The following is a 60,948-nucleotide window of genomic DNA, read 5'->3' on the forward strand; positions in this document are numbered from 1 at the left end:
GCGCAATAGGTTCATAACATATACTTCTTATGAGCGCAGCGCTTTTTGCCCTCCGCTATCATTGATAAGCAAGAAACATTTTTCGAAGAAAAACCGTGAGCACTTTTACACATTTATTGCAACGAAACTATTCAAAGAATTTAATGTATTAAATTCTTTGAATTAGATTGATTAGAAAGAAAGGTAATTCTTATCATATAATAATTATAAGTAGCATTTCACATATTTTCGAAGCAGTTATTTCTCACAAATTAAAAACATTCTCCGATGCAAGTCTTTTTAATCTGTCTGGTGCATTGTACGTTAATATCTCAAAAATATTCTTGACTTATATTCTTTATACTATTACCTAAAAAAATATGTCAGCATGGGTTTATATCATTTGTTTGTAAGATCAATAAATGATAAGCAGTTGATTCATTATTGTCTAATTCCATTTTTTTTCGAACTCAGTCATTCATGTTCTTTTATTGGAACATTTTTCTAAAATGGCAAAAGCTATTTGCTTGTTTTTTTTTCCTCTTTCGATAAGACAACACTAAAACTGCATCAGCCAAAACAAGCTGAACAATTCGAATAGACACACTCCAGCATAGACTCCAGAAAGCCGGATACGTCCGATAAACTGGTGATCATCTACCTTTTTTTTCCAGAACATTTACGAAATCCTATCACGCATGGGGTGATCATGAATAACTCCCTCCGATCAACTTAGTTTTACACCGTATTACACGGAATATATTTTATCCCCCCTCTTTCATCGAAATAAATGAGAAGGGGGGATAAAAAACATAAACAGAAGGCTTCTTTTAATAATGAATTGCGTGATTTAAAGGAAGAACAATTCGGCGGATCTGCTGTTTGTTAGAGAAGTGTGGAAATTAATAAATCGTGCCCAGAATGCTGTGTCGTTTTTTTTATTATTTGTTTCTTTTGTTGAGAAAAGGCTTTTTAAAGCAACACGCAAAAGTTGAGTAACTGTGTCTACCGTAGGACATCCATGTTGTTTTGTGGAGTTATGGTGTAGGCGATTGCCCGACGCTTGTGGATTTTTTGTTGTTTTTCGTATTAAGTTTTGAATTAATTATAGATTTCTTACTGAACGCATGTGGATTAATGGAAATACACTGAAAGTGCTGTGGGCAATTAATCAATCTAGATTGAAGGGATCTAAGTGGTTTTTAATTTCAACGAGAAAGTACAATTTTATTTATATGCTCATGGGATACGCAGCAAAAAAGTTAGCATTCGAAACAACAATTACGTATTACTTATTTTTATTGAGAGAAAATAATCTAAGCAATAATATGAGGATCAAGAGCATAAGCTTTTGTACAACAACTGAGAATATCTATACATATATTTCTCTTACACGGCGACAAAAATAAGCCTCATTACAACTCCCCGAATGGCAACGCTGGAAAATCGACCAATGATTGCCGCTAAAAATGTCACATGCCAAATCTAACTGAGATGGCTCAACATATAGCGCTTTTAAAAACGGAAACTGAAATAACCAGAGAGAGCATAAGCTAGTCAGAAGTGAGTAGTCTTTGTCGATAGATCTCTATTTTAGTATTTTGTCGAAAGCGCTTTTTTTTCACGAATTCATATATTACGAATTTATTTGACGATTTTTGATTTATATCACGAATTTATTTGTTTTACTAGAATTTATTTGTTTATGCAGGTTTTTCCATTGCAATTCACTTATTTCAATTTTTAATAGACTTAGTTATAGCCAAAATTTTAACCTTTTTAAAGTGATATCAGTTTTAGAAATTTTATCTTAAGATTTTATACTATAGCACATTTCTAATAGGTTTAACGAATTACGTGTCATTTATTGGAATTCAAATTTATTTTAATGACTTAGTATTTACTAAAAAGATGTATTTTTTAAAATTAAAAAAAAGTTGTTATATGGATTTGAATGATTGTTTTGAATTCTTAGAATTTTGTGCATTTGCAATGTACCTAAGTTAGTAGCGAGCGAAGCGAGCTTTATTTGCGAAGCAAATCATATAAGATTGCGTAGCAATTTTTGGGGGATGGCGAGCGTCAGCGAGCAGGGGGCGCAGCCCAATAGTGTTTTAAATTGTTTCAATTGGGTACTTGCACGAAGAAGATCACAATACCCACACATGTGATCTATGACGCCAGCTCCAGCTGATCACTTATAAGCAAAATGGCGTGCTAACATAAGTTAGAATGTTAATTGATGTGAAGTTGATTAAATACAGCGCCGTATCGCACATCGAATTTGTTAAAATATAATTCTTTCTCGTCTGCGTCTTTTACTTAACTTAGATTTATTAATTGTTTATGTATTTTATTGTAACCGTGATATATTTTTGTTTTGTGTACCTGGCAACTTCGATGCATAATTAGTTTGCTTATATTCTACGTGGCTTTATGCCTGTCTTTGTGTTAAGTAAGAAAATGAAAGAATTAAAATCTTTATGAAAGAATCTTTGCGTCAGAATATAAAATGTTTCACTTGAGAAAATTGATACTTAACGGGCTTGGCTTAGTCGAAATAGAATGGAAAGAGCAGTTACAAACGTAAACAAATGCCACGTTTCAACAACCAATCAGGATCAATATGCCCACACTACGTCACTTGCAGCTATCCCATTCACTAGTTTAGTCAACAAATGCTCGTTTAAAAATGTTTTAGTAATTTATAATAAAAACTGATTTTTACTATTTCATTTTAGCATAGGAAATTAAAAAAAAACATACTGCGTACTTTCGAATCAATTAAACAGCAGAGAAAAGAGAAAATGAGTACCCGAATCAGTGCAGTGAAGTCAGCAGTTGAAATGGTCGACTCCAACTATGGACATTTCTGAGAGCTGGACCCAACTTTTACTAAATTTTCCTCTACGATTCTCGGAAACTATTAATCTTTTTACGAATTTTATATTAATTTCAGTTTATGTATGCACGATTCACGTGAAAGATAATTCCATGCTATGACAAAATAGTTTAAGATGTCAAAATATATTTGCATCTTTATTACTTTTCAAAATATCTTAAGCATCTTAATTACTTTTCAAAATATATTTGCATAAAATATTGAAATTATGCAAAATCATCACAAGAAACGCTCTTGATATCAATTTATAACAAGCGCACTTATGTTAAATATCTTATTACAAAAAGATTCATTAGGGAATATTTTGGGGGAAGCTATTGACGTGTACAATTTCGTTTAACGTATCGGGCAATTTATTTTAAACGAACTGACCAAATCTTTCTGATTTCAACTCTGTCTAAACAACCCTGTTCCCGGGGGGGGGGAGGGGAATCTCGGCTGCAAATAGTTATATTATTATTGCTTGTTTCATGCACGTTTCTTTCTTTCTTTTTAAAGTAATTCTATTTTTTTTTTTTTATTCTTCAAAAAAAGTTGGTTCTGTAAAATTTTTAGCATTAATTCTTTTGTGTTCTGCAACTTAAAGGTCACATCTCAAAATGTGTAAAATGTCTCCAAGTTATGCAATATTTTTTTGTTTAATCAAATCAAATGCTGCGAAGATTTTAAAGAGATTGCATGATTCTTTTTTTTTAATAAATTCAAAAAAAATTTTTTTTTGGAAACTGTTTCCGATGTAAGAGAAGAAAAAAAATTGTTTTTATTTTTACATTAAATGTAGCTTTTTGAAAGAATATGAGCAATAAAGTCGACCTAAAATTCGTCTGCAACTATAAATAACAACAAGAATCGTTTTGCGGGAACAGGGGGAGGGGAGGGAGGTTGCAATCAAAAAGAAATATTTCGGATTCACAACTTTGTTTGATCAAACCTTCCTCTAAGTAAAAGATAAGAGCGGACAATTTTTTCCAAAAATATAATTTCGGGTATAATATCTTTTGGGGCCTTTTTCTTTTGACAAATGCTGATTTATGGAACTTTTAGCAGCTATCCGGACGATATAAATTATATATAAATATAAAAAGCGTAAGGAAAGGGTTTTCCTACAAAAGGGTTAGGGACGATATTAAAGCGTGGAAACGAAAAAGCCATTTAGATAATACTTTATATATCGTCGCATCCCTCTGGAAAGAAGGGGTTACGGAATATTGTACCGGAATGGGTAACATATCTCCGTCGCCATTTTTTACCACGTTTCATCATAAATATTTGACTTAAAAAGAATGGAGTTAGAAATAATTTCCTGAAACTGAAGTTATGTTCTCATAATGTATAAAATGTGTGATTTATGATAACCTTTTTTTATTTTAGATATAAGATCTATAATGTCTTCGTAATTATAAAAATTACATAAATAATATAAAGACAATTAATTCGATTTTTGAACTAATAGTGCAGGTTTGCTTAGTTATTGTTAATTAGCTATGTCACACGTCATAAATACTAAAAAAATATTTTTAAAAAATTATTATACATGAAAATGAATATGCTTATGTACGAGGAATACTGTATGCCAGCAGTTACATTAATTGGTCAATACCCATACTATACAACGTCTGTATATATGCATACTATATTTGAAATTTGGGAATATTAAAAAGTTAATGATTTTTAAAAAGGTTCTTAGACATGAAGATGAGAATGTTTATGTGTAATGACTTATTAAATGGTCAGTTATATTTATTTAATGGCCTGTACACTTGCTATACAACATCTGTAGGTACAGTGAGCGAAATAAAAAACAGACCATCCTGTATAGCCTTTAATCTAATGGTCACACCTTCATGTTTAAGGACACATTCCCAATGGTTCAAAGTAGGAGAGAAATAATGTAGAATATATCACTTAAAAGAATTGATAATTGACGGGCTTGGCTTTACTGGAAATACAATGGAGAGAACAGTTGCTAATGTAAACAAATGCCACGTTTCAAAAACCAATCAGGATCGAGGTACCCATACTACGTCACTTTCAGGTATCCCATTGTTAGAAGAACAAATTATTTATATTAATAGTGTTTTTGGAAGTAGTACTTTCACCTAATAAAATTAAAGAAAAAAGCCATAGTTTAAATGCCTTACATTTAAATCAAAGCTATAATTTTAAACTATATCAACCATCTTGTTGTAAAGAATTATCTGGGCTTTATCGGACGAATAACTTAAATACTTTATAAGTCATTAAACTTTTTCAAAATTTGCCAATTTGGCGAGACATTTCAACTGATATAAAAATCATATAAATCAACGAATAATTCCTAATTTTTGTTAATTTTTTTTGTGCCCAGATAAAACAGCACTGTAGTAACTTTTTAAATATTAAAAAATTAGATCACAAAAGTTTTTCCTTTTCATAAAATTGGGGCCTTTTTGATGTTTTGCTCCATTTTCAGAATTAGAATAGCTAAATGGCAACAAAAGCGTTATTTCATGTGATTTCAGAGTCTTCGAAACACAGAAACTTCGAATAAGTTTGTGACAGTCACGAAGAGAAAGAAGATTCAAAGAAAAGAAAAAAAGAATTACTACCCAGGGCAAATTTCCAATATGGCTGAAGAGGCGGTTTGGCTTTTCGAACGCAGCCAATCTGCATCATTTAGATATGCTCACCAAGCAGACATAAATTGTAAACTAACTGCCTGTTAGAAATTATCGAAATGTTTTGTATGTAATAAAACTGATCTTTGCCTAAGTTTCTAATGACCATTTGGCGATAAATGGCACTTTTCTTAAATTCATGCCCAGGATTAAAACAGAGACTCGCGCAATTGCCGTGGACTTGAGGGAAATGGCCACCATGCATCAACCATTTGCGGTTGCATATTCTATGCACTGTGTTCGGAGCACATTCTATATCGATATTACATATGCGTCGATTTAATCCCGCGAAAAGCAATTCCGCGAGGCGACAGGATTATAATAACTGGGTTTATGATGAAATACTCATTAATATTTTTGACATTTTTGTTTCAAAGAAAGGTATTAGAAGGTCCTTAAGTTGTTAAATACCTTTAAAGAAGAACAATAACTACCGGAAGCCGGAAGTAATTGTCTTAAACAGCTGGTTCGGACGATTAAAACGGGCTATTATTTAGATCTCCTTTTTATTTTTCAAAAAATTCAGTCATAATTACTGTGGGGAAAGATGACTACTAAACTGATGAAACGCATTTTCTTTTTTGAGTTATTGTTATGAGTTCTATTATTTTTGTGTTAAGAAATATTTCAAGAAAAAAATATTTTGCCAGTTTCGAGTTTTCAAGTCTGGGATGTTTGAGATTTTCATCTTCGGAAGAGCTTAAATATTCGACCCTTCTCTTGACCAAACTATTGGACAGTATTTTCCAGATTATTACTGTAACCCCAACATTGTGTTTCAGAAATACGAATTTGTTGAATTGTTTATTCGACGAATTAATTATTGACGAATTTGTTTATTCGGAGACAGAACTTTTTTGGACGTTATTTTAACTTTATATAAACTACACTAATTAATTACAATATTTAAGGTTTACACTTAGAATTATTAAGGAAATGCGTGTTGGTATGTGAAAATTCAATAATTCGAAAAAAAGTTATTCTAATCCAAGTACCCCGTACTTTATTTTGCACCCAGTACAGTGCCTTATAATACACTGGTGTGCAAAACTTAAGCAACAAGTGGTTTTTTGGCCACAGCTCCCCAACAAAGTATAAGATAGCCATGAAATTGCAGTATAATATGCACGTAATTCAGTAGAAAGATTATTTGTGTGCAAATTTTAGAAATAAAACGTCGTAGGTGATGTAAGTGTACGTAAACCTTGTGGGTCGGCGCGCGCAGGTCAAAGCTGTTATAAAAGGATGAAGAGCATCGTAGTTAAAGATATTTGCTGCAAGTGCAAGTGATTTTTTTTGTGAAACATGTCTTCAAGAAATCATTTAGACAACTTTACTCGAGGAAGAATGATTGGGAAGCTTGAGGAGGGGCGTAGTGTGACCAGTTTCGCCGAAGAGTTCGGGATCAACAAAAGGGTTGTTTCTCGTGCTTGGAATGCCTTTAAAACTACTGGTACAGCTGTTCGGAAGGTTGGTGGTGGCTGTCCAAGGAAAAAAACACCAAGAGATGACCGTTACATTGTCCTCCAGGCGAAAAGAAGCCGTTTTCAGTCAGCGAGCGCCATATCTCAGCAACTGTGCACAGCCACAGGACGACAAGTATCAAGATTTACAGCGGCCAGACGCCTCCACAAAGGTGGCTTATTTGCTAGACGTCCTGAACGCTGCATACCTTTAAAAGTTAGCCATCAGCGGCACCGTTTAGAGTGGTGCAGAGAACACGAAACCTGGACACCTCATCAATGGAGTCGCGTCCTCTTCACAGATGAGAGTCGTTTTAGTGCTAAAAGCGATTCTCAACGTCAGTTGATCTGGAGAGAGGTTGGAGCTCGATTTCATCCCAATAACATCGCGGAAAGAGATCGTTACGGGGGTCCTGGAGTTGTCGTCTAGGGTGGCATTATGTTGAACGGACGGACTGAGCTTCAGATCTTCGACCGAGGTTCTGTAACTGGCGACCGCTACTGCAATGAAGTAATCCTACCCCATGTGCGTCTGTTTCGAGGAGCCATTGGACCAGACTTCATTTTTATGGATGACAATGCCCGGCCTCACCGTACTGCTAATGTTCAAGAGCTACTGGAAAGTAAAGATACCACTCGAATGGATTGGCCAGCTTACTATCCAGATCTAAATCCCATAGAGCATGTGTGGGATGCATTAGGGAGGCGTCTTGCGACACGACAGTATCCTCCTAGTAGCACCAATCAGCTGAAAGATGCATTAGGGAGGCGTCTTGCGACACGACAGTATCCTCCTAGTAGCACCAATCAGCTGAAAGATGCGTTAAAGGAGGAATGGAGACGTTTACCCCAAGAACTCCTGGATAATCTGGTGCTTAGCATGGAGAGACGATGCCAAGCAACAATTACAGTAAGGGGAGGGCATATCCCATACTAGGGAATATCTGCCAGTTGTACTTACGCTTATTCAGGCAATCATGTGTAACGCCACTATATGTCAAATAAAGCCTTTTTTTTTGTTCCATACCCTACTTTAAGCTTTATATTCATTTCTGCACCATTATTCTTTTACCATCGTTTAAGTACAAAATAATGTACATCATATTCAAATTTCATGTCAATCGGATGATTTCTTGTAGAGTTATGACAAAAAACGCACTTGTTGCTTACGTTTTGCACACCAGTGTATTATTAAAACTAATTAAGCTTGGCTTAAGACTGTATAATATATATTAGTCACGATCAATGTTATTAATTATTTATTATTAATAATTACCGGTAATTATTAATAGTAACCGAAGAAGCCGGTGAAAGTGACTAATTTAAGCGAATTTATCACATTTACCGGTTATTATTAATAATAACCAATGAAGTTTGGTAAATTTAATTATTTCGCGTTTTTTATGTTTTGGCAGCAGCATTACAAAATAAGCTGATCCTTTATTTTAGAATTTAGACTCCCGATTCTTTCTTGGTCATTTTCTGTCGTTAAATTATATTTTTTCACAAAGTAAGATAGCTATTTTAACAAATTTTACAACTACAAAATGAATGATGATTTAGAAGTCATGAAATCACGCTTTAACAACTATTTAGACATACTCAAAACAAAAAAAAAAAGGGTAAAAATGCATACTTATATAAATTTGGTACAAAACGTGGCACTTCAAAACAACTAACTGTACTTAAGGAATGATTTTACTGTCGGTAGGGAAGCTTTTATTTAAGCGAATGAAGTTCCAGTGAATGAAATAAGTCTAAGTTTAATCTACGGTTATCTTTATTTGCTCACAGGTGAAATTACTTCTCACACATTACTTGTGTCACCTATTCTATGTTTCCTTGTTTAAATATTTTTGTTTTGCAGCATTATTGATTATTTTTCAAATGCAAGTTATCTTTCATTTCACTACGATTAGCATTTTACTAAAACGTTCATACATAAAATTACGATAATTATAGATATGTTCATATATATTATAATAACAATGTTTATTAACAAAATGTTATTTTTATATAGGATAATATCGACTTTAAAGGAAAAGGAAACAAGTGGGAATGATAAGCAATCACAAGGATTATTAAACGGAGCTAGTCTCAGCCTGAAATCAATCGATACTTTTTTTTTGACAAAAAATTTTTTTGTTCTCAACTAGAGGTCTGATTATTAATATTCAGATTATTATTCACAATAAAACACAACGAATAAAAAAGAGACGCAATTTATATTAAATATAGCTCTACATACTCACGCTATAAACGCATCGTCCAAATTTATAATATTTATTTTCTAATAAAAATATAATATCGCAAAAGTAACTACATACAAAATACTGCGACTTCTCTTTTAATTACGGACTTTTCGTGACATTAAAATTTTTTCAAAAGAAGCTGCAAATTTGCAGTGTTTAATTGCTTGGAATAAACATGCATGCAATTCGCAGTTTATGCGGAAGTCGATAAAAATAAAAACATGAAATATTAATTGGATAAAGTAAATATTGCCCCCCCACCCCCCAATAAATATTGTTTCCTTTTGTGAAAAGTATTGACAAACCGATTAAGCCTCTAGAAAATTCACCAAACCAATGATTGTCAAGTGCAATACATGAATTTATGAGTTTAATTGCATACAAGGTCCGACCCATAGATAACTCCAGGGCCTGTTACGAAAGTACACCCACGCAATGGGGGATGACATTACTTTTCATAGACGTATTTATGTAGTAAGGGAACACACGAAATCACTGCCCGAACGGGCGTTTTAATTGCGGGTTTGGAAATCGAATGTGTGGATTCAGGGTTGGACAAAACTTGTACAATATTATTATGGCAAATGGATCGATAAATAATGAAGACGACACGCGAAAAAGACGTTTTTCATGCTAGGCTTTTTTGCCCCAGTGCATTAATTAAAAGAAAACGGGCCGCAATAAGATAAATAAAGAGCTAGAAGAGGCTAAATTAATTGTAAATGTGAATGTGTGTGTTTGCTAAATTGTATGCTGTTCATTTGAGTGGCTTGATGCAGAACCTGCTATTTTCCGTTTTTAAAAGCAACCCTGCAAAATGTATCATTATAGTAAGTTTTAGCTCAGTTACATAAACAATAGTCTAAAAAATGTTACCTTGTCCATAGAGTAACTTATTTTTAAAAAGGAAAATATTTAAAAAAAAAATTAGTTAATGGAGCTCAAAATACGTTTAGTTATCATGATTTTTTTTAAAATTTATTTTCTTACTTCCTATGTTTCATTTAAGACAGTGTTTCCCAAACTTATGATTTTTGTGTTCCTTTTCTAAATTTTTCGTATCGCTGTGTACCTCTAATAAAAAAATTTATGTATCTTTTTATGTTTATTTTTCTTTTTTGGTACTAAATTTTGTTAATAAGTTTATTTGCGTCAGTAAGAAGGATGATATTGTTTTTGCTGTGATTAAAAAAAAAAAGAAGAAAATTTAAAAACCACAACTGGCTGTTGACACCACTAATTATTAACTGTTTACTCTGCAAAAAATAGCCAATAGAAAAATACGTAATCGTAAATTTTCATGGCTAGCTTTGTTCTTAAATAAATTTTTTTGAAATTTTTGTTTGTTGCAAGATATTTCGCATAAGAGCGCGTACCCTCGCTAAACTATTCCTATACCCCTGGGGGTACGCGTACCACACTTTGGGAAACACAGATTTAAGAAGTAGTTTAATAGGTTTCAAATCTGAACTGTTCAGTTCTGAAAAAACATTTCATTAATTTACTTTTTACTGTCACTTCTACTTCAACTTTTCAATTAAACAGCCTAAATTCCATATTTGATTTGGGCACCTATCATATTTATACTTAGTTTTTATTTTACGAAATTTATTTGTTCGTTTACGTTTCATTTTATTATTATATTACTTTTGTATAATTGTTATTTTGCGTCTTCTGAGAATCTGAAGGATTTATTTCAGCATCAACATGCGAAATTTTTTTTTAATCGTTGAATTTCATTTGTGTTTATTATTATTATTTTTGGACTTTTTTTACAACAAGTGTAACTTCGTAGCATTCGATGTAATCAGTCTTTCGCACTATGTGTCTTTCAGTCTTTCGCACATCATAATTTCTGACTTAATTAAAACACAAGCAAATTTTCAAATATTATTGCACAGTTTAAAAAATATTATTTCTAGAACAATTTGTTTAGAATTGAAAAATAGAAAACGATTTCGATCATTTACCATAACTGGAATCATTTGCATAAACAAATAGTTTGCAATAAATTCAGGCTTCGCCTCGACATACAGTCGATTTCTGCTTTCGACTTCTTCTTTTGAAACATAACTCTTATAACTAGTTGTATCATCATACCAATTCCTAAACAATTTTATAAGTAGTTACGAAGGGGGGAACAAACGACAAAGAATGAATGGTCCGAATTTTTTGTCATACTTATTCACACTTAGGATTAATGAAATGAAAATGATAAATTTAGACCGAACACGCAAGGTTTTGTTTTGTAAATGAAAGGCTTAAAAAGATGTTGAACAAAGAAAGACACATTAAATAATTAAATTTGTGTCGCGCAAGCTTTTATCTTAAATAGTGTTTATTGGAGGACTGAATAATCGATGGTTTAACATCAACAATTTAATTCTTTGTAAAAATCGTTTGATGTTTCCTTGCAAACGATATTTAATCACAGGATAAGATAAACTACACCTGCCTGATGAAAATTTTTATAAATCGTTTGGAGATAATTGTAATGTTTTGAAAACTGAAAAGAAAAAAAATGCATGTGTGTTTCCATAGTTACGGAGGTAAATGTATTTGATGTTTTAAAATTTGCATTTTTGATATCGAAAGCAAAAAATTAAGAATTGGGTATAATATAAAAAAAACACAACTACTTCCACTTAGTAGGAATAACATATGACGCAATGCTAAACGAATGGAATTTAGTTGTTGTTTATTTTGTTGTTGTTATTAGTAGTTGTTGTTATTTGTTTTAGTTGTTGTTGCTTATTTAGTTGTATTTAGTTTCAATAACTTTTCTTTATAATGCAATAAAATCTGGCGAGCAGCTATTTAAACGATCGAACACTTCGTTTGTTTATTTGTGGCTTGAAGTTAGGCTCGCAGAAAATGCCGTTCATGGGTTAAATTTAGTAGGAATAACACAACCTGTGACGTAGGCTATAGTATACCCAATTGTGTTAGTGTGATACAATAATTACTGGTTATTTATTTATTTATTTTTCATGTCATCAATTTCAAACAGATATAGTGAGCGAGTTTCGTAATACGGATCTTGTTTCGAATCGTTAATACAAAGTTACATCAATTGCTGTGGATAAAACAGGAGAAATGAATGAATTCGATGAAATCAGCAAATGAACTCCTATTAAATAAAATGTTTAAATGACAAACTTTTATTTTCAATGGGAAATATTTTCTCGTGCTTTCCACTTGTATTTTTTATAGTTAACTAGGGGGCAAAGCCCCCAATTCGCTACCGCTCACCAGCCCCAATGATTGCTTCGCAATAATTGCTTTTTTTTAGCAGAAAACAGTTTTCCCACTAAAGTTAAAAATATTCACTTAACATGTATGTACTAAAAGGAATTCTGTTTACTTACGCTTTTGCGCCTCTACTTCCCACGTCTAAATATTACTATCTATTAGTATTATAAACATTTAGATCTCTTGGTGAACAGAAGTGATTTTTTTAATCATCAATTTTTTAAATAACATTTATATTCTTAATACATTATATTGTTCAAACAAATTTGATGAGTTCTCAACCATAATTTAAAATTTTCGCTAATAATAGCAGTACTGAAAAATAACTTTAAGTTAGGGATACAAAAATATTTAAAGGAAAACAATACCTTTACAACTTTTGTTAATTTTATGCTGATGACAGCCCAAACAATAAGGAAATGAATGGGGGAAAACTGGATCCTACCACGTGATTTTCTGGCCAATAAAAATGAGCCGACAACAATGGAAAACTGCGACACCATCATTAGAACTTTATATATAGTAAGATTTTACATTGAAAAAAAGTCACTTGAAATATGACCTGAGAGATAGAGATTCTGGTTGATGTAAGTAAGTCTTAGAGTCAGTAAGAATGTCCTCTAAATTTTTAAAATTCATGAAGAATTTATAAATTTCTGGTTATAGTATTATTCTTTGAGAACTATTTGAAATATTTATAAAAGAATTATCAATAAATAGAAGTAATGTTGAAAGTATGACTTGGATTTTTCAAAAAGTTGGTAGTTGAACTGTTGTTTGCATCTTAAAAGTTGAAGAAATTGTAAACGCGTTCTACTGGCTCTGTGTAACAGAACTTAGCCATAGAGTGCTATGGAATGGGCATAAAAAGTATGAATGATTTTCAAAATATATTATTAATCCACCTTTCGAAATATGCCAGAAAATATTTATTTTCTTCTGAATTTTTAAATAATTAATGATTAAAGTAAACATCGAACATTAAGTCAGAACATTTAATTTTTACTTAGCATCATAGCTAACGCAACCCATCATGTGTGTTCATATTTGTGGGGACAAAGTAAATGCAAATATTTATTTTTCATTCACTTTGATTATTTTGAATCACTATAATTCTACTTATTAATTTAATTGAAATTTTAATAATTTTATCAAAATTATCAACTCTCACTAGAAAAAAAAAGGCAGTATACCTAAACATATGTTTAACACCAACACGGTCCTAAACAAGTGACATTGTTGACAGTAAATAAATATATCCACTTATGACACTAAAGTTAAAAAGACTATAATTTACACTTTTGAAGCATTTTTATTCTGCAAAAAATGTCGTATCACGACTTCTCTATACTTTTTTTGCTCTTAAAAATGTTTTTATTATATTCTTCCAGTTATGCAATATTTAAATCTTTTTCGGAGTTTCTAATAAATCACGCACAGTATTCATAAACGAAATAACTATAAGTATTTAAAATTCTTTTGTTGATATGCACGTAGTGTGGAATATAGCGAGGGAATAAAAGCTGTTTCATAACCACTTAACTCCAGCTGTATACAAAATCAATAACTTTTTGAGAATATTTCAATTCTTCTGCATATCTAAAATACACAATTAACGCCCATCAGTCAGGGCCTGCGCGAAACATTCGCCACCACACCTAATCGTAAATTCAGAGAAAAAAATCGTGTCTTGGTGAAAGTATAGGTGAATGATCCTTTCTACCATATATATATATATATATATCTTCCCCCCAATCTAGAAAAAAAAGGTCCAAGGGAATTTTTTCTGAATGAACCCTGTGCGTTTTATTCGATTATAGTAATTTCCGTTACATAAGACACTTAACCAATTAGAATTATATAAGTCTTAATAATGTTAGTAACAGGAGAGGTTATGTTAGCAAACTATCGTAAAATACAACATTACGACGTCGGTTGCCGGATCACGCGATATCACGTGTCAATTTTTTTCCCTACTGTTTGTCCCAATAATACAGATTATGTGGTTGCAAGATGAATTATTATCGAAATATTTTTGCAGGAAATATGCTATTGTTGTTCATTTACGTCGCACTAGAGCTGCACAATGGGCTATTGGCGACGGTCTGGGAAACATCCCTGAGGATGATCCGAAGATATGCCATCACAATTTAGATCCTCTAAAGAGGGGATGGCACCACCGCTTCGGTAGCCCGACGACCTGCACACGAAGTCGAGCACTTCACGGTAGAACAGTTTAACGAGGACCAATACCACACACCCTCGGTCCCTACGCAGGCTGATCTAAGTGGTCAGCCAACCGCACACTGACCGCAGCCAGTGATGCTTGACTTCGGTGATCTGCTGGGAACCGTGTCTTAACGATTAGTCCACTGCGGGACAAGGAAATATGCATTATCGTGACAATAACATAATATTGCCTAAGGTTTAAGCTTATATTACTGCTCTAGCCTGAGAAGTTATCAAAAATTAATCTCTAACATTTTCCTATTTCTTTTCCTCAAAGCCGACAAGACATTTACATTTTTCATCCTCTCTCCCAATCATTGCTCCTTTCCTCCTCCTCAACTGCAAAATGACTCTTAATTTTAATTTGCATTTAATAAAATAATTCAATTTATAGTAAATGTGCATTTTGATTCGAAGTTTTCTATGTTAAAATATCAATTATAAGAAATTGTTAAGATTTGCATTTAGCTAAGAATATTAAAATTTGGCTAATACTTTTGATATTTGGCTAATTTACTGGCTAGGCTAATAGTTTGAAGTCCTTATAGTGGGGGTAGATAGATAAAACTATTTTCGAATTAGCCTCCACTTTAAACGCACTGTTTCGAGTTAAACATTTAAAATGCACATTTTTGTTTTGATTGATTATGGGAAATTTATTCTCTTATTCCATCTGTGGTTATGGATTTTCGTTTAAACTTTTCGTCGTTGATTTCGTTCACGGTTACAGAAAACAAAATCAAAGCTTCTTTACAATATTGTTATCGATTGTGAACATTCAAAAAATCTCACTTCATATGCAAAATAGAATCTTTTTCAATTTGCATGAGTTTTTTTTATATTTTTAAAAGAAGGTTATCCGAGAGTGTAAGCGTTAAAATGAATTACATTACCGAATTACTTTCCGTTCATACATATCAAATGGCTGCGTTGCGTGATTTCACGAAGTCTGATTTACTGAATTTCTTCACTTCATTTCTTTGATTATTTTTCTTAGTTCCAGAGTAAAATAAAATAATTTATCATTCATAGATTTATTTTTATATTAAGCGTTCTAGTATGATGGATGCGTTTTTACTTCGGAGTAAAAATTCCGTATTCGTGATATACACATACATCCGTGCCTTGCTTATTTTATTCGAATATTTACTTGAAAAATTTAGGAATTGAGAATTTCTACGTATATAAAAAAATGAGCTGGCTTCCAAACTATGAAGTTGGCCGTTAATGAGATAGTATAAACAGACGTTATTCACTTCTGATTATGCTCGCCATCTTCCTATCTTGAATAAAGCTTAATTTTTTTTATTTTTCTTGATACTTTTTGTTCTTGTTGACGAACAAAGGTTTCGGTTTGTTAGATTGAGAGAAATAGCATTTAATTTTTTACAGGTTCTACAAAAGTTCGAACAATAAAATAATGTTCTTAGTAACTTAGTAAGCTTTGTACATTTATATGCTTTTATGTTTTTAAAATAGACTTATATTTTCATTTAAATCGATCAGGATGATGCTTAAAAATTACGCTAAAGCAACAATGTTTTTCAACACTTTAAAAGCAGACAAACGTATAACATCAAATTATCTTTTTAAGTATGCTGATTTCAGTAATGTACTGGCTTTGAATAAAAATACCTCAAGAATTCTTGAATTGGAAATAATTAAATTTTTCTTTTTTAATTTTTCGAAAATAATGTCCTACTAGAAGCGAACTTTACCACTGCCACGTTGAGTGGCAGCTGCCTCAAGCGAATATGCAGTGGCTACAAAACCTCAAAATTTTTATGGTTTTATTTAACCTTAAAATTCAAAATATCAATTTTTAATTTATTTTGTACTAAAAATTTGATTTTTGCTATAAAAACAATTGACAAATTATGTACCTAAATCATCAAATGACTTGACAGTTAAAAGGTTAAACGCATGCATCAATGAAATGCTTCGTATATATCTTTCGACAGATCATATAAATAATATTTCCCATAAAAATACTATTATGCTGTTGACTGCAAAGAAGAAACTCCCGGAATAAAAAATATTCTTTTTTTTCCTTTTCCCCTATCGCCAAGTCCTTATTGAGATTAGAACCCACATAACCCATTTAGAGGATTAAGAAACCACAATTCATGTCTGGGGGAAATCTAAACTGTCTCTTAATATCCTCTAAATGTCCTCATAAGCACGTTTAGAACATTTTGTGCCCTCCCAAAGAGGCGGGATGTCGACTTTTTTTATACGTCCACCATTTCGAAATTTACAACATATGTTATCTGTTTGTAAAATTTTGAAATGATAATACTACAATGATTGACCCTTCAATTTATGAGCTCTGGTTATTGCATTTAGGTCCTGTTTTGTGGGGAAATTAGATTTACGATAGTTTCAAATAATTAAAAAATAATAATAATAATAAATGAAAAATAATAATAAATAAAATCATATCAAGCTATTTACAAAAACTATCTGTATCGAATTATTAAAAAAAAATTTTTTTAAATTATTTTATAACGTATTTGCATGCATTTAATTAATTTATGTAATGCTGGCTCGTTGAAACTTTACCTTGATCTTTGCAATTAATTTAAAAAAAAAGGGATTCAATTCGCAATTATTTTCCTGTTTTTAACAAAATTGGAAAACTCTGCATCCTCTAGTGCAAAGTCACGAGAAAAAAAAAAAAAGTGAAGAGAATAATTCTTTTCCAAGGCTTGGATTTTTACGAACTGTAAATGCGAACCTTAATGGTTTGAAGGTCTGTGGACATGCTGGATTTAAAGTGCAAAATTTATTAACGCTACGTTAAGTATTAAGGCAATATATATATATATATATATATATATATATATATATATATATATATATATATATATATATATATATATATATATATATAGCCCGTTCTCAGAATAAATACACATTTTTTAGACATATTTGGATTTTTCCTCATCAAAATATAGTGAGAGAGTAACTGCAATTTGGAAAATATGGTCCTAATAGTTCGAACAAGAGAGCAGTCGGAAGTTAGGATCTCTTCAATTTATCTGCCCCCTGATCGTTATCTTAAGCAAAATTTATTCGTTGTTTAATAATGAAGTGTTTTTGAATTATTTATATCTTGAATAAATCACGATATATTAGTAATTTTGAGTTTATACTCATTTCAATCTTTGTTAACGCATTATTCTAATAGACAATTCATAAGGAAAAACACGAAAAAGAAATTATTAATAAAAAATAGGGGGCCTTAGGCCTGGGCCTCAAATGTCTAGAGATAAATCCGGCAGTGCATTTCGCCGTATCTCAACTTTTTAAGCGAAAATACATTTTTTCTCTCACAATTATAAACAAAATCATTTCAACGCACAAATAATTTTTAATAATTATGAAATACTTTTTACTATTTTATTTAATAATGTTCGAAAATATAAGGCATACGAATTTTTCGTAATTTTTAACTGATTAGAGTTTTAAGTGATAAAGTACAAAACTTCACTATTTGTAGATTTGCTCTTGAAAAATAAAAATTTTTAAAATACGAAACTGACTTCAGAAATTTTTACAACTCGAAAACAAAAGAAGAATAAAATCCTTTATACAAGGTGTGTACTAAACAATTTAGTAAATTTACATCAACTATTGTAATATAACATCAAATTTGGCATAATGAACAGCAAAAGGCTTCTCAAAAATATTCTAATTCGATGAAAGACAATCGATTATAGTTTCGATTAAAGTTTCGATTTCTATATCGAAATCTTTTATTAGACGTCATCGATGAAGTTTGTTTACATTTCCTGATGATGGGAGTGTGGTATGTCTGAGGAAATTTAATTAATTGAACTACGTAAGTGTATTAAATGTATCAGTACCCTATATATATATATATATATATATATATATATATATATATATATATATATATATATATAGTGTAGTTACGAATCATTGTAAACTTTCAAGACTTAACCTGTAATTTGTTTTTTTTTTTTAATTCTCTTAAATATACTTTTAAACGTTAATTATTCAAAAGGATTATTTGACTTGCTACTGTAGTCTATTTTTTTTTTCTTCATCTTCCCAATTAATGCCTTATCTTCCATAATGTAGAATTTTTATTTTTTAGATAACAGCTCTTCAAGGTCAACGCTCTTAATTTTTTTTATTAGAAGTCATTTAGCTGTGCACCTAGTAACAAGAAATGGGGAGATATCTAAAAAGCATGCTTCTTTCTCGCCAATTCCATTTATTAGTAAGAAGTATTTTGTATATATTTTCGGCTATAAGTATGTTATTAGCATTTGATATCTTAGCTACAATAAAAGCACCGAATATCAAAATTACGTAGATACTTGTTTGATCTTTTGTAGCATAAATTTATCATTAACTTAAACGTAAAAGTAAAATAAAATTATTAACAAATGAAATATAATGAATTTATAAATAATTATTTAATATTGTTAAAAAATTAAATACAATTAAATCAAATTTTTCATTTTTTTTAAAGTAGTTTTTACAAGATTTTTCTTGCACTCTTTTCATTTTATTTATTTTTATTTCAGAAATATGGACTTACCTCAAGGCATTTTTCAGCAGCAGCTGGTGTATGTATTATAATTATTATTGTCGTCATGACATTGTTAGTATATTTAAATGAAATTTATTTTCATGTCATATATCACCCATTACTTTTAACCCCTTTAGAATTGCCAATATTTAATTCTTATTCTTTAGTAATACTTTTACTACTACCTACTTACTACTTAATACCTGTACTGCTAAGTTTTTTTTTATTATTTATGAATTGCTTTTTTTAAAAAAAACTCTTTTAATCTTTAAAAATTATATGTTCTTCCCCTTGATTTACTTTAAGGCTTTATAATATAACCAAAACTTGAAGGATGAAATGAATGAAAGAAAAATCTGGAATATTTAAAACTCAATCAAGTTATTAAAAGCAGAATGAAGAAAAGAAAGCATTTTTTATTAATTTTTATAAAAAGTAGGTAGGCTATTTTTTAAAAAAAAAATAAAGTCAACACTATACATTAAAAATATTCTTAAAATATTATTCCATTAAAATTAGAACCTTGATATTTTATCACTTCCTTTAAAACATATGATCAGCTTCAACAAATGTTAGTTTTTTTATGTATAATTTGTTAACTTCTCTCTTTACTTTTAGGGGTTAGATATTTTAAATTTTTTTAAAAGTTTCTGTTTTCTGAAATTTTATTTTTAGGACGAGTAATAAATTGTACTTTTATAGAAAAATTCAAGTACTCAAGAGCACAGAAAAAATAAATGTGCCAAAACAATGCAGGAAATTTGAAGAGAAATTCACCTATCAAAGAGTGGAGTTTAGAATTGTCTGACTCTACATTGTTAACTAAATATTCGATTAAAAACGACAGAAATTTAAAAACTTAATTACACAATTTTAAATATTTTATGATTTTTTTTTTGTTTAATTAATAATTCGAAATCACTTTGGATTCCTTGCTGCCCAGAGGGCTTTTTATTTTAAAAGGTAGATAATTTAAAAACTTTCAGGTTCAGATTTAAAAAATTTAAAATTTGTCACTTGATTTAAAAAAAATAACAAATGTATTTATAGAGAACATGATTGTTTTCAGTGGATTTTGATATTTATGGTCACTGAACTCTAATCATTATAATATTTTTTATTTAATTTGTAAGTCTATTATTTGTTTATTTCATTTTCGTGATCTAGACAACTAGTTAGTCGTTTTGTCTAAAAAAAGAACCCATTACTATGACTCTTATCGTCTTACTATTTCTGTTTTCTGAAATTTTATATTTAGAAGAGTGTTTAATTTGTGTTCATTAATTTTGTTCTGTCATTAATTTATGTTCATAAATTTTTTTTTCTAGCCAACTACAAAACTTTTCATTGATGGGAAGTTTGTTGATTCCAAAACTTCTGAATGGATTGATGTTCATAATCCTGTGAGTTTTTTTTTCATTTTTAAATTCTTTGTAAATAAAAAAATTGTGCTTCATAATATCTAGATTAAGAATCTATTTTTATGCCTTTATATTAAGAATCAATCAATTTTCACATCTAAAATAATGTACTTTTTTGTTCCTATAAGTCAGTAGTAGAGTTCCAATTGATATTAATGTAAGATTTAAGTGATTATTATTTTTTTGTTTTGTTTAACATAGTCAATATTTTTAAAAATTTTCTAAAATTTATTTTTTACGTATTATATTTTCCATGTTTTGTGTTCTTTGCTTTGTTTTTAATGTATTTAAGGATAAGCTAATGATTATAAAGATAATGATTATTTTTTTAAAAATTTAATGAGTAACATTTTATTAATAAAATTATTCTACTTCAGAAAAAAGATTTTTTACATGTAACTTTTTTTGTAAATTTTAATTTGTAAAGGAATATTATAGATTCACTGAAATAGGTAAGCTTTTTATTAAAGTAAAAAATACGAATTCATTTCCTATGGTTTGCTTAGTAATCCTAATTTTGATATTATTGTTCAAGTGAAATTAATATGAAACAATGAGAATATAATTTAGTAGTTACTTCTCAACTTATCTTACTCTAGAATTCTGATGTAGTAATGTACTTGAATTCTTCCTAAAATTAAGTATTTAATTTTTGGTTTATGTGAACCATAATGAATTAAACTCAACTTTAGTCAAAAGGTACTTTATTTTATTACTTTTGTAACTGCAGTTTCTTCTATAATTACCACTAAGGGCACTTGATTTAATTCCTTTGTAAAGTATTGTCACATGCCTTTCTATTGGATGTCAATAGCCACAAAAAATTTTTTATTTTAAAAGTTTAAGGTTTATTATTACTTATATAGCCTTAGCATAGTTATGATAATATAATTGTTTGAAATAAATGAAATTGTTTAAAGATTAGGCATAAAGGAATGCTGTATTGAATAAATATTTTATACCAAGAGGAGGGAAAAGATGTATGAGTGACAAATACAAATTTAAAACAAGAATAAGAAATTAAGATTAGAATGCTGAGAAATAGCATGGACTATTTAATGATACTACGGATAAAATTCAGTTGTTCTCCCTTTAAAGTAATTCAATATCTATGTTTTGTTACCAATGTACTAGTTAATCAAAGAAATGTTTATGTTCTTATTTGAATGCCAGGCGACAAATGAAGTTGTGACCAGAGTTCCTAAGTCCACACCATCAGAAATGGAAGCAGCTGTATTGTCAGCAAAGGAAGCATTCAAGTCATGGTCTCAGACATCCATTTTGACGCGTCAACAAACAATGTTTCGCCTTCAGCATTTAATCAAAGAGAATATGGTAAGCCAGTACTTTGTAGGATGAAAAGTTTTATTCATTGTATATGCTATATTTATGTATAGTTTTGATTTGAATAAATATTATTAATTTTTGCTATTTAAAAATGGAATTTAAATTTCTATTATTTTTTAAATATCTGCATAATTTTAGTTTGTGTTTATCATACTTCGTGCCTAGTGGCATATAAGGCCCTTATCTTTTTGCGCCAGCTCACTTGGTTTCCCCCCGCAAGATTTCACTTCAGACCAGCTAGCCCATCCCGTTTGTCTTTTTTCTTCTTCCACCTTTCTTCTCCATGTTAGCATGAGTCTGTATCTTTTTCATTTGCCCTTTGGTGCCCACCTTAATGCTACTGGTGGTATTCTTGTAAGAGGCATTCTCAATACATGACTTTTTTTGAATCCATCTTTTTCTTTTTGTACTGGCGGTGATTGGTTCTTGCCTGGTTTTACTGAAGAGTTCTGAATTTAATATAGTGTGAAGCCAGAATAGTTTTAGAATATTTCTTAAACCTCTATTTTGCCAACTATTTTGTTTTGTACTGTGAAATATTGTTAGTTTCCATGTTTTTGACCTATACAACAGTACACCGCTTACCATTAAATTAAAAATGTTTATTTTAGTCTTTAGCATTAAATTATTCGATCTCGAAACTTTTAAACGTTTTTTGAAGCAAAATCATACTTTTGAAATTCTTGCTCCCATTTCAGCATCTGTTAAACCCGTCCTATCAACAATTGCACCAAGGCAAGTAAATTTTTTAACATCTTCTATTACGCCACTTTCAATTGCAATTGCACACTTAGTCTTGTTATTTATTCTCACAGTCTTGGTTTTGTTCTGTTTTTCAATACAACATTCATAACATATTTTTCAAAAAAAATTTTTTTGGATTGCAGATCATCAAGTTTGCTGGCAAATCACATTTTTATCTGTGACTCCGTATTTTTCTTTATATTGTTGTACCAATCGGTCTGACTTGGTACTATCTAGCACATGTTTGATTTTCTGTTCTGTTTCTTTTAATCCACAGTGTTAGTGAAGACATTCCTTCTGTGCCATTCTTGTTTGACGTTTTTCTTGTTTTGGGTGTCTATTTCAACATTTTATCCTTCTAAGGCAGCAAATTTATTTTTGAATTTGATGACTAATCTGTCTCTAATATTTTGGTTCTTTAGTTTAGAGGTATCAAATCCAATTGGTCTTCTATTTTTATTTTATTAAGTCTCAGTTTCAGATTTATCATCACTAAGTAGTGATAACTTCCAACGTCTACTCCTCCCCTCACTTTTACGTCCCTCATGGATCTTACAAACTTTATATTCCATTAATAGCAATCTGGTCCTTGGTTTTCCAATTTGGTGATTTCCATATCACTTTATGAATTTCTTTGTGTTTGAAATAAGTTCCACCAATAACATGTCCATTTAATTTACGAAAGGATACAAATCTTTCTCCATTTTCATTTCTTTGTCCTGAGGCTTCATTTTCAATCAATCTTTCATCGTCATATGTTTTTTTTCTTCAACTTTAGCATTTAGATCTCACATTATGATTAAAAGGTCATGTTTTGCAACTTTGTTACTTTCTGTAGTTGATCATCAAAATGCTCTTTGTCTTCTTCGTCTGCATCATTTGTTGGAGCTAACACAAGTATAATAGTCATTTTTATATACTTTAAGAAAAGCCTTGACTTAATTATCCTTTTGTTAACTGGCTTTCAAGCAATCAGACTCCTCCTTCAAGTTTTTCATCATTTCCTGAATAGAGTATTGTTTTATCATCTGCTGTTTTGATATTTCTAAATTTAGTCCACCTGGCCTCACCCACTCCTAGAATATCAAGCATATAGTTGTCCATGTTTGTTATCTGTCTATTCTTTCCATTTTTGCACATAGTCCTTACATTCCATTTCCCTACTTTTAGTATTTCTTTTGCCTTGGGCATTCGCTTCATACGACCAGAGGCTCCCTTGTATTAGGGCTTTCTCCCTGACACATCATCAAGGCGCAAAATCCTCAATAAACCAGGGAAGCTAGCAGTCATCTCGAACCTTGCAAGTCTCTACACTTTCTGTCATTGCACAGTCTAAGCTTTGGGTTTCTATAATCTGGAAATTTTTTACGATTAGGAGTGATTACCCCCTCGCCCAACCTTCCTCATTTGCACAGGTTTAGGACTATCATCGGATTGAGTGAGCTCTAACTTATGGCTGAGTTTCTGCATAATTTAAAATCTTATTTTTTATTTTGTTTAGACTTTTGGTCTTACGTACGGCCTTACATACGAAGCCGAAGTTTTTGAAAATGACAATATTTTGTCTCTTGAATACAATCATGACACTTTGTTACGTTATATCTTATCTCATTTTTCTATTAAGAGGGGGCTATATCGTTCCATTTTTGGGACCAAGTTAACAACTATGAAGATATAATTTCTGTACTGATTGTGCTATAAAGCCTTGTTTATACTAATTGCGTTTGTTTTAAAAGTTAGAAATTAAAATTATGCTCTTTTTATACCAAATAAAATATAACAAAAATATTTAGATTAAATCTCTGTTGACTTAGTAAATGAAAATTGTCTGTACAAGGCTAGTGTTTTCAATTAGACTTTCTTCTGTACTCATTAAAATAACTTGAATTTTCTTCAACAGTATAAGAAAAAGGAAATTTTTGCATCAAAATATTCTCTTAGAGAAAAATATTTCATATAAAAACAGTTAATTTACCAAGCTTAATGCATTTAATTATTTGTAATTTAATAGAGTTTTTATTAGTTTTGAAAATGAAATATGGTTTTTAAGAAGTCTTTGATTTATTTATAAAGTTAAAGTTACACAGAACTGAAATTATGAAGTTCTTAAAAAAATAAAGAAGTTGTTACTTAAAATAAAGTGTTATTTAAAGAAATAAATATTTCAGATATGAATGAATAATTTACTGAAATGTTCTGTTTATTTATTTAAATGATACTAATTTTAATATAGTTATGCTCTAAAAAATAAGTGGAATTCACTAAAAAATTTCCCTAAGTTTTACTTCTTTTTGGTCACTCAAGTAACACAAAAAGCTTTATAATTGATTTTTTTTAAATGTTGTCAGCTCTGGCAATGTTTCAATTTCCGAAAATGCAACATTTAGTACCTCAGAATACAAAATATTTGGCTAAAGATAGCTTAATACAACTATACTTTGAAATTGATGCATATAGATTTGAAACCGTACTGATTTTCTGCTATCTGAATTCTGTAGTTAGCATTGATAACAACATAGAAAAATAAAAATCAATGAGCAGAGGCTTATAGTTTTTTAGATCAACATACATGAAAAGAGATAAAAAGTTGCTATTCAACTAATTAAACTATTATATGCCCAGTCTTGACTTATGCATCTTAAACTTGAACTCTATCCAAGTAAGAAAAGGCTATTATTGCCATCTGTGGGAGAAAAATTGAACTATTTTTGGCAGAATTGAATAGGTCAAATTATACAGAAAGCATGCAAATAGAGAAATTAGCGAAATTTATAAGGACATTGATGTACTAAAATTTATAAAGTTAAACAGATTGAAATTTGAGGACACATTTGCTATTTAAATTTAACTATCTCAACACATAAGATATTCAAACACAAACCAACTCGTAACAGAGCTAGAGAAAGCTTCTTCTTTGACTGGACTCCATTAATGCAGATTTTAAAACTATCAGGGTAGTGAACTGGTAACAAGGTGAAGGACATAGAGAAACGTTATAATAGAGAATGCAAAGGCCCACCTCGGGCTGTCCTACTAGTGATGAGGATGAGTATCTCAAAATAGTCTAATGAATTTGAAGTTTTCTTAAAATTTCTGCAGCTAGAAGAGAGAAATGTGATTCTCATAGGCTTAATACTGATTGTTTCTACAGTTTTTTTCTGTAAATAGTTTTTGCTTTTTATCTATTTAAATTTTGCACTTTTTTATGTCTTTTTATTATTTTTTTATTGACTATTACAGTCATGCCCTTTTGACTATTACAGTCAAAAAGACATGGTCCTTTTTTGTGATGATTTATAAATGTTAAAACTTTGATTTTTTTTAATATTAAATATTAGCACAGTTTAGTATGTATGCAATGTTTAATATATAATGCTTAATGTATAATGTATAGTTATGATGTGTTTCTTTGCAGGAGAGATTAAAACAAAGTATCACCCTAGAGCAAGGGAAAACTTTAGCTGATGCTGCAGGAGATGTCCACAGGGGATTACGTAATTGGACTTTATTTCCTTTTTTTTTCACATCCTAATTTCACTGTCCTATTTTTACAACTACAAATAAATCCTTACCTTTTATTTATGTTTTAAAAGTGATTTTTTATGTTAGCATTTCTTAAAATGCGTGAAAGTATTAAAGGTTCCCATTATGTTAGGTATTCTATAAAATGTTCTGAAATATTCAACTCTCCATTTTATCCATTTCAACACATTTTTTTTTAAAATTCTGAAAAATTCTCTTCTTTTTTGCAAATTGTTGGAAATTATAAATTTAAAATCATTATTTAATATTATTAAAATCATTATTTAATAAATAGTTTTTAAAATATTTTTATGAGATATATTTTGAAATACAAAACTTATTACATACTATTCTACCTACTCCAATAGAGTGAGTTGAGCTTTAATACTTCTTTTTTTTTAAACTGTGCTGTTTTGTCTAGAATAATGCTCTTTCATTATAATTTTCTTAAAACATTAAGAAAAAAAAGATTTAATGTAAGACAGAGGTAAATAATTTCATATAAATTAACTTAAAATTTTACGATAGGCATTTCAACAGAAAAACAATCAGTGAGAAAGAAATTTGGCGCAAAATCATATTTGTTGAAACAATGTGCAGTGCATAAAATAAATAAACAAAGCACCCTGAATAACTTATGGTCTAATAATTGTATTTTTCCAATATGAGACTCAATAATCTTCGTTTGTTTTTTTAAAAACGGAGTTTATTTAAAATTTGATTTCACATAAACTATTGAAGCGATTTTGTTCAAATTTTGTATTTTCAATTTAAAATTACATTTTTCAAAATTATGTATAGTAAATTAACATTAAGGGGTCCAAACTTTTTACCACTTTCCTGAATAAACTATTGGGACCTTATTTTATCCCACATTTGAAAGGTCATGACTTTTAATCAGAAAAAATGTTTAATCAGAGAAAGTAAGTTTTTCTGTCTGTTTTTGTAACCTAAAATATGGTCTGCTCTAAACAGTTATTATGTTTAACGTAAGGTCTTTGAAACCATTGAGATTGAGTACTAGTATGTGATAATGTAATCATTAGATCAAAAGTTATGCAGGGTTTTTTCGTTTTTTATGTACACTGTGCATCACTATAAGCCTTTTGTATTATGAGAAAACATGTTGACAGCATGTGATTCTTTGTTTTTCAGAGGTTGTTGAGCATGCCTGCTCTGTCACTTCCTTGCAGCTAGGTGAGACTCTCCCATCCATATCTAGAGATCTCGACACCTTCTCTTACCGCCTCCCATTAGGAGTGACCGCTGGAATAGCCCCTTTCAATTTCCCAGCCATGATACCGCTTTGGGTAAGAAACTTTCATTTTTATGAAATTTAATATTTTACCTTCCAAGTGTTGAGCCCCTGGGTAAAATTGTACAGAAATTTCCCTGCTGCACACTACTTTGCTATTGTATAACAGGCAGAAACAAGTTTTCTGATTCAGGAAAGCTTGTAGCTGAAATTGGGAAAAAGCCAGAACTAATACTCAGAGGGTTAATTGGGATTAAATTAATTTATAGAGCAACCGTTAAAAAATGTTGTCTTTATATTTTTTATTAAACTTTAGACATGTTTTAATTTGCTATCATAACTCTCTAATATGCCATCTGGGGAGGAGACCAGTTTGATATCTTGATCCTCCCCCTGTCCCCCTCCTGTTCTTTTTAGTTGTATAGGTATGTACTATAATATTTTCCCCATTCTTAATATTTTTCGTATTTGTCAAATATATTTTTTAAAATTTTCTCAATGCTTTCTTTTAGAACTATGTTCAATGTAGTTTACTGTTCCATTTTGTTTCCTAACTTAAAAGGTTTTAATCTATTTGAAAATCAATACAGAAACTAATGTACTTCCTCCTCTTATGACTCACCACACGCTGATGGTGAAAGCGTCCGAAGTACAGAATATGTCTATAATAAATTACATAGTAAAAGTAATATGGAAATCATTGACATGAAAATATTGTATTAAAATTACTACAAATAATTTTTATTAAAAATATTATGTATTTACTGCTAAAGTATTTCTTATGAAATAAAAAAAAAGAATTATATTTGTTTACTGAAAATATGTAGAAAATTTGTCATAATTTCAATGCACTCTTTCCTTAACAGTGCAAACGATACATTTTAAATGTTTGTAACAGATTTCTGCTCAGTCTTTGTAAATTATTGTAAATACATAATGTTTCTATTTGTTTCAAATGCTTTGTCATCTTCTGTAAATGTTGGCACTGGTTATGATTCTGTATTGTCATCTTCATCGGTATCATTTCTGCTATCATTTTTCCAACGGCCATTTAGTCTCAAGTTTTAGCAACTTTCCTCAACTGGTACATAAACATCAAACGTGATGTTTGAGGTGTTTTTACTAAACTGTTATAAACTATCTTTTTCTTCTTCCTTATTAACATCAGGAATGACTGTTTTTTTCTTCTCATAACAGAAACTTAAATTTTTTCAAATGTCAATCAAATTTCTAGATGGAGATGTAGGAATCTTCTAATTTTTTAAAAACTGTCTAAACAACCTTTGGTAACATTATAAAAATAGCTAATGTACCGTTAAAACAAGACTATATATACAGGAAAACAAAAGATAAGGGAAAGATGGATCAAGGTTTCACTGCAAAATATTTCACGTGCGAATACCTATTATAGAGGGGTTAAAATATTGAACTCTTATTATGAAGGATTGGGGTACATTCACCACTAATGACTTGAAGTCACTAATAACTTGAAGCCACTAGTGACCCTGTTTTAGATCTATGGATACTAACTTGCAGAGAAATAAAAGTAACTGGTGACGCTATTTCTATCACCATGCTGTTTTTTTGTGAAATTAAGGAGCCTTTAATTTACAGCTATTGAATGTTGAGAAAGTGCTTTATATACATATATTGTTCAACAATTTAAATTTGATAATATTCTTATTATTTGTAAAGTTTACTGGGTTTCTCTCTTTTTACAACAGCTAGGAATATTATTAATGTATCATTTTTGTAGCATAATTATGTCGATGAAATTGTCTTGTTGAGAAAGAATTCATGTTTATAAATATATTGTTGTTTGAATGGTGCAGATGTTTCCATTGGCTCTTGTGACTGGAAATACAATGGTCTTGAAACCATCTGAAAGAGTTCCAGGAGCGACCATGATCCTGATGGAGCTGGCTAAAGAGTCTGGTATTCCTGATGGAGCTGTTAATGTCATTCATGGGGCTCATGAAGGTGTGTACCCTGTTATAATTATAACAGTTATTTCAGTCAACAAGTATCATGCGTAAAGACAATCTATCTAAATCTGTAAAAACGTTTTTTTTAATTCATTAAAATTCTTCATTAACAGCTGTTATTTTATATTATTTATTATTGAGATTATTTTTGTGTTATTAATATTATATAGATTACAAATTTTGAGTTCAGAATGTTAATTATACTGTTATAATTATAACAGTTTTTTCAGTCAACAAGTTATCTATCATACTTAATGACAATCTATCTAAATCTATAAAAATGTTTTATTTTTTTTTATTTTTTAAATTCATTAAAATTCTTCATTATTAACTTTTATTTTATCTTATTTATTATTGAGATTGTTGTTCAGAATGCTAATTATGCTTAATAAATATATGTGCAGGTATAACATTTTAATATTTATTGATTGATAGATTAAATAAGGAATTCATTATTATCTGAGCTACATATTTTCGATTTGTGTCTTTTATTTTATATTATATTTGGTCTCCACTCTACCTTAAATTTATTTTCGATTTGGTTTCTTCTTGTTCGGTTTTGTCTGATGTGAGGCACCTCTGCTTTAGTAGCATTTTGTGCCAAATGCTCTAAACCCAATTCTTCCTAGTTCCATTTTCTTGGGTTGCTTACTTTGTTTATAAAGCCTGACAGTTCCTTAATAGAGCTGAGATGCAGCTTTTTTTCGGGTGGATAGTGTCAAAAGTAGTAAATCCGGTAAGGACATCACACTCATATAAAATATGATACGCTGATTCCACATCCTTGTAACATTTCCTGCATATTGGTTCTCATTCTATGAAGGTGTTTTCTGAAAATGATATTGTCCACAATTGTCTGTATCTTCATTCTTGGGAACCTAAGGATTTCAGAAGCGATTCTTGCAGATGAACTGGTAATCATACTTTTAGCATGTTCATGTCCAAGAGAATTGTGCCAAACCTTTTTCATCTCATTTAAGGATACCTCCCTCGCACTATTCATGTTGATGCCACAGAAGGGTTCCATTCCTATTAGATTGAAAGAGGCGTTACAAGTTCATCAGCTCTTTTGTTACCTTCAATTCTCATGTGTCCTGGCACCGAGATAAGAACAATCATATTCCTGGTTACCAGTTCTCTTAAAAGAGTTCTACATTCCATAGCATTTTTTGATTTAATTTGGAATGAATTAATAGCCAATAAGGCCTTTTGACTGTTGCTGAAAATAAGTATCCACTTACAATTGTAACCTTTTTTTATTTTTATCTGTCGACAGTTGGTGATGTAGGGAACCGATTATCCGGAATGATCGGGACCATCGCTATTCCGGATTACTGATTTTTCCGGTTTTCTGAATTTTTTCCATTTTTTTTTTTGTTAAACCCAACTAAAAAAAAAAAAAAATATTTGGAAATAATCTTAAAAAGAAGAAAAAACGATGAAGTAATACACTAATGATTATTGCCAAATGATGTTAATGATCTTTCAAAAAAGAAAGAAAAATCCTAAAATCTTATGAGGAAAAACACATTCTTTTTAAAAAAAATGGTTGGAAAATTTATCGAATTTCATTCCAGTTTTTTGGTTTCCCGGTTTTCTGATTTCCGGACAACGGGTTCTGTACTGTAGTAAGATTCTCATAACTCCTTTATCACATAATATTAAAGAGACATATTAATGTATCTGTGAAAATGTGTACGGACTAGTAATATCTTTTAGTCACTGGTTCACAGACCAGTGTCTAAATTTTCTAATTTCTACGGCTGCTTTGCTTCAGAAAATCTTATTTCATATTTGTGTTGATATTAGGATTCTTTTACTATAAACTGAAAAATATTTTAAGTTTAAACTTAATCGTAAATTCATTTTAAGAGTTTTTTTATGTATGTCAAACATATGTTTTACAAAAATTAAACGTTATTTTGTGCGGATCTAATATATTTATATGACATAAAAACTGTATTTGTTTTTCTTTTTCAGCTGTTACATTTATCTGTGATAATCCTGACATAAGAGCGATTTCATTTGTGGGATCAGATAGAGCAGTAAGTCATACATATTTCTTATTTTAAATCTTTGTGAAGTATTTTAATTTCTATGTTTTGCTGTTTAACTTTTCCCTCAAAATTTTAGTGAAACTTAATGATCTCTGTTTCTTTAGACTAATGTTGGAAGATCTTATATTTATCCATCCATTCATTGGGACTTCATTCATTTGAAATATAATTGGAGGAAATTGAAAATATATTCAGTTATCAATATTTAAACTTATAAAAATTTGAATTGTTTACTTTTAAATTCTCCATAATACCTTATTCTCAATAATACTTTAGGTTGGCAAAAATAATGATTTCCTTTTTTAAAAAAAATCGTAAACATAAAAAAAGTCGGATTTTTTATTAAAAACCATTTTTATGCCAAAAAATGTAAAAAAAAAAAAAAAAAAGTTCTTCACATTGAATTGCCCAATCGTTTCTTAGTCTAATGTTAGTCAACTTTTTTTTTCTGGACAGTACTTTATTACATTCAGAATTATGTGTTAGCATCTATTAGTTTATAATATTCATGCAACTATCAGTCATAATAAAGTATTTCTTAAAAATAATATCATCAAGTAGAATATTGTAAACTACTTTTGCTTGATGAGTTAATTAATTTTAAATATAATTACAATTTGTGAATTTAATGTGCTTAGTGAAAAGTATTTTTTGAAAATATTTTATGGATATGTTTATATGCATTATATATGCATTAAGAAAGTAGCCTAAGTTTAAGTCATAATGAAGAAAAAAATTACTTTAGCACCTATTTGTGTTATAAATAATATCTGTTAAGTTTATGGGTTAAAGTTTTAAATAAAAATGTAGTGTTTGTAATAAAATTTCATTCTGGAATTTTTTTTTTAGTTAAGAAAATGTTTGAAAATGAATTTCCCTTTTATTTATTTCTTATAATTAATGGTAAATATATTTGAAAAAAGACGCTCAATGGCAGAGTGGTAGCGCTTTGTGCTCTCATATCACAGGTCCAGGGTTCTATTCTTGGACCAGGCAAGGTTAACCTTTCATCCCTTCAGTGGGTTGGTGAAATGAGTACCAAGCATGCTTGTGGACTACGCACCACGTTCGGCTGACCACCCAACCGGAACATCTGCTCCTCAGAGCCCCAAGTCAAGAAAACTGAGAAGGGCTCATTAGGCCATGGCCCTCCATGGAATGTCGCACCTTTGAGTTTAATTTTATATGTAAAGAAAAAATCAAAAGTTTTTGGTTTTCAATATTTAAGTAGGAATATTTAATTTCCATAAAGTATTAATATTTATGTATGAATATTTAGTATATTTATGTCCCAAACTTTGCTCATGAAATGCAAAACTATTTTATTTTATTTTTATTTTTGACTATGCATTTACTTTGTGAATATTCCATCAAAACTAGTTAAACTGTTTTTATCTAATTAAACATTTTAATTCTAATGTTATTTAAAACTAACAATTTGTTTTTATGCTTTGTCTTGCGCATACAACATTGTTGATTTTTTTTTTCTTCAGGGAAAGTATATTTATGAAAGAGGATCTATGAATGGTAAACGAGTTCAGAGTAATATGGTAATTATAATTTCTTTTTTATTTAAATGAATTTTATTTCTGGAAGCTTAAAATGATTTTTATGTTTCTAGGGTGCCAAAAATCACGGAGTTATCATGCCTGATGCAAATAAAGAACATACCTTGAATCAAGTAAGAGTTTATTTTAATATTAAAAGAATAGTTTATTGTCATGAGATTATTTACCATTATAATTAGGAGTTTATTTTATCATTATTTCTTGTAATCATTTACAACTTATATTATCAATAAAAGATTATTTATCATTATCATTAGGAGTTTATTTTATCATTATCATTAGGTCAATATGGATTAAGAGATAATTTATTATAAATAAGATTTAATTTTATCATTAAGAGATTATTTATCATTTTCCTTATGAGTTTATTTCCTCATAAAAGGTTTTTTTTATCGTTCTGTTAAACCCTTTTCATTTCGTTATAAATATTTCATGAATTTAATGTTGTATTTTATTTATTAATTTCAAAGCGTTTTGTTTTTTTAAAATTTTATATCAAATACTTATTTATATGGCCTAACAATTTTTGTATTTAGTCTGGTATTTATGTTCATTCCTTTATTGTTTTAATTTTGTATTAATTTCTACTAAACTTCATTAAAAAATCTCTTGTACTTTTACTTTTTATAAATTCAAAATAATGTTAGTGTATTTTTTGCTTAGTTTGATGTTAAATGAATTAAAACTACAGACTTGATTACTTCTTTTGCTTTTTTCCTTACATATAAAGAGGTAGCAAAATTTATGCTTTAACATTTGGTTTAATATGATATTTACTGCCCAGACATTTTACTTGCATATTATATAAAAGAACTGATCGGCAAGTGTTTCATTTTAAAGTTTTAATAAAAATTTTATAGCATTTGCTTATTAATGGTTATTCAACTACTACTTTAAATGTTTTGAATGGTTAGAACTTATAGGTTAGAGTCTTTATTTTTCCTCTTTTTTGAACTATATTATGAATTTAACTTTTGTTTCATTTTTGCTCAGATTGAAATATTTAAAATTTCACCCAGTATTTATTCTTGTTTTTTTTAACTTATGTTCTTTATGATATTTAATTTTTGATAAGCTTAATATTTTATGAACTTAATGCAGCATTTATTTTTTACTTAACTTAATACTTGAATACTCAAGTCCTCAATGTTTACTAAATTTGATCGAGTGATCTTTAAGTTTACTATTTTATTAACTATTAATCTGGTATTTATTTGTTTAGACTTGGTATTTTATGTATTTTATCTTTTTTTTTCTCAGCTTGTTGGAGCCGCATTTGGTGCTGCAGGTCAAAGATGCATGGCCCTCTCAACTGCTGTGTTTGTAGGAGAATCTCAAAAATGGATACCCGAACTCGTAGAACGTGCCAAAACTTTAAAAGTCAATGCGGGTAATTAATGGTTTTCCACTTTGGTTTTATTGTAATAGATAGTGTAAACTTTACAAAGCTATACTCAAATGCAACAATAAGGATATTTACTCAGTTTTTGTTATTTTTAACTTTAAAAAAAAAAAATTATGAATTTTTACAGTTATTAAGTTTCTAATTAGGCTTAATATATGATTTTGTTGCTTTTTGAAGTATTTTATTTTTTAAAGGTTTATTGTAATTATCTTTGAAATAATTATTGAAGCTGATTTTAAAAATTTTTGGTTTGTCCATTAATTTTTTAAAAAAATTTATCAATTGCAATCCATATGTAACTAGAGATTTGTTAATTTTTGACTACAAATAGGAGTTAATCCACACTTTTAAAACTACTCTTAGGATTAAAAGTGCTTTAAAAGTTACTCGTATATAGGCGTTATACTTATTTTTTGTGCCACTTAAAAAAATAATAAGTTTTTTGTTTTGTAATTTTTTTGTTTGAAAACAAAAAACTTTTTAAACTAGAATGTATCCTCAATTGTCTCATATAGCAGTTTTTAAATTTTTTGATAACTAAAAAGATATTTTTTCTATTTTACCTGAAAGCAGTTAGACTGTAGATAATAAATGTTTTAATTTGAATCTTAAAATTTTTTCTTTAAATTTTTGATGTCGCTGACGAAAAAAAAAGACACAGTAACAGACAAATAGTAGGTAGCAATAATAGTTCCCAGTAGAACACTGAAGTAAAGCATCATTGGCTGTGGTCAGCAGGCAGGTGGTTGACTACTTGAATCAGTGTCTATAGGGGCAGAGGTTGCTCAGTTTCAGTCCTCGTTAAACTGTTCTACTTTGAAGTGCTCAAATTCGCTTCACAGATTGTCGGGCTCCCAAAGCTAGGGAGCCATCCCCATTGCAGAGGATCAAAATTGCGGTGGCATGTCTTTGGATCATCCCCAGGGAGTTTCCCAAACCGTCACCAATAGCCCATTGTGCAGCTCTAGTATGACATAAATAAAGTACCGACCAAACAACAAATATATAAAATGCTTTAGATTTTTTTCGTTGTAGCCATATTTTATTTGTCAGAAACTGTGTTTTTCTTGTTAACCAATTTCTTTTTGCATATTTTTTTTTGACAATAAAAGTCTTAATTTTATTTGACTCAAACTTTCAAGTTTACATTTGCTTTAAATAACAAACATTAATAAATGACCATTTATTATGTATCATAATTGAATATATTAAAGGGTAAATATTATTATTAGAGATTATCTGCTAAATATTCAAGCTGAAATCATAATGTAAAATTTTAAGGTACTGTTTTCTTGAAAATCAATTTATCATTATTTGATTCCCTATTTATTCTGTAATTTACTTTGCTACATGTTGATTTAAAAGTACGCCTGTTTAATTTGTTAAATTATGTTTGTAGGTCATGAACCCAATACCGATCTTGGACCTGTCATATCGCCTCAAGCAAAGCAAAGAATTTCAACTCTTGTTGAATCTGGTGTTAAAGAAGGTGCCAAGCTGATATTGGATGGACGCTCCGTCAAAGTGCCGGGATACGAAAAGGGCAATTTTGTTGGACCCACCATACTTACTGATGTGAAGGTGAATGCATTTTAATTTTGAAATTCTGTTAGACTGGCTAGAATACATGATGTCACTTATATTTAGATAATTATAAATGGTTCTGAGTCTTGTATCAATAAACCCTGCATTCAACTTAACTTAATAGTTAGAGAAGTCAGGAGACATTAAAACTAATTTCTGAATAATCTACTTTGTTTTGGAAAAAGCTTAAACCACCAACATGTGTAGTCAAACATAAATGAAACATAATGAATCTATAGGTGCTGTTATGAAAACTTTTTTTTCAATATCCATCTATATATCGGGTTGGAGGGAAAGTTCTGTCGTATTTTAAGGAAAATATTTGAATTCATTTATAAAAATATGCGTTTAATATTAATCAATTTTATATGCTTCGTTATTTGTTACAACCTGTTGCCATCTTTCAGGTAACCTGTGAATTCCTGTTTTGTAGAAGTTCTCGTCCTTAGAATTGAAATAGTCAGCAACTGCCTTAGAAACACTTACAAAAGACTTGAATTTTTTACCCGTTAGATAATTTTGCAGAGATCTGAACAGATAACAATCTGATGGTGTAATGTCAGGTGAATACGGTGGGTGACTAAGGATTTCCCATCCTAACGCATTCAGTTTTTGAAGTGTCACCATTGCAGTATGCGGGCGAGTATTATCGTGGTGGAACACTATTCCTTTTCTGGACGCTAATGTTGGCCTTTTTTCTTTGATAGCTGCTTTTAATTTATCTAGCTGATTGCAGTACAGAACCGCGTTGATGGTTTTTCCCTGTTTCTGCAACTCGTAGTACTCTGGACCTTTCCTGTCCCACCACAAACAAAGCAGTACTTTTCGCTGATGGATACTTGGTTTTGGAACTGTTGCTGACGATGTTCCTGGTTTGCAGTAGGATTTTTTTCTCTTAATATTCTCGTAAAGATTTCACTTTTCATCTCCAGCAACCAGCCTGTCCAAAAACGGCTCCCTCTAATCAGATGTGATGAACACATTGTTACACGATCAGATAAATTCTTTTCAGTTATTTCATGTGGAACCCAAACACTTTGCTTTAACACAAACCCAAGAGATTTAATGTGATCTCCAACAGTTGTATGATGAATGCCAAACTCTTCTGCAATTTCTCGACTTGTTAAATGTGGATTATTTTCCAACATGGATTGCAAAACATCACTATTGATTGACGACAGAACTTTCCCTCCAACCCAATATATATCTATATATATAGACACAGTATATTCTCTATATCTCAAAGTTGGAGGGACGCTACAAAATCGAGATAACAAGTTCAGAACTAAATATGTTCTAAAAAGTAGAAAAATATATTCTAAAATATGAGTCATGAAACATGAAAATAACTACTATTAAAAATCTATGTAATGATAGTTGACTATAAGTCTAAGTACAACAATGATAATTTTATTTTTAAAAATAAGAAAAAAATTATTATGCATTAAATAAAGAAAGAATTGGTTTACAGTAGTTTTTCATTGTGATTTTTCCTAAAAAATTTATTTTCCATTTCGAAAAAAAAATTTCAAGGGTTGTGACTTTTTTTTAGGAGTCCACAACAAATTAAATTTTCCTAACAAAGGAGAATGTCTCATGTTATATATGAACTTTTTATTTACCTCTCTGTTAATTGACAATCTATCGCTGCAGCAAAAACTATATTAAAGTTCTAATTTCCAATTTTTTTTAACTACCCTTAACTCTGTTACTCATTTCTCGTTTTGATTAGTAGACTTTTACAAACTTATTTATTTGTTTAGTAATCATTGAATTTTTTTTTCAAATTTGTGAAATTAAAATCCTATAACAGAAAAGTCCCTGATATAAAAGAACTGAAATTTCAATAGTATGGCTCCAAAACATGTGAGTTTTTTTAGGTGTGGCATTGTCGCATAAATAGATGGTGCTGAAATTTAACAGAATTAAAAATATTGTCAATGATAGGGAAGGAATGGATGGTGCTTTGATAAAAAGAGAATTTTGTTGCACTTATAGAATTTAGTAATTGGAAAAATGAACTCAACTGCAAGCACTTTCGCATGAACATAATGAAATGAAAATGTGAAATGCCCAAGCTCTTCTCTTAACTTTGCTACACATATAACATAATCTTTAGTGACATTTTACATGTTTTTTAAAACTATGCTTAAGAAAATTTCCATAAAATTTGGTATGGTTGAAATTTCAGTTCGTTTGAGTTAATAATTCTTTTGTCACCGGATTTTAATTTCAAAAATGTTAAAAAACTTTGCCTGTAGTTAAATTAAAACCATTAGGTTAAATACTTTTACAAACTTTGATTGTTAATTTTTGTACAAGTTAAATAAACAGAAATTTATTTAATTTTTTGGAAAATTATATAATTTATGTTTTACTATCAAATGTTTCATTTCGTAATTATCTCTGTTAATGCATAACACTTTGGATTGATGCTGCTTAAAAATAACATCCCATTATTTCATTATTACAAAAATGATAAAAGTTGATCTTTTTTTATATTTTCAGCCTAACATGACTTGTTACAAGGAAGAAATATTTGGTCCTGTTTTAGTTATACTCTCCACTGATACCATTGATGATGCCATCAGTCTAATCAATTCTAATCCTTATGGGAATGGTACTGCAATCTTTACAACCAATGGTGCCACTGCAAGGAAATTCACTCTTGACATTGATGTTGGTCAGGTATACAATTATCTTGATTATTAATATTCATATTTCTAAACATAATCTAAATACGTTTTTAAGTATAATCAAAAGCATGACCTAATGTATTTCCTTATTTAATTCACAAAATTGCATTAGACTCAGATTAATTGCATTACCTTGACTATGTAGCATTGTTTTTATATTGGCACATCTGTCAACTCTGTGTTTGCATCAACAGTTGAAAGGATCATAATGTTTGAGCCATGAGCATCCCTATGCAAATTTTGACAGTTGTAAATACATATTTTGTGAAAAAGAAGGGCTCGAAGAACATACAGGGTATTTCAAAATTCTGGAACACTTTTCATGTTTCTAACTATTTATAAAAATCTAATGACGGTGTCGCAGTTTTCCATTGTTTTTGGTGCATTTTTATTGTTTGTAAAACCACGTGGTATGATCCAGTTTTCCCAATTTAATTATCATATTGATTTGGTTGTCATCAGCATAAAATTGATGTAAGGCATAAAGGTATTGTTTTCTTATAAATAATTTTGTATCCTGAATTTAAAGGTATTTATACTGTTATTCTTACATAAATTTTTTTAAAAAAAATAAGAGTTTAATAGGATTGTTATTATTATAAGAAAACATATTTCTATGTTACATTTTAAAATAAAGTTCTTTAAATCGGTGTCCGATCTCATTAAACATTTTACAATTGTTATTTTTTGGTGCAAATTACATTAATATACTGATATGAATTACTGTTAAAGAGATTTGTTTAATGATGTAGAATTTAAACCCTTCCTTCTCGCTCCCATGAAAATGAGGGGTTGAGGTTTCGCCCTCTATTTCTCGCTCCCGTGATTTTCTCGGACTGGAGCGTTCAGCAGTAAAGCGCCAATAAGAGTAAAACTAATTCATTTCTTTTTCCTGAAAAATATTTTATTTCTCATTTTACACACCAGATGGCAGTACAAGGATATTTTTAAGGTAATTGTAGATAGTTCGTTTATTTTAAACTAGATGTCAGCACTAATCAAATACGTGTATAAAAAGAATAGGCACTTTTATGATCGTTTTCTTGAAAATTAACCGATCATTGAGGGGTTAACTTTTAGCTTCATGCATATAGTGATGAGTGCAAACATTGTTTTTAAAATATATCCACCTGTTTGATATCTGTACTGTTATTATATTTTTGATTTTGTGCTTTTTGTAAATAGTGTCATCACTTTTTTAAAATATATTTTTTATTATTCTTCCTATTTTGTACTGTTTTTATTTTACTTGAAACAATCCGTTTAGCATCATAAATTTATATTTGAAGGTTGGTGTTAATGTTCCAATTCCCGTGCCATTGCCGATGTTCTCTTTCACTGGATCGAGAGGCTCTTTTCTAGGAGATGCCAACTTTTATGGAAAAGCGGTATGAATGCTCACTTTATATTTAAAGTCTCTGCTGCCATTAATCTCAAACATTTGAAATAATGAGTGATTTTTTTTGTTAATAAATCTAATAGTTAAATTATATCAATAAATTATCGCAAAATTAAAAAATAGCATCCTTGGAATCGCAAAACGGATTTTGACGTATTAAAAAACTGTATTGTGCATTTGAAATTACTTAAAGTTACACTATGAAACAGTATTAATTTTGAGCTATATTAACTACTATAAATAATTTCGTTGATTGTATTATTACAAAATGATAAAGTATAAACACATAAGTGATAAATAAGAACATCTCTGACTTTTACAAATATTTATGGCTGTAGGTTTTAAATTTTAGGAGGATTTTTTAGAATTGAATTGATTAAATTGTAACAATTTTTGGATGTGATAAATTAGATTTTAAAATAACATTAAAATGATTACTTTTTTCTTGATTTATCTTCATTGACAAGTATTTACTAAATGTAAGCAAGGCAATCATTGTTTGCAAAGAGGGGGTTACCTACCAAACAGAAGCAATGTTGTTCCGAACAAACAACAGAACAGAATTAAGGGAGCCCTTACTTCCTCCATCTTTGATTTTAAATTACATGTATAGTTTTCGTTTTTTTTTTTTTTTTGTATTTAGCATACTTTTGATGATAGATTATTATGCAACTGCAGAATACTTTTTACAAAAAGGATAGAAAATAGAGGGGTTGATTTATTAGCTTAGGAAAAATACCCGGGTGGCAGAGAACCATAAATTTTGCATCAAAAATGAATATATTTCACCTTTAAATTTCGCTAAGCATTCGTAAAATTTACTTAAAACTAAATCGTCAAATTATAGCAAAAAATGGTTACCCAAAAAACATAGAATTTACATGAAATTTTACGTAAACAAATTTATTTCCTTTATGATTATTTTACCAGCTATTTTTTGCTTGTTAAGAATGAGTACGTTATTTTTACATAGTATTTGCGTGAACAAGATGTCAAAATTTACATAAGTTGAAACACCAAATCATAGCAAAAAACGATTATCCATAAACATAAAATTTGCGTCAATAAATTCGAACCGAAGTTTACCGAACTTTAAATAGTAAATTTGATTTGTCAATAATACGCTAAATACACAGAATCATTTTTACTAAATCTAAGTAGTAAATATCGTCAATCTTTCGTAAACTATATGAAAGCAATCTTACAGCAATCTTGGTAAAATCCATTTCATTAATATTACGTAAAATATAACGAAGCTTTTTTTACTAGAAGGGTAGATGGTAAAATTCATTTCGTTAATATTATGTAAAATATACCGAAACTTTTTTTACTAGAAGTGTAGTTGGTAAAATCCATTTCGTTAATCTTACGTAAAATATACCGAAGCTTTTTTTACTAGAAGGGTAGTTGGTAAAATCCATTTTGTTAATATTACGTAAAATATACCAAAGCTTTTTTTACTAGAAGGGTAGATGGTAAAATCCATTTCATTAATATTATGTAAAATATACCGAAGCTTTTTTACTAGATATCTCAAAGGTAATATCATTTTGTTAATATTACGTAAAATATACCGAAGCTTTTTTTACTAGAAGGGTAGTTGGTAAAATCAATTTCGTTAATATTACGTAAAATATACCGAAGTTTTTTACTAGATGTCTCAATGGTAATATCATTTCGTTAATATTACGTAAAATATACCGAAGCTTTTTTACTAAATGTCTCAAAGGTTATATTATTTCGTTAATATTACGTAAAATATACCGAAGCTTTTTTACTAGATATCTCAAAGGTAATATTATTTCGTAATTATTACGTAAAATTTATGTATAAAGCGTATTTACTTTACCAATTACCCAAAAGTTAATGTTTAATTTATGTATCATACATGGGTAGCACTTGATAATTTTTAGAACTTAAAATTTTTCCTCATAATTTTAAAGCAATAAAATGATTGTGATGTTGATTTTGAGTCAGACAGTTAAAATTATGCATTTGCCAGTTTTAAGATTTTTTTAAAATTTAATTTAATTGCAATTCAAACTGATGAACTGATTTGGACGATGCTAGGAAATTCTTTTGCCGTAAATTGCACAAAATCAAACATATCAAAAATCTAAAAGCAGACAACTATTTACTATTTAACTACTTTCCAAAAACCGTTTATTACAGTATTATATTGGTGTAATTTTGTCAGAAAAAAAAAATGAACAGAGAATCCGTAATGCTGCTTGCTTCATATATCTTAATTCTGATTCGGCCTTGTATTTCTCATGTATCAAAAGATAATGCTAAATAAAGTGAATATCTGTCACCAAATTATTTGAGAAAATGAATTTATGAGAATTAAAAATATATTAAGAATTGTGATCCTTCAGCAGTTGAGTTCGCTCAGGTGGAGAGAGACCTTTTAAGCCTTGTTGTGTTGATTTTTGCTTCAAAATTATCTATCATTTTTATCTATCAAAATTATCATCATTCAAAATTATCTATCATTTTATCTATCAAAATTATCATCATTCAAAATTATCTATCATTTTTATCTATCAAAATTATCATCATTCAAAATTATCTATCATTTTATCTATCAAAAATATCATCATTCAAAATTATCTATCATTATTGCTATTTTTTTCCTGCCAGTATATATAGTTATGAATTAAAATATTTTTTCTATTCTATCAATGATTTTGAATAATGTATGTTTATATTTGAATCTGCTTTCCTTTTTAGGGTATCAATTTTTACACACAGCTCAAAACAGTGACTCAGTTATGGCGTGAGCAAGATGCTTCACATTCCAGAGCAGCTACTTCTATGCCAGTCATGAAATGAAATGAAACGTTTGAGAATAATTAAATGACTGTCTTCCCTATATTTCTTGTTACGTCATTGTTAAAATGCAAATAAATATTTTTTATTTTCTGATATTTTTGAGCTCACTAATATGAGTATATTTGTTACTTAGAAATTAAGGCAGGCAAGAATTTTGAGGCTCTGAAATATTAAAATCCTTAACTTTTAAGTATTTTTGGAAGTTTGAAAAAGATTTTATCATTTCTTAGAGAAAAAAATATTCTATAATGTTAAAAAGTGTTATTATAATTAATGTTACCAGTAAAAGAAAATTAGAGCACATTTGTGATACATAAAATTTATTTTATCACGAAGTTGCATAATACAAGTTTGCAAAAAGTGTACAAGTATAGTAGGTTACAATAAAATCAATGTAATTTAAATTAGAAGCTAAGATATTGATAAAGAATAATACTTTTAAACTGCAACGAAAATTCAACAATTTGTGAGGCATATCATGCTCTTAAAATTTCTAAATTAAATTTACCTTTCGTTCTAGCTGAACAAAAGTTTCGCAATGTAAACAAAGCAGTAATATAATATTTTTTAATTTTATAATATTTTTTTTTAACAAAAAAACCATGCAATCAGCATAAGAAAGCATTTAAAATAAGTTGTAAGTAGATTGAACTTCTACAGATTTTTTAGTTCAGACTGCACGATTTTTTCCCGTTAAGCCTAATTTTCATTTAAAAATTCAAGTAAAACCCTTACCGTAATTTCCAACTCCATTGGGAAAAAAAACGCAGTGATTTACAATTGTCTCTAAAGAACTGATGTACCCTGGATCAAATTTAAAGAACAAAATAATAATAATGCATTATTATTTTGTTCTTTGTTGATCGTAACGCATATTGAAGAATGTCCTTATTCGAAATTATAACGAACTTCTACCGCCAATTTAGTGTTGTCTAAAAATTAAACGAAAACGTTCTAAGTCAAGATCGTTTGACCATGGGTCGCTGGTAAGACTTGTTTCATATATGATACTGTGGGTCATGAAGGGAGAATCTCGTCACGTGAACGGGTTAAAATAACATTTAGATGTAGACAAAAATAATATTAATAAAGTGTTACATAATCTTTTATTTTTGTAAGAATAAAAGGGAGGAAGATTAGAATAAATGACGCCATGCGTGCATTGCTGCCACCCGACAATATCATTACGAGATCTTTGTTTTCTAGGTTCTCTTCTTTTTCCTGCTTCTCTTCTTTCTCTAGGTTTTCTTCTTTTTTTAGTCTCTCTTCTATTTCCAGGTTCTCTTCTCCATACAGCCCAGAGCAATTTGTGAATGGCTCCTCTTTTATTATCCGGCACATGGTATTACTTTCTTTACCTTTCAAAACACTGTTAAGCTCATCAATAAAGCTCCGTGCCTCCTGATTACATTTCAATTCAACTAATGTTGATGTGCACATTTTCAACCATTCAAAAGCGCTGAAAGTAGGAAAAATATCAAGTAGTCAAATACATTTTAAATTGAAACAAAGACACTCTTTTTTTTCTTAATTTTTTGTACACAATTATTATTTTCAAGACACATTAATAAGCAGCTGATAAGCTATTTCTTTGTTTAATGTTTTTTTTTCCTTCTTAATAACTTATAAAAGTAGCAGTTAGGGTTATATCTACGTGACTATTTGTGTATGAACCTTATTTTAAGTAATTAGCTCTTATTTTTAGAAATCAGAAGTTTTCCACCTGATTCTACATAGTCCAGTCACATTAGTGTGACCAACTGTCAAAAACCAGAATAAAAACTTTTCGCAAAGCGATGGCTGCGAAATGAGCGGAAAGAGAGTTAATTAGGTTCTCGGAGGTCTTTAACATGTCTAGATCCATGCCGACTCTAGTCAATAACTCCTTTAGGATCCATGGTGGCTCAGGGGATAGAGCCTTCGCCTTCCAATGTGGTGAACAATGTTCGAATCCCAGCGATTGCTGGTCGATTCGAATTTTGCACTTGGCTCGCATCAACCACAGTGTTGACGTAAAATACTCTTAGCGGTAAAATACTCTTAGCGGATCATGGGGTAGAGTCCCCTTGCCATCAAGCTAATCATGGGAGGTTGTGATGGTTTTTCTCTCCATGTAACGCAAATGCGGGTTAGTTCTTCAAAAAGTCCTTCATGAAAACATATTTCTACCAATACTTGATCCAGGAGTTCCCTTGCCTTCTGAATTAGGTTCATAATTGCATGGCTACGGAATTGAACATTGGTAGTCGTAAACCCAAAATTGGGTTGACTGTTTATTGACGGTTATAAAATACCTGGTTATAAAATACCTCCTAAAAGAGAGAAGGCCTAAGCACAGGTTACCATAAGGAAGAAATTTGATCCTTTAGATGTCCAAAAGTAATGACATCTTTCGAATTATCCACTACTGCGCAGCTTAATAGCCCGAACGCAGTGGTATCTTTCTTATTTAGCTCCACTACACAGTTTATGTTTTGTTACTTTGAACTAATAAATTGATCCGTGATGAGGCCTTCTCTCCTCTAGGAGATGTTGCACCTTGAAATTTGTGCGAAATCTCAGTTCTTTTCTACTTTAACGTCAGTTTTCAGGTCTACGCTAAATATACACCACACAGATCTTTATTTTATTAGGTAGTAGTCATTCATATGTATTCACATTTCTTTGTGGTTTGTACTAGTAGCCTTTTTGCGAAGAATTTTTAATGATCTTTGGCCTTCAATACAAAAGGGCCCTGAAAGTATTTATGTTAGTGTGAACGTAGCAAAACATAAAAATAACAGTCAGTGTCATGCTTAACTTGTTTCACAAAAAGCATTGCAACTTGTAAATTTATGTGTTTTTCTCAAAGTTTCAGAGGATCAGAGGTTTTGACTCCCAATACTCTGACGAAATTTTTTTTTTATCTTAACGCTAAAAATGGTGACATCGATTTTACACCAAAAGAGCTGTTCTGAAATGTTTTCTTACACTACTTGGTGCAAAATACCTTATTTTGATATTCAGCAACACTAATAGGTATTTAAATTTACCGTAACATAAGATAAACGTAAGAGTCAGTAAAGTTATTTTTACGATACATTCGTAAAATAAAATATCAAACGTAAGCGTTAACTGATTTTTTTTTTTTTTTTTTTTGTATCTGAACACCAAAAGTGGGTGCAACTGTTTTCCACTTAAGTGGTGTTCTGTGACAGAACACAAGAATAGTTCCTTGCGATGTGAAACACCTAGAATGTTCTTGAACACTACCTAAAGTAAAATTTCTCGCCACCAACCACCATGTTTGTTACTTAGCAACCTAATATTTATTATTACAGTGAAATATGATTCATTTAAGAATCAGTTAAGCAATTTTTACGTGACAATTTAAATAAGAATCAATAATTTAGGTAGCATACATGCACTAATTCTTAAATAAAATAAGAAATTTTGCATCCTTATCGATTATAATAATTACAGACGAAACCAAAACACGCCAACATTGGAGTTTACGGAAGCGAAAATATTCGAGATACTGTGAGGACAGAGATGGGCATTTGTTATTCAGAATAATGAATAAAGAATAATTATTCAAAATCTGAATAATGAATAAAGATTTATTCATTAGTCAGAAATATTTTGAATAAAGAATAAATCATTCATTATTCTTTATTCAGTATCCTTTATTCATTAGTCAAGAATAACTGAATAATTTCACTGATCAACAAAAATGGGCACGGAATACTCTAATTGACTACGATTATGACAACTGCGTATAAAACGTTAATCCTTTTCAAGTATATTTATATAATGTTTGAGGAAATTAACTTTTGTCTAACATAATGCATACTTTTGAGAAATGGTTACATGGCAAAAAAGCGTTTAATTTTTTAAGTTAAAATTTTATTTAAGAATTTAAAATAAGATTATCGTTTGTTTTCAAAAACTATAAGAAATTGTGTTTTATAGATTTTAGAACAAAATTTTAAAATGAACTTAAGTAACTAAACTGTTATAAACCTACTTTTTAGCACAACTAAGTATGTTACGCTGGAGTAATTTAAAGTTGAATAAAAATAAATATTCATACTTGTCTTAGTTTTATAGTTAAATTCCTAAAATAAGACGTTTAAGAGCAAACGATGTTTTGCATCTCGTTATAGACAAAGACATATTGATTGCATTTTTCTCTGGTTATTCAAAATTTTATTCAGAAAAATTAGTCATGACTAATGAGTTTATTCATCAATCATTATTCAAACATTTTTATACATTTGCATAATGAATAATGAATAATGACTAAATTTTCATATGAATAATCATTCAGAATAAATTTATTCTGAATAAATTTAGTCATGAATAAAATTTTCGTGAATGATGCCCATCACTGTGTGAGGATGAGAAAGTGAGTGATCCGGGGGTAAACTCTTTCCATTTTTGGCATTTAGAGCTTTAATACACCCTTAATATTGTATATAAAATCTCGATTTAGAAAAAAAGTGATATTTCGAGTAACTTTTAAGGTTGTTTAACATCAAACTCGGAAAAATATTATACCACAGCATTTACAGTGTAGCACAGAGAGGGTATTAAGACGAATTCGAATTAAACTTAACTGTGCAAAAGCGAATTATGCATTGTAGAACTATTTACAGAGATTTAATTACGATACAAATATCCTTGTTACACAACTAAAACATACATATACAGGGGGTTACAAATGTCATGGTACCAGAGTTGGGTGACGATTACAGTAATCTATAACAGCTGTAATTAATTACAGATAATTACTGTTATGTAATCAATTACTTGTAATCACGAGTACAGGTAATTTTGATTACAAGTTATAATAATTTCTGATTACCTTATAGTCGGGCAAAAGTGTAATCGATCTTATTTTTCGATTACAGTAATCAATTTTTCGTAATAGTGATTCCAAATTTTGGTTATAACTACAATCGTGGTTGTAATAATCAATTACAATAATCAACTACTTGTAATCATTATTAAAAACTTTTATAATTTCGATTACAACTGCAATCATAATTACATAACCATAATTAATCAGGCAAAGGACTTTTATTTCTTAAAAAATTAAACAAAACGTCAAGAACTGAAAGTGTTACTTCCATTATTGTAGGGTAGTATGTACATACAATGTATGTCCATGTTTGTATATGCATGCATAGACTTGCTGCTTTTGTACGAACATCTATGCATTGTATGCACAATGTATGCCTCATGCATGCATGTTCAATATATTTGTATCCTATTCATGTATGTACAGTGTATGAATGCCCCATATATGCATGCTTACTGAAATTATGTCCCATGCATGCATGTACATATGCACGATATATGTATGTTCAATGTATGCATCTACATATGCGTAATATATTTGTGTACAATTGTACGTACAATGAACGCACATATGTCTTACATATGCGCATAAATACTGCGGAAGAACACAGACTATAACTTACCTTTTCGTTAAATGCAAAAAATTCTCAACACTCCATGGTAACTGTGTTAATAAACAGGGAGCCATGGAGTCGTGGTGTAAAACAAAAATTTACAATTAAATTTCTTATTAAAAGAACATTGGAAGAACAGATGGCACCAGACGATTTCATGGATCCCCTATGCAAGTTACCATAGCTCTTTAGCTTGCCTCCTTCTGCCATACTCCACAGCCATTTTTCCTATTTTAATAATTTAAGCTACTCACCTTTTACTTTAGGACGATGCCGTTTTTTCCAGTTATAGGCTTCACTTGCCGATTTTAGCTATTCTTTACTTTTTAGCTACTTACATTTTAACGTTTCTTAATTTAGCTATTAATACTTGCATAGTGGACTGATCGTTAAGACACGGTTCCCAGCAGATCACCGAAGTCAAGCATCACTGGCTGCGATCAGTGTGCGGGTGGGTGACCACTTGGATCAGTCTGCGTAGGGACTGAGAGTTTGCGGTATTGGTCCTCGTTAAACTGTGCTACCGTGAAGTGCTCGACTTCACGTGCAGGTCGTTGGGCTACCGAAGCGTGGGTGCCATCCCCTCTGCAGAGGATCAAAATTGTGATGGCATGTCTTCGGATCATCCTCAGGGATGTTTCCCAGACCATCGCCAATAGCCCATTATGCAGCTCTAGTACGACGTAAATGAACTACAACTACAACAACTATTAAATTTAACATTTAGCTCAATCGTAATCATTGTCACCTACCTTTTAACTGCCTTTGGTTCTTATCATTTACCAATTTTTAGAGCTGTTTTAAAATTTGCGCTTGGTAACTCTTTGGATATTTGGTTTTACCAAGGTCGCTTGCTTGGTATTAGCTGTAAACTCACGTTTCAACATTACTTGTATGGATATTGACGTTATATTGATTTTAATTGATTTTGAGCTTGATGCAAAATTTTTGTGTTTTCGGCTCACTATAATGAGACGCTCCTTCGGCTCATGAATTACAAGATGGGCGTATATACATTCAACATGTATATATACTACTATGGGTACGCACATACAATCGAGATGCATGTTTTGTACATATGTACGGTGCGTTAAAAAAAACAGACCACCCTGAATAACTTTTGATCTAATGATCGTATCTTCACGTTCCGGGCTCAATCTTAATGGTTTAAGGAGGGTGCCCAAAAATACACTAATTAATTGGTTCAGACGATATTTTATGTTACGAAATCAGACACAAAAAGCGTACTTTCTCTGAATAAACATTCCTTTTTTTCCGACCGATTTGGATTTTTGACCCATAAAATATGATCCCCATAGTTTGATCAGGAAAGCGATCCAAAGTTTTGACCCCCTAATGTCAATTTTGTTCACTGAAATTTATTTTTTGCATGGAATTATATCCTTGAATAAACGAATTTTATAATTGTGTGAAAAGATTGTTCAATTCGCTTGAGAAGTTTTCGAAATATTCGCTAAATACGCAAAAAATAAAACTAACATTAGCGAAACCAAACTTTGGATCACACTCCTGATCAAACTATGGGAACCATATTTCCCAGATTGCTGATACCTCTATATTTTGGTGGTCAGAAATCCGAATCCATCAAAGAAAAAAAAAAGTGTTTATTTAGAAAAAGTACGTAAGTTCAGAAAAAGTACACAACAACTCGTAATCGATTGTAAACAATTACAGACGTATCTGAAGCACGCGAACGCTGGATTTTTCGGAAGTGAAAAAATTCATTGTATAGGGTGTGAAGTTGTGTGATCTTAGTTTAAACTCATCACAATTGGGTATAATATAGCCTACGTCACAGGTTGTGTTGTTCCTACTAAATTTAGCCCATGAACGGCATTTTCTGCGAGCCTAACTTCAAGCCACAAATAAACAAACGAAGTGTTCGATCGTTTAAATAGCTGCTCGCCAGATTTTATTGCATTATAAAGAAAAGTTATTGAAACTAAATACAACTAAATAAACAACAACAACTAAAGCAAAGAACAACAACTACTAATAACAATAACTAAATAAACAACAACTAAATTCCATTCGTTTAGCATTGCGTCATATGTTGTTCCTACTAAATCGAAGTAGTTGTGTTTTTTTCATATTATACCCAATTCAGGTATTTAGAGCTTTTAACAATTAGTTGCCGTGGTTAACTTAAGAAGTGCTCTTTCATATAATTTTAGGGGTGATTCAAGATCAAATTCCGAGAGATATTATACCTAGATCCTTGAAACACCCTATTTTAGATTAAACTTCTCACAAACGTAAGTTCAATGCCCTCCCAACCAGGCTATCCCAACCTTACTTAACTGCTAGTTAGCACAAATTAATTATCGTATTTGCGGTTAAACTTTTGAACCATTAACTCTGGCATTTAATTTGTAAAAATCCCATCATCAAAACAAAAAAAAAGTTATTCAGGGTAAAATCTTTCTTTTTCTCTTTCTGTAGATGTACCAAGCCAAGCACCAAGGTTTTTACCAAGCAGAGTAAATAACAATAACATACCAACAGCTGTGGAACATTATCATGCCAGAACCTTTTTCATCTTGAAAGATTTTATATTGAGCATCAGCAAATTTTGATTTACAATATTCAAGATCACTTTTGGTTTTTGGCCAACAGTCTATATTGTTCAAGTAAACTGAAACAAATTTAGTATTAAGATCTAAAGTGATTCTTCAAAATATTTCTTTAGGTCATATTGTTAAAAAAAAGATTTCTTTCATTAATCATATTGCAACAATGAAAATAAAAGATATATTTTGTGACCGCAGATTAAGCATATACTTTTTTAAATAATATATGTAATTTATCAAATATTAATATAAATTACATTATATTATAAAAAATAGGAAATTACAGGAAAAAAAAATTTAGAAACGGAAATCGTGCTAGAAAACGAAGTCGCACAGAGTACTTTATGACTGGTAGACCGTGTGAGGCTAAGCACAGAATGCGCTAGGGGTTAAAATTCATCGTAAGACTTCCCGGTTACTACTTCCGATTTATTTTTACGCCTGCCTGAGTGTGGAAAAGCATGCTATTCAATATTATTATACTTGTAGTGATCACAGCATTACACGTTCCACTAATTTAACTTTCATCATCATCAGCATTGGCACGACAGCCCTTTGTGAGCCTGGGCCTTCCTCAGAAGCTTTCCCCATTCTGCCTTTCTTCCAGCAATTGTTTTCCAGTTCTTTACTTTTAGGATGGCAAAATCCTCATCCACACAGTCCTTCCATCTCTTTTTGGGCCTTCCTCTTGGCTTTTTATTGGAGGGGGTTGCATTAGAGACTCTCAATGCTGTTCGTTCTGGGCACATTCTCACTACAAATTTAACTTTCAACGTAGCAAATTAATGGAATCAGAAGTCCTCGCAAACATGCTATGACGATACCCAAACAATAACAATTGGCGATATTTTACTCAAAGCCAAATAATGGATAACACGCAAAGCATAGCAAACCTTATACCTAATTTATGTTGTGATATTAATTTTCTTAAGTTAATTTTTGGCTCATGACCTGTTAGAATTTATAAATTACAAAAAAACTCTTGTAATTTAAAATATATATATTTTTTTAAATATAGTAAAATTTCGCATAAATTTGATAGAAAAATCGCAATAATAAAACTTCTAAGAATATCAAGCCTGTTCACATTTCGCCTCGTAAGCATAACACAAGCGGAGAGATACACCGGAAGTTTTCGAAACTACTTCCAGTTTTAGGAAGTTTGTTATTGTTTACATTCAGTCAACCATCCTAGGTACATCATAAAATCACGTGAACTGGAATGAAAATGATTTTATTCTCTTTTTGCAGCCTTTTTGCATAGGATTATCATTATCCTATTCATACTGTTCTCCATATAATCCAGTAAATCTTCGACTAGAAAGTAGCCGTTACTTTTCATAGTATTTCCGAATTCCATCAATCCAAACCCTCCATATACCCATATATTTTTGAATTTTTATAAAAAAATTATACCATAAAAATCTGCGGATGAAAAAAATTAACATAATCTGACAAATCGTTATCGAGTCAAAGTGGAGCAAAATTCAAAATTGTATTGGCATAATTTTGTTCTGAAAAATCAACAGAAATTTTAAAATACTGCATGCTATACTTTTTTAGATTCCGGTGGGGTGAAGATCCAATTCGCAATCGCAACACTCGAATACGCCATCTGGGGAGAAGATCGGTTTCGCGTTAGGTTGTCAAAATTATATTTTAAAATTTAAGGGATGTTTAAATTAAGCACTATGTTCAGTGTAGTTTTGAGTTCCACAAATTTTCCAAGATTAACGTTTTTCAATTGGTTTGAGAAACAAGACAGAAATTAAAGTACTTCCCTCTCCTTTGGTTATCCACACGCTACAGTGAAGGGTTCTGATATGCGCCACCTGTAGTCAATTCCAAGCGCCAATATTTCACAGGCCTCAAAAGATACTGTTAATTAGCATAAATATCCAGCATTTGTTTATTCGTGAAAATTTATTAAAAAAAATTTAAATTTTTTTCTAGGATTTCCACTCTTTGGAGAGATGAGTTTGTTCGAAAAGAGAGAGGCCACTTATGAGTATTTAAATACTGTCTACCTTTGTTGAGTTCTGTCCCATCTGTGCATAGATCTTCAAATATTTTCAGTTTGGCTCCAGTATCCTCATTGAAGTCTCCAAATTCTCTAATATGCGTGCAGTCTCTCATTAAATCTCCCACGCATTTCGCCCCTTTTAGTTTTTTCCTACAACAGAATGTTAATTTTAGCGTGAAATGTAACCGACCCAAGCCAACGAGAATGGACAAAAGAACATAGATGACGCAATTTTGTCAAACAGATAAAAAAAGCTCTTTGAGCGAAGTAAAATATTTTTAAAAAATGACAATAACAGTCAGTGTTTATGTTCCTGAAACTACAAATATGCATTTTCAATAACAAAAGAGAAATAAGTAAAACAAATAAAATATAAAAAAAGAGGATAAGGAGAAAGCACAGGAATAACATTTTGTGATAAATTTAAGCAAGAGATCAACTTATTGACAATTCATCTAACTAAAGTATTGACCTTGATTTTGTGCCCTAACTATCTGAAAATCAAACAGAACGAAATATGTATATGGTAAAATCTACGTAGACCATTCATTGAGAAAGGTAGATACTAGAAAATGAAGGGCCAATAATATAAAATATCCAATAATTGATATATTCAGTTGCTGTTAATCAAGAATGCCTTTAAGAAGACGAAGAAGCCATTATCAAGAGCTCATTAATTTTGAATGTGGTCGTGTATTAGGGCAGAGAGAAGGTGAATTTTCTCCTTCGTGATATTGCAGAAATACTAGGGTGAATAACCACTGTGCATGATTTTATAGCAGTCGTAGAACAGCAGATTCAAATTTGAGTTGACGACTACAATGTTCAACTGCATAGAATTGTAATTTTGAACCCAATCCAGAAGACAAGGGAACTCCTGGATCAAGTATTGGGAGAAATTTGCCTTTGTGGTGGACTTTTTGATAGAACTAACCCACATTTGCATTACATGGAGAGGAAAACCACGGAATCATCCCACGGTTAGCCTTATGGCAAGGGTACTCTAATACATGAACTGTCAATCACTGTGGATATTTTACGTCCCCACTGAAGTCAGTGCGAACCGGGGTGCGGAATACGTATCGAGCAATCATCGCTGGAATTCGAACCCGGTTCGCCTCACTGGAGGGCGAGCGCTCTATCCCTTGAGCCACCACGGCTGTTGGTAGCAGCGGTTAAGGAGAGAGATATCAGGGAGATACTGCTTCAATAAGACCAGATTCTGGGCTGCAACGTGGTACTACTCAAAAAGAAATTCGCCTTGTTCGGAGCAGGGCTGTGGCGCACCGTGCTGCGTCTGCAAAGTCGGTTCGACCTTGATGCCCGTGATAGTCGTATATTGGTTAGAAGGAGGCCTGGAGAACGCCTACTTCCGATCAGTATCCAGCCTAGACACACTGGATCTATATCTGGAGCTATGGTCAGGGGCGCAATTTCCTATGACAATAGGAGCAATCTCGTAGTTATTCCCCGCACCTTTACTGCACATTTGTTCGTCAACCTGGTGATTCAATCTGTTTCGTTGTCCTTCATGAACACGACAAACTTTCGAAGAAAAATTTCTCAATAATTTTAATTTTTAGTATCAACAAACTTGCAACTGATAACTTCCGATTTCGGGATCGCATACTGTTACAGATGTGTGTATTAAGGTAAAATACATTTCTTCTGTCTTCAATTCATTACAAATTAAAGTGAAGGCAATTTTTTTTATTTTATTCCAATGAATAAATATGATTTCAGAACGTGCAGAACTGCAGTAGTTATAGAATATTCTTCGTCTTTATAGAATAGTATATATTTCTGTATCAATATAATTCGGAAAGTAACAATCAAGAATCATCCGAATTATATGAAATAATATCATTTGTGCTGATTATTAATAAATTTTTTTATCGTTTTCTTATTTCAGTAGTTTTAAGTTTTGAGAATGATAAATTTTAACTAGAATTCAGCTATTCTGCTTTTAAGCTGCATATTAAAATTCATGTCGAGATCTTACAATTATAAAATTTTGCTACGTAGTATGTTTTCTAAAAGTAATGAAGGGATAATCTATGTATATATTATTTGAAAATAAAATTTTCAAACGAAGAACATTTAATTCCAAAAGATCTTTGGGAAAAATGCAAAGACAACATTAGTGAAGACATACTGCATTGCTTAGGTGCAACAAAACAAAATCCGCGCATTCAATTCTCCCCAGACGTATATAATGAGGCCTTAATTTCAATCAAGGACATATGTTTAACAATCTTCAATAAAACACTGTTACAACTAGGAATTCCTGCTCCAAATCGATGTGTAAACAATTTTTTTAATCGTAATTTTCTACGACAAACACATTTTGATATCAACAAATAAAGTTCAATCGTTCAATCAAATCCTTCAAAACTGGCCATCGAACAACGTATAGCATACTACAAAATTATGACAGCTGTTACAAATCGAATCGGTGGATTGTTTTTCCTAGATGCACCTGGAGGAAGAGGTAAAACATTTCTAATTTTCCTTATCCCGGCAACAATACGATCACAAAACAAACCTGCATTGACTTTGGCATCCTCTGGAATTGCGGCAACTCTTTTGGATGGTGGCCAAACAGCGCATTCAGTACTTAAATTACCTTTAAATTTGCAATTCACTGAAACCCCGCATGCAATGTCCAAAAAAAAAATTCTTTAACGGGTAAAATACTACAATCATGCCAACTTATAATTTGGGATGTATGTGCTATGGCGCATAGAAAGGCATTAGAAGCGCTTCATCATGCACCAAGAGATTTGAGAGAAAATGAACAGCTTTTCGGCGGCACACTAATTTTATTGTTTGGTGATTTTCGGCAAACTCTACCAGTAATTCCACGTTCAACTCCTGCTGATGAACTTCATACATGTCTCAAATCATCAGCGTTGTGGCAACATGTACAAAAATTAAACTTGAAGACCAACATAAGTGTTTAACCACAACATGGTGCATCAGTCGAACATTTTGCAAAGCAATTGTTGGATATTGGTAATGGAATGATGGCAATAGATAAATCCACCCAAATTATTACATTGCCAACAGACTTCTGTAAAAATATTTCAAACATAGATGAACTTTTTCACAACGTTTTTCCAAATATCGAGGAAAATTACAAAAATCTTCAGTGGCTCAGTGAACGTGCTATATTAGCAGCAAAAAATAGCGATGTACGTGTGACATCAATAATCACATTCTAAATGAATTTCTAGGTAATGCAAGAACATATAAATCCATCGATACTGTAATAGATCAAAACGAAGCTGTAAAGTATCTCACTGAATTTCTGAGTTCACTTGATTTGCCAGGTATGCCACCGCACGTTTTAACATTGAAAACTGGAGTACCTATCATCCTCCTTTGAAACATTAACCCACCCAGACGGTATGCGTCTTTTAGTGAAAAGAACAATGACCAATATCCTCGAAGTTGAAATTCCAAATGGCAAATTTAAAGGAGATGTTCTACTACAGCGTATTTCAATGACCCCCACAGATATGCCATTTGAATTTACGTTTGAAGTTTCCAGTGCAACTTGCCTTTGCCATGACCATCAACAAAACCCAAGTACAGTCACTACAAGTATGTGGCCTGAATTTAAAAAGTCCCTGCTTCTCCCATGGACAGTTGTATGTGGCCTGCTGATGTGTCAGAAAACATTCTAATTTATTCGTGCACGCTCGAAGCGGTAAAACAAAAACATTGTTTATTCAAAAGCAAATTGAATAAACCTGATTATAACGACCCGGGAAATTACCAAATGCTTTTCAACAACTAAATACATCTCTGACCATAATTAAATACAAAATCTGAAATATCTGACCAACAGCAAGCAAAACTGGCTATAGATCGACTGCTCACCTCTCAAGCCCATTCCTCTGAAACATCTGAGCAACGGCAAGCAAGATAGGTTACCGATTCAAAATGCATTGCTCAAGTCCGTTTATCTGAAACATCAAAATAATGGGAAGTAAGAATGGAAAACTCACTTTTCTATTCAATCGCCGCCCAATATGCTGGTTTAAATCTTTGTATCAATTACTAATTATACTCTCTATCCAAGTTATCATAGGAAAAATGGATCATTTATGTTTGTTTTGCAATGCTTTCAAATTTAAGAATGAAACAGCTGGAATTTGCTGTTCTGGTGGAAAAGTGAAACTACCAGATTTCACGTCACCAACCGAGTCATTATCAACGTTGTTATCGGCTCAAGCAAATCAATTGAAACTTTTCTTGGCGAATATACGTCGGTGCAATTCGTGTTTCCAAATGGCAGCATTCCGTGTGACAAGTATCGGTGCGTATATGGGCAGCCAAATTTATTTATTACATTTACATGCAATCCTGCTTGGGCTGAAATTAAAGAGTTTTTGCAACCTAGGCAAAACAATTGTGGAGAAAAGATTGCATTTCTTCCCTTCAGTAATCCTTTCACATCCGAATGTGAGAGTTTTAAAGTATCGCAAACGCTTCCCGAATTCGCTTAAAAAAAAACCAGACCTTTACTCACAATATTCTCCGAATTCCTCTCTTGTATCTGTGAAATTATAAAAATGGTCGAAAAATCCCTCTTCCGGGCACTTATGTAATTCGTCATTTGCGCAAGTTTCTCCTCTTAAACCACCTTTAAAAAGGAGAATATAGTTGAGTAGACATTTGTTATGAACGCCTACACACTAAAGGTCTGGTTTCTTAGGACAAGCGCCTTATCTGGGCGTCAGCGTGACGTCAACGTCCCGCTGACGCCAACAAAATACTGGTTTGTTAGCTCAAGGCCTGGTTTCTTAGAACTAGCGCCTTATCTGGGCGTCAGCGGAAAGTTGACGTAGAGCTGACGCCATAAAAATACTTTTTTGTTAGATCAGCGTGAGCAGTCGGCCCAACGCAGACATTTTCTCTCATTGCGCATGCGTTAATAACGTAAACAAATATTTATTTTGAATTTGTATTGATTTTGTTATTGTCGACCAGTGTTTTAGAGAACAAATAATGACTTTGTCCAAGAAAAAACACATTGCAGCTGAGCTAAATGAAGAGTGCTATGTTTAATGAAGAAGCTATGTTTAATGTCAAAATCAAAATCTTGGCTGATTTCAATGCGCTGTTGGATGTTGTCCGCCATTGCTTCTGTGGTTAACGTCACGTTGTAATCCAACTGCAGTTGAGTTGGACGGCAATTGTAGTTCAAGATGAGCGTTCGATGACGTATACTATCAAACTCACAAATGGACCAATCAGAGGTTAACGCTGATTTCCAGCTGACGGCGTCCTGTCCTAAAGGTCTGGTTTCTTAGGACAAGCGCCTTATCTGGGCGTCAGCGTGACGTCAACGTCCCGCTGACGCCAACAAAATACTGGTTTGTTAGCTCAAGGCCTGGTTTCTTAGAACTAGCGCCTTATCTGGGCGTCAGCGGAAAGTTGACGTAGAGCTGACGCCATAAAAATACTTTTTTGTTAGCTCAGCGTGAGCAGTCGGCCCAACGCAGACATTTTCTCTCATTGCGCATGCGTTAATAACGTAAACAAATATTTATTTTGAATTTGTATTGATTTTGTTATTGTCGACCAGTGTTTTAGAGAACAAATAATGACTTTGTCCAAGAAAAAACACATTGCAGCTGAGCTAAATGAAGAGTGCTATGTTTAATGAAGAAGCTATGTTTAATGTCAAAATCAAAATCTTGGCTGATTTCAATGCGCTGTTGGATGTTGTCCGCCATTGCTTCTGTGGCTAACGTCACGTTGTAATCCAACTGCAGTTGAGTTGGACGGCAATTGTAGTTCAAGATGAGCGTTCGATGACGTATACTATCAAACTCACAAATGGACCAATCAGAGGTTAACGCTGATTTCCAGCTGACGGCGTCCTGTCCTAAGAAACCAAGCCTTAGAAAAAAGTATGTTCAGAACAAGAATATGGTAAAATTTGCCATGGTTTTCTGTCTCTATATTTGAAAAAAAAAAGTCCAGCAAAAAATGAAGTATGGATTGTGTTTTCTAGACTAAAGAGCGCTGCAAGCTCTTGACAGCTTATACTTCCGGGTTACTTTTTTGGTGTGTCTTGAAGCCATTCGGCTCACAACGTAATCATTGAGTTTTGAGACTCTCTTGAGTAGAATTTCTTGTATATGTGTATTTGTTACTTGATTTATTATTTGTGTTTAAAAGAAGAATCGTGTTATAAGAATTGCCATCTGAAGACCAGTCATTTGAAGACGTAAGAACTGTTATTTGAAAAAAGGAATCGTTATAAAACACTTCTTACTCTGTTAACAGCTTTAATATTTCAACCTAAATGATAATTTGTAAAATGAACTTAATCTCGCAGCTCGAACAATATGCTAACACTAGCGCATAATGATGCACGGATTGCACCAAGAACAAATAGTAATAAACATGTAAAGAGAGACCAAATCAGAACTGCCAAGAAAGCAAGTTCTTTCCAAATCTAGCAACCATGTTCCTTTTTTTTAACATTACATCTATCTTTAAATAACTCAAACAAATTTTCACTTCAAACTCACCAGTATTACTTAATATCATTAGTATCTTATGAAATACAACAGATTTGAGTTCAGAAATTACATAATTTATTTCTTTTATTATAAGTAAAATTATCTGTTTGAAAATTTCACCTCGTGGAATAAGCTGTAGTAAGCAGCTGTATACTTTCTCACCGGAAGTAGAGCAGGTCAAGACCACGAGTTCGCTGTTGTTTACATTTATATTGAAAACACCATCCATACAAAATAGGGAGAATTAATTTTTCATGAAATACCATTAAAATTTTTTTTCCTTCCAACTTCTTCCTATACGACTTTACTTACACATCAGGCAAACTTAATGAAATACGCAATAGTTATGAAATAAATCATTTTGTTTTCCGTTAAAAATAGTTAACCACTGGAGCAGATTCTACTTAACTTAATTTTGATAGTTAGCGAAAGCACATAGTTCGGATGTGACGATTTGAAGTTTAAAATTTGGAATAGATTTATTTTAAAAAAGGGATCCTAAAAAAAGAATACAAATATTAAAATGAATGAAAACGATAAAATTCAATATAAGTACAAAAAAGTAGAAGGTAGTTGAAAGATGCATTGTGATTGATAGATTTAACATGAACAACTTCATCTAACCTGAAACTCGAGCTCGTACTATGAAATATTTTCTTTCCAATTTTCTTTTTTACTTTTTAAATTCTCGACAAGACGCTGCTTGTTCTACGACTACCTGAAAAAATTCTCTTTCCCGCTTGCGAAAGTAGGGGAGAGTGGGGTCAATTGTAATATTTTCTACTTAACTATTTTTAACTAACAAAAAATCCAATATATTATTAGTATTAATTGACAGACGAGTAAAGTAGACTATCCTGTACTAGAAAAAAAATACCTTATTTTAAATGGTATTATATTAGTTATTCGTGCACTTGTTACAATTGTCCCCACTTACGCGGTCAATTGTAACAGTTCATAAATTCAATTAAAACATTGTTAATTATACATATTATCATAGTTGTGATAAATTTTTTTATTGGTCAAAATAGTAGTGATATTTTAGGAGTAAAAATAATAATGAGCAGAGACCTAAAGGGTTAAACTTTAAACTTTAAGGGGTTAAAAATTTTAATTTATGCTGCGAAAGGTGACAAATAAAATAATGCACATGCAACATAATATAAATGATATAGGAAACTACTGGTGGTTCTTAAAGAGTTAAGTAATGTTTTGTAAAC

The 60,948-nt window shown here is 30.9% G+C and overlaps 2 protein-coding genes across 3 annotated transcripts; one reads left to right on the top strand and one right to left on the bottom strand.

Moving 5' to 3' along the window:
* Positions 1–18,421: 18,421 nt before the first annotated feature.
* LOC107456507 (putative methylmalonate-semialdehyde/malonate-semialdehyde dehydrogenase [acylating], mitochondrial) lies at positions 18,422–43,209 on the top strand. Of its 2 annotated transcripts, none has more exons than XM_043048414.3 (16): positions 18,422–18,578; positions 18,858–18,983; positions 19,294–19,335; positions 20,627–20,701; positions 21,893–22,054; positions 26,226–26,304; positions 27,488–27,642; positions 29,420–29,567; positions 31,553–31,617; positions 33,123–33,179; positions 33,251–33,310; positions 34,458–34,587; positions 36,002–36,183; positions 38,695–38,874; positions 40,172–40,270; positions 43,015–43,209. In XM_043048414.3, the coding sequence occupies exons 2-16, from the start codon at positions 18,933–18,935 to the stop codon at positions 43,114–43,116; spliced, it is 1,587 nt and encodes a 528-aa protein (XP_042904348.1). In that variant the 5' UTR covers positions 18,422–18,578; positions 18,858–18,932; the 3' UTR covers positions 43,117–43,209. The 2 variants fall into 2 exon arrangements, with proteins under 2 accessions (XP_042904348.1, XP_042904349.1); XM_043048415.3 differs by lacking the exon at positions 18,422–18,578 and adding an exon at positions 18,659–18,703.
* Positions 43,210–43,921: 712 nt separating this feature from the next.
* On the bottom strand, positions 43,922–57,828 carry LOC107448383 (uncharacterized). Its single transcript, XM_087159027.1, has 4 exons — positions 57,720–57,828; positions 53,191–53,336; positions 51,093–51,228; positions 43,922–44,575 (listed from the first exon to the last, which is right to left on the bottom strand). The coding sequence occupies exons 2-4, from the start codon at positions 53,297–53,299 to the stop codon at positions 44,200–44,202; spliced, it is 621 nt and encodes a 206-aa protein (XP_087015153.1). The 5' UTR covers positions 53,300–53,336; positions 57,720–57,828; the 3' UTR covers positions 43,922–44,199.
* Between the last annotated feature and the right edge of the window lie 3,120 nt (positions 57,829–60,948).

Source organism: Parasteatoda tepidariorum, chromosome 3, assembly GCF_982258835.1.
Source record: "Parasteatoda tepidariorum strain Cologne lab strain chromosome 3, Ptep-v5.0, whole genome shotgun sequence".
Lineage (NCBI taxonomy): Eukaryota > Metazoa > Arthropoda > Arachnida > Araneae > Theridiidae > Parasteatoda > Parasteatoda tepidariorum.

Excerpts from the sequence above, each read along its gene's own strand:
- LOC107456507 (XM_043048414.3), top strand. The coding sequence starts at position 18,933 with ATGGGGAGATATCTAAAAAGCATGCTTCTTTCTCGCCAATTCCATTTA. Across the intron at positions 18,984-19,293 it reads CTCGCCAATTCCATTTATTA|AAATATGGACTTACCTCAAG; the intron begins GTAAGAAGTATT and ends TTTTTATTTCAG. Across the intron at positions 22,055-26,225 it reads ATTTAATCAAAGAGAATATG|GAGAGATTAAAACAAAGTAT; the intron begins GTAAGCCAGTAC and ends GTTTCTTTGCAG.
- LOC107448383 (XM_087159027.1), bottom strand. The coding sequence starts at position 53,299 with ATGAGAGACTGCACGCATATTAGAGAATTTGGAGACTTCAATGAGGAT. Across the intron at positions 51,229-53,190 it reads TGGGACAGAACTCAACAAAG|TTTACTTGAACAATATAGAC; the intron begins GTAGACAGTATT and ends AATTTGTTTCAG. Across the intron at positions 44,576-51,092 it reads ATAATGTTCCACAGCTGTTG|CGCTTTTGAATGGTTGAAAA; the intron begins GTATGTTATTGT and ends TCCTACTTTCAG.